The sequence below is a fragment of the Magnolia sinica genome, chromosome 5 (assembly GCF_029962835.1).
Source record: "Magnolia sinica isolate HGM2019 chromosome 5, MsV1, whole genome shotgun sequence".
Classification (NCBI taxonomy): Eukaryota; Viridiplantae; Streptophyta; class Magnoliopsida; order Magnoliales; family Magnoliaceae; genus Magnolia; species Magnolia sinica.
The window spans coordinates 16,960,643-17,032,731 of record NC_080577.1 but is presented as its reverse complement, the minus strand read 5'-3'; the positions used below and the strand labels follow the sequence as shown (position 1 = coordinate 17,032,731).

The 72,089-nt window shown below is 39.4% G+C and overlaps 3 protein-coding genes across 4 annotated transcripts; 2 read left to right on the top strand and 1 right to left on the bottom strand.

Moving 5' to 3' along the window:
* The first annotated feature begins 7,615 nt into the window (after positions 1–7,615).
* On the top strand, positions 7,616–10,033 carry LOC131246962 (pentatricopeptide repeat-containing protein At2g33680-like). Its single transcript, XM_058247418.1, has one exon. The coding sequence runs from the start codon at positions 7,616–7,618 to the stop codon at positions 10,031–10,033; it is 2,418 nt and encodes an 805-aa protein (XP_058103401.1).
* Positions 10,034–37,832: 27,799 nt separating this feature from the next.
* LOC131245588 (tobamovirus multiplication protein 1) lies at positions 37,833–61,820 on the top strand. 2 transcript variants are annotated; one of them, XM_058245144.1, is made up of 13 exons: positions 37,833–38,230; positions 42,679–42,729; positions 45,272–45,305; positions 46,995–47,081; positions 47,220–47,271; positions 51,032–51,209; positions 51,441–51,536; positions 53,652–53,712; positions 55,064–55,125; positions 55,213–55,287; positions 55,395–55,470; positions 59,579–59,745; positions 61,407–61,820. In XM_058245144.1, exons 1-13 carry the CDS (start codon positions 38,123–38,125, stop codon positions 61,428–61,430), a joined length of 1,071 nt encoding a protein of 356 aa, XP_058101127.1. In that variant the 5' UTR covers positions 37,833–38,122; the 3' UTR covers positions 61,431–61,820. The 2 variants fall into 2 exon arrangements, with proteins under 2 accessions (XP_058101127.1, XP_058101128.1); XM_058245145.1 differs by lacking the exons at positions 37,833–38,230; positions 42,679–42,729 and adding an exon at positions 44,842–45,124.
* Positions 61,821–64,251: 2,431 nt separating this feature from the next.
* Positions 64,252–69,305, bottom strand: LOC131245587 (uncharacterized). The gene is made up of 2 exons (XM_058245143.1): positions 68,953–69,305; positions 64,252–64,890 (listed from the first exon to the last, which is right to left on the bottom strand). The coding sequence occupies exons 1-2, from the start codon at positions 69,184–69,186 to the stop codon at positions 64,468–64,470; spliced, it is 657 nt and encodes a 218-aa protein (XP_058101126.1). The 5' UTR covers positions 69,187–69,305; the 3' UTR covers positions 64,252–64,467.
* Between the last annotated feature and the right edge of the window lie 2,784 nt (positions 69,306–72,089).

Here is a 72,089-nt window from a genome sequence, read left to right as displayed (position 1 = left end):
GACGGCAATACTGGGTATTACCAGCAACACAGTGAAAGAAGAAAATGCTTTCTTCCTGTTTACATCTGACTAAACGTCGAGCCGGTTGCGCTGTACAATTCCATCGATGATGTAAAGTGGTTCTCGAACGTATTCGCGCGTTAAATGCGTCGCCTACCGTTTGTTTCCAAATGAGGGACATGTCCCATCAACCCCGCTAATACGATACCATACACTCGAAACCGTGAATCCAAACACGCCCGTAAGGTAGAGGCCCTTGGTCGAAGATGGTCCTCGAGCAAACGATCGATGTCACCCATCAATGTTGACAAACAGAGTCATCCCTTGGACGAGACTGCTAGGCATCAATTGGCCGACCGAGGTTGTCATTCATGATTGCCACTTTGATTGGTTGCGAAGATCAGGGTCATCATCTAAGGCCGAGCTCATACCAAACCTTACAGCCAAGCTACTTTCTTTGTTATTTCGATATTATTCTAAATGTTTGGTCAGTCCAATTTTACCTACAACATTTGTGAAATAAATTGGCAAAGCAGTTGGACCACTTGCTTATATTTTTACTCTTGCCATGAAATAAGTTGGCAAAACATATGGGCAGCATAGATATACAATACATACATTATGTTGGGCCCATGGTCAACCTACCACCACATCTCAGGTTCCAGGTGCCAACCAGGTGATGCCTCACATGGGGAGGGTGCTTTATGTGGGGAAATTCTAAAGCATTAAGTGGAATTTAATGAGTAAAATTCAGACCATGGGGACAAAAGTTATATTTTTCAGATTCTCAAAAAGCCCTTAATTTAGTTTAAAATGTCATTTCATACCTTCTTAAGAAAATTAATTGCAGGCATTATAGATGAATAAGATCAATGGGACCCGAGTGCTTCCTACCATGCAGAACATGTCAACCTTTCCTCACTCAAAAATCATTTTCAAGCCCCTTCTCAATAACTCATCTTGAGAAAAAGAAAAGAATAGAGTGGGTCCTCTTACCTAATCGAAGACCAATGGTTTGGGGTGTGTTTGGCTAACTAAATTTCCTGAAATATCAGAAAATTTTCCACCAAAATAATCATAAAGTATCACTTTATTTGGTGCAGCCAAACGTACCCTTACCATCTAAACCAAACCTTTTAATCAACTTTAAAAAAAATAATAATAAATAAAATCCAACATATCATATTAGCTTTGTTTGTATGCTTATTATAAACTTTGTATTATGAAAAAATTAAAATATTCTTTAAAAAAAATGGTTTTTCTTAGAAAATCAACTTCTCCTCCTCTTCTCCATAAATTAATTGGAATTTTGATCAAGCCCAATCTCAAAGTCATGGCCTTTGACACAATTTCATATGTGAGATTACAAAGGCTAATGAGACGAAATTCCATGGAATCAACAAGATTCTCAACAAATTTTAATGAATGCAATTTACAAATATAAAACTTTAGCATTCTCTCTAAACAATCAGGCCCGTAAAAGAATTTCAAACAAAAGCACAAACGTGTACAATTGATAATTTCCCAACAACTCCTGAAGAAGCTTCTTGAAAAGACACATGATGTTGTCGTTACATTAATTAAAATTACTTTAAAATAATCAGAAAATTAAAAGTTGATGGTCGTCCCAATTCAAATTACACCAGCTAGACCGGAAAATCCGGTTGACCCAACAGTCCCAAGTGCATAAAAAGGCCTTGGGTCTAAAACGGGTCTGGTTGGATGGTCCGGTCTAGATTTTTCACCATTGTGCCCAAGCATCATTTCTCACTGTATTTCCCGCTATCAACGGGAATTTGGTGGGCATTTCAAAATGCAAATTTTCCATTCCCATTCTGAAACCCATGTTAAGATTCTTAAACCCGTTCTTTATGGTAGGAGATAAGGATAGGATGTATCGAGACGACATCGATCTTTTCAGGTATTAACATAATACAAATATTCACATGTACTCTACTTGAATGTATATTGAGATAGCCATTTTGGGCCACTAAAGGTGGCTGTGAGTGATATTGATTGGTGCTTGAGTTAGGAGGGTGTCTTTGTCACTTTTTTTTGTTGGTGGGTGTGGTTAAGCTGGTTATGAATTAGAAATGGGGTGGTGGGCCATCAGCTTGTCAAGATAGGAAAAAAAACACTTGTATGGTACATGTAGTGATGTGATCGTGAATGAGGCCCTACTCTCATTGCACTTGCATGTGGACCCCACGCTATCGTAGCCTCTGCCTAACAAATCCAAAGAAAGAGAAGGGAGGGAAAAGGAAGGTTGAGGCTGCAAATGCCTAATCACCAATCATAGTACATAACGTCTACCGAACGCATTTCTTGTGACTGTCATACTATGGTCCAAAAGTCCATGATAGGCATCTATTTCAGATGATCTGAACTGTTCAAGATAAGGGGCCCAGCTTGAAAGGGTCATGAGAAAGGTAGGAGTTGCCAGAAACGTGTGAATATTTGACGGTTTGTATTCAATGTCCATTTTTGGAATACTTAGGATCACCTTTAATTACATCAAAGAAGACCATCCGTGGCCCATCCATGGTGGGACCTCTTTTCTAATGTTTCTTACATTGATCCACGTGGCCCACCTAACTAGTGACTGTGATTTCATTTCAATAGCCGGAAGACTGCTTGTAGGAAGAGCGTGCAACAACCGAGATCTGTGGGCCCACTGTGATGTTTGTATGACATCTACTCCGCCCATCAGTTACAAAACCTCATGTTTGGACCTGAGCCTAATAACCAGTCTGATCTAAAACTCTAGTGGGCCACACCACATCTAACAGTGGGATCCGTATTCCCACCATAGAAACTTTCCTTGGGCCACTGTGTTGTTTATATTCCCATCCGACCGTTCATCAGGTTCATCGTCCAGGATGAAGAGATGTCCAAAAATATCAGCCTTATCCACAACTCACGTGAGCCGCACTCGATGAATTTAGAGATTTTCGTCTTGATTTTACATTGTTCTCATGGTGTGGCCCACCTGAGGTTCGAAACAAGCCAGTTTTTAGCATGCACAGTGAAGATGAGGTGCCGCAACTGATGGACAGAGTCGGTGTGAGACACATCATGATGGGGCCCACAAGCGCACGAGCTTCCTACTACCGTTGCTGTAGTACTGATGGCACCAAGTGGCCCACCATGTGATGAAGCTTTTTGGGCATTTCATGTCTTATTAGCTTTTCCTTTTCCTGACTTCTTCATCGTTTTTTTTTTTCAAGTCCATCGAATCATTGATAATAAGAAAGTGTATATAGAAGTGGGGCCCACGTCGACAATCCCAACGAACGATGATTGATGTGACCGATTCAATTATCCTTAGCGTGGAATGAGTCGTCAGAAATCACGGAGACCGAGTTCACTCGGTTGAGTTTCGAGTCAATCGTTGAGTTTCCAAAGATTGGTTAGATGTGCATGGTTTTGACTTGGTCGACCCGGACTCGGATTCGGTAGTGACCTCTGCAGTGCGAAGGTCGATGTATGTTTTATCCATGCCTTCCATCCATTTTGCCAGCTCATTTTAGGGAATTAGCCCAAAAATGAGGTAGACCCAAATCTCAGGTGGATCACACCGCAGTAAACAGTGGTGATTGAATGCCTACCATTAAAAACTTCGTGGGGTCACTGTAACGTTTCTGTTGATTAGGTAACGTGAAAGTGGACCTGGATGACGCCTCTAGCACCGAAACTGATGCTGTGGGCCCCACCATGATGCATGTGTTTTACTCGTGCGGGTCATCCATTTTTTCAGCTCATTTTAAGATGTTAGCCAAAAACTGAGGCAGACCCAAATCTCAGGTGGACCACACCACAATAAACAGTGGTGATTGAACACCCACCATTAAAATTTTCTTGGGGGCCACAAAAGCTTTAAATCAAGCTGATATTTTTATTTTCCCTTCATCCAGGTCCACGTTAACGTTACCTAATCAACAGGTTAAACGCTACAGTGGCCCCTAAAAAGCTTTTAATGTTGACCTTTCAATCACCACTGTTTCCTGTGGTGTGGCCCACCTGACATATGGGTCTACCTCGTTTTTGGGACCATGCTATAAAATGAACTGGAAAAATGGATGAACGGCATGGATAAAACATACATATCATGGTGGGGCCCACAGAACTGGTTTCGCTGCTAGAGGGGTCACTACCGAATCCGAGTCCGGTCGACACGGCTCGCTGTGATACATGACTACTTGAAGAAAAATAGAAACGGATTAAGCGGGTCAACTCAGCACAGCACTTGAAATGCTGGGAGTACTGAAACATGTGATTGAAGTCTTTTCATGGGATTGGACTGGTGTGAATTCTTTTACAATCACCACCGTACACATGGCGTGACGGCCTAAGCTACCCATATGGGTCCCACCATAGGTAGGCAACGGTCCAAAAAACTCGATCGAGTCGTGCACGCAAGCTATGTCATGCTTATGCTGCACTACGTGCCACAACACATGGCATATTTTCCATCACATATCATTGAGTAGCTCCTCATCCATGCTAGGTTTCTAGGTCATGGTGAGCCTACCTAAATCAACATCAATGGCATGCCATGACATGGGTTTTTCAACAGTTGTGTCGCATCCACACCGTTCATTCTCGGCCAATATGGAACATGGCCATGGCAAATGTTTGGTTTGTCCAGATGTAGGATTCGGTAGGTCTGTGTAGGGGTGGAAGGTGGTTGGCTTGGAATGGGCCGGGTTTAAAGGCCCATGGGCCTAAGCCTGATTGTGACTCGGTACAGCTTGAAAATTGATCAAATACCTATTTTCTATGTGAATTTTCCTAACTAATCCATTTCTAGGTTGGATTATGACTATTGTGTAAATCGGTTGGATTGATCCTATGGGTTATTGGACATTAATTGATGGTGAGGTGTCAGAATACATAACACTGTAAAATTTCAATGGTGTGCCGGCTTTTAATTCAATTTTCCTTGAAAGAGCTCATTTAAGGAACCCACATGGTAATGCGTTTGCTTGTAATCAAATTTTCATTGAAATATCTCATTTAGGGAACTCTCATGAAATTTTATTTTATGAGATTTTAAATTCCATTTGCAAACCCCATTATGTAATTCTGCATCTCTCTCTCTCTCTCCCTCTATCTCTCAATTCTTATAAAATGTCTCTGCTACATGCTTGTCTAAGAGTTGGTGGTTCGATTTCCTTGTTAAGTCTTGAAAAAGAATGATGAGATTTTTCTTAAAAAGAGATTGCTCTTTGGGAGACTTTTGATTAGTATACTTTATACCAGTAGATCTACGAAGAGACATCCCATGTGGTCCGATTCCACATCATTGATCCCATTGCCTTGAGTGGAATTATTGGGACCAATTGGATTAGTGGGTTGTTTCTAATATTTGAAAATTGAGAATTGGATTACTGGGTTGTTTCTAATATTTGAAAATTGAGAAAGGTATTAGATTTAGGTCAATCAAATTGCATAAAGTAATTATAAAGCACATTCAGTTGGTGATCAAACAAGGAATTAAACTTGTTTTAGGTTTTAGGAGTTTAACAGCACGGAAATAAGTGAAATAACTAGAGATGGGTTTGAGCCCTCTCTAAATCAACTGTTCTTAAACTGACTTGAACCTGATTTTTCAAGGACCTCTTTTAAGGTTTAATATAAAATAGACTTGGGAAAAAAACCAATAGAATTCGTCTACTATTATTAATATGGTGTTCATGCTCTTGGGATCCAAAGGTAGGTGGTAATCAAATCATTAAGAGAGAAGATGCTTCGCTTAACCCAAATACAACTCATACACGGACTCAACTTAAACCTTGGAAAAAGTAATTAATTGATGTATAAGGAAATCAAGGAGTGTGAAAATATATTGAAGGGCATTTCTAATTAGATTTATTCTTAAATTCATCTCAAGCTTATTTAAGATCATGAAAGAATTAGCCATGTGCTATTAAATATCTCTCTTCTTTCTTTTTCTTAGATCTATCAAATTTCTCTCTTTCTTTTTAAATATTGATACAACTTGACATATCTATAATATTAATTTTGTGAAAACCAACTTATAATTTCTAAACCTTACTCATCACATCACTGACCTTGACTCAATGCATGAGACAAATGGGTCAAGTCTTTATCCTCTTACACGCAAAACTCAAGTCTTTATCCTCTTACACGCAAAACACAACCTATTAAATAAATGGGTCTTCTATTTTCTTTTCTTTTTTTAATTGGAAATGAGGAGACGTGGTCCAAATTTTAATGGGATCTGTAATAGGTCTAAAGTTGTAACCTGGTTCTTAAATGGTTCGGGCTCAATCTGACCTGATCCAATCCATTATATCTGTAGGATGGAGCAGATGCACAAATGAAGTCAGCTAGGCCAGGTTGGGCTAAGCCAGGTTTAGTTAAAAGTAACTTGAGTTGAAGCCCAACTTTAAAATTGATTGTACCATACATGCCAAGCCCAAGCCCAAGCCCAGCCCACCAACCAAATTAATAGACCCTAGCAAACCCGGGCTTTAGTTGGGTGGCCCCCTAGCGGATTGCCACCCATACATGTGAGGGTCCCGTGGATTAGGAATTCAGATCATTTGCTTGTCACGAACGGACGCGGATTAGCTACTGACACGTTGAGCAGCGAGACTGCTACTGAAGTGACGTCACCAAGTTCTATGGGTACCACCATGATGTATGTGTTGTATCCACACCGTTCATCCATTAGGAGAGATTATTTTAGGGCATTAATCAAAGAATGACGCAGATACAAAGCTGTAGTAGACCCCACTACAGAAAACAACAGTGGAGAGAGTGACATCCACCGTTGAAACCTTCCTAAGGTCCATCGTGATGTTTATTTGAGATCCAACCCGTTCATAAGTTAAAAAGGACATTAAAAAAGGGAAAAAAACAAATATAAGCTTGATCGAAAACTTTTGTGGCCCTTAGAATTTTTTAATGGTGGACGTCACTCTCTCCATTGTTTTCTGTGGTGGGGTTCATTGGAGTTTTGAATCTTACTCATTCTTTGGCTTATGTCTTAAAATGTTCTCTCCAAATGGATGGACGGTGTGGATGCAAAACATACATCATGTTGGGACTTACATGACTTGGTAACGTCACTTCAGTAGCCAGTATGGCTACTCAACCTGTAAGTAGCTAATTCACGTCCGTCTGTGTTTGTTTAAATCTAATTGGAGCCGTTTTAGGGCACATTGCATTTAATGCAGCTGTGCTGACGACATCAGTGATGACGTGGATCATTTATAGCGTAGGAAAATAAGAATTTGAATTTTTTATTCGTGGCAAACAGAGGGTTAGTGTCAAGTCTACGTTATGGACTCCAAAGTAGATGAGGTTGCTTTAAAGAAAATCTCCCGAGTTTGAAGATCATCTTCGGCCCATCTGTTGAGGGTAGATCGGTTTTGTATTTCTTTCCGTTAGCTGCGTCTGTTTGTAGGCTAAAGATCGAAGAGCTGAGATCTTGTGATCAGGGAGATTTTTGGGTTATCCCTTGGAGCCCCTGGAAACATGAATGTATCATATCTGGGACTTTGAATTCATAAAAAGACTGAAATACCCTCCTTTAAGTGTCCACATGCGCAAAAGAAAAAGGGTATCGTGGGCTTTTTGCCGAGGGATGCGTAGTTACACCCAATCATACCCCAAGCTTATGTTAGCAGCGACCAGCGTTCAAACGGTCAGATTTGCCACCAGTTTTAGTTTCAAAAATTCAAACAGTCATGGGTTGTCCCCCACATTCGTTTTGGAGAAGAACTACGCCAATCTGCTACGAATCTGCGCTGAAACGTCTGCAATTTCAGAGGGAAAGTCTATACATTCTCGAATGCTCAAGACCATACCCGAACCCCCTCTCTTCCTTGCCAACAGCTTGGCCAACATGTACTGCAAATGCGGATACGTCCAGGATGCCCACTGTGTGTTCGACGAAATGTCCCAACCTGATGTAATCTCTTGGAATACCATGATTGCTGGCTATTTCCTATCTGGGTTTTCATTGCTTGCTTTTGGTTGCTTCAGAAAAATGTTGTCTTGTGGTGTTATACCTGACCGATTTAGTTTCAGTAGTGTCCTTAAAGGTTGCATTAGTTTGGGATATTTCGATCAAGGATTACAAGCCCATTGCACATTAATGAAGTTTGGGCTCAGCAATGATGTCTTTGCCGGAAGTGGGCTTGTTGAGTTTTATGCTAATTTCCATTTCTTTGACGAAGCGAAGAAGGTTTTTGATTGTTTGGTGGTTAAAGACACCGTTCTGATTAACATCATGATTGGTATTTGCACTAAGAATGGGAATTTAAAGGAAGCTTTTGTGAATTTTCAGTTGATTTTGTCGTCTTCTCTAGTACCCACGAGAGCTACTTTTGTTAATTTTCTAGGTGCAATCCATGGATATGAAGTTTTGAAACAAGGACTGCAAGTTCATTGCTTAGTAATTAAATTTGGTTTTGAGAGTGATGGTGTTGTAGAGAATTCTCTTGTTGGAATGTATTCGAGTTGTGATTCCATGGATGATGCTTTCAATTTGTTGGTTCATTCGGGTAGCAAGAACGTGATGTCTTGGACGACCCTGATTACTGGATATGCTGGTCATGGATTCTTTCAAGATGCCATGGATGTTTTTTATTGGTTTTACCATGAATCAGTAGTAATGGATGATGTCCTATTAGCTTGCATTCTTTGTGTTTCCGCCGCTGCTGAGTGCTTGGATTTGGGTATGCAGATTCATTCGGTTGCTTATAAAAGCGGGTTTGAAATGAACTCATGCATTAGGGATGCTCTAATGGATTTGTATGCCAAGTGTTCATGTATGGAGGACACGATGCAGATTTTTCAGCTGATTATGGGCCATCATGATGTATTCTCGTGGACGACGGTGATTTCAGGTTATGTGCATAATGGGTTATCAACAGAAGCTCTTATGAGTTTCTACCAAATGCAAAAGGATGGTGTTAATCCAGATTCAGTTGCATGTATCAGTGTTCTTACGGGTTGCGTTGATCTGAGCGCTATTGATCAAGGTGAACAAATCCATGCTTATGTAATTAAGTTTGGATGCAAGTCTGATATTTCAATACAAACTGCCCTGCTTTCTTTATATGCTGAAGGTGGAAGATTAGATTCTGTGCTAAAACTGTTTGGGAAGGTGGTTAGGCACGATGTCATTTCGTGGACTGCTTTGATATCAGTTTATGCGAAAGTTGGGTACAATGAAGCAGCTCTTGCTTTTCTTATAAAAATGCTTCAAGAAGGAATTAAACCGAATAACTTCACGCTTGCCAGTGCACTAACAGCCTGTGCTAATCTAACTGCCACTGAAACTGGAAAATTGCTCCACACCCATATCATTAAAATTGGATTTGAAGATGATAAATTTGTAGGGAGTGCTCTCATTGACATGTATTCGAAATGCGCAAGCATGGAAAATGCAGTTACTTACTTTGAAGGGATGGCAAAGAGCGACGTAGTACTATGGAATGCACTACTTTCAGGGTATGCCCACCATGGGAATGGCTTAGAGGTGTTGAAGGCCCTTGACGAATTGCGAAATCAAGGGGTGAGGCCCGATCACATCACATTCCTTGCAGTTCTCTCGGCTTGCAGCCACAGTGGCCTTGCCAACAGGGCTGTCGAATATTTTATTTCGATGCGTGATGAGCATGGAATCACCCCAATGAAGGAGCACTATGCCTGTGTTGTGGACGCTCTCGGGCGTGCTGGGTTTTTCAAGGAATCCGTAGAGTTTATTGATGGAATGGGGATTGAACCTGGGGTGGTGGTGTTAAGGACACTTCTCAGTTCTTGCACCATTCATGGATGCATTCCGCTAGGCTTGGCTGTGGTAGCAAAGATGATGGTGTTTGGCGACAACAACATTGCAACTTATGTGTTGTTGTCGAATTTATATGCTATTGATGGGAGGTGGGATGATTCAAAGAAGGTTAGAGAAGTAATGGAGAGGAAGTGCTCAACAAGGAAGGAGGCTGGCAAAAGTTGGATTGAAAGTAGAAGCCATATGTTAGGCTCATTATTTTAAATCCACTAAGCAAATGCATCTCATTTTGATGTGAAAGCGATAAGAGAATAATCATGTAAAAATTCTTAAGTATAGCTTGGATTAGTAGGAGGCTTTGAAAAACAGGAATTACATTATCCTTGATCTGAGGGAATATATTGTATATTCAGATCCTTTATATTTGTGGGGCCCATGATTCATCCATCCAGGCCGTTGATCTTATGACTCCCCCTGGACGAACCATGCCGAAATGTCCCCTCAATGAGACAATCCTAACACTTCAGTTGGTGCTCTGCAAACAGCTGACTGTGAAAAGAGCTGCAGCAGCTCTCCATGTTCATTTTGCGAAAGACCAAATATCAGATGGTTATAGCAAGCTGATTCGATCTACATTGTTGCTACATAAATGTTACAGATGCTGTTTAAGCTGCCCACCTTCAAGGTATGCTGTCTTTTTTCTGTTAATGACACTCAAAATACTCATGCTTTGAGTCTTTAGTTATATAAAATTCTGAATATGTCAAAATCAACAGTATTTGAACTTCTAGCTTTTGCTCTCCATGAATTACTGATATGTTCTGAACACAGTAGCTGGGACAAAGCTATAATGATGGTGATCTGTAACTGATATGTTGATCTGGGAAGCAGTTTTTATTTGTGATTAATAAAAAGATATGATAGAATTTTTTATTATTCCTGATTTTGTACCAGCAGGACCACTAAGTTGATGATGATGAGGCCCACCATGGATGGACCATGCCCCGAAAATCACCCAGATTAGAATGTTGTAACCATGAAATCATTAGCCTTTTCTCTGTTGAATGTGGAGTCTTGCTATTTTCTTGAAGTTCTTAATCATCTACCTTTGGGAAACTGATAAAAGAGTAATGCTAACTGCTATTTGCTATTCACTCAGAGGCGATTCGCCGTATTACAGTGACATGTCTCCTCTCCTCCCAGCGCAGGCAACATAGATCTCCATGGGAACTACCATGACATATATGTGACACAATCCATCCATTACTTGAGACAGCCTAGTTTACGAAGTAAGCCCAAAAATAATGCCAATCCAAAACTCATGTGGACTACACCATAGCAAAGGAGTGAATACAGACGGCCATCGTTGAAATCTTCCAAGGGCCCATTGTGATGTTTATATGACATCCAATCTGTTCACAAGGTGAGTACAAGGTTAAAACCAAATATCTGCTTTATCCAAGACTTTCATGTGTCCCAAGAAGATTGTAATGGTGTACGCCCTATCCCATTGTTTCCTGTGGTGTGGCCATTTGAGTTTTTGATGGGCCTGATTGGCAGGCTTACCTCCTAAAGTGGGATGTATCAGATGATGCATGGATTGGATTTCACATATACATCATGGTAGGCCCCATCAGTGTTCGAAGCATTAGTAACGCTACAAGCTTTGCTGGCCACTGATACGGAAGTAATATCAATATCGTCGATTTCCGAAAATGTGGAGAAACATTGGGGAAACATGGGAAAAACGATGGAACTTTTCAGTAAAACTCCAAGAGATGCTAAAATACAAGTATTTGCATATTTACGAATAAAAAATTGTTAAAAGCATGCATAATAAGTTTCCATTTAATGGGGCTTAAAAGTATATGGAAATTAATCCAATAATAACACAACGATCACTTAATCTCATTAAATCAATTAACATACGATCAAATATACATAATGCATTCATGTATTATACATCCATGCATAAATAAATATATAAACACAATACACATGGATGATGATCCAATAATCCAACCATCAATCAATTCATCCCCATCCAACCAACCATCCATCCATCCATCCCATCTAATCATCCAAACATCCATCTATCCATCCAAACATCCGTCCATCCATCCCATCTAATCATCCAAACATCCATCCATTCATCCCATCTATCCATCCAACAATCCAACCATCCTATTCATTCAAACATTTTTTTTAATAAATAGTTTTTTGGCGATATCAATACATTACGATATTATCGAAATTCACCAACACGCTGGCGATATAAGTAACACTTAGAATTTATATAGGCGAAAATATTGGCAATACATTGGCGATACAAGCGACACTTAGAATTTATACAGTTGAAAATATTGGCGATACATTGGCAATATAGTCAGATCGGCGATACTTAGTGATATATCATTGATACCTAAAATTTCTGATACTGCTATTTTTATCAGTATCGCTACTAGTGTTATGGGTATTGCCAAGCTAGAGATATGGATAATATCAATGTAATAGTTGGGATACTCTGAACAATTGGCCTCGTGGAGATTTATGTTGCCCATGTTAGGAGGAGAGTACACATGTTGCTGCAACGCTGCAAATCACCTCCAAGTGAATCACCATAGCATTACTCCTGATAAAAAGATCAGGAACTCTAAGAGAAAATTTAGGAATGGTCCATAACAACAAAGTCAATCAAGCAATGTTGGTGGTTGTTTCTTCCTTTTCCCTTTTTCTTTTTGGGCATTATGTTTTGTAATTCTGGAGTTATATATATAGGGAAAAGGTTCTATGCGGTCGAGCTCATGGGAACTTCCCATGAGGTCGAGCTGTGTGGGCCCCACCGTGATGCGTGTCGAACATCAGCACTGTGCATTTGATGGGTCCCCTTTAAACCTCATGGGAAGTTCACATGAGTTCGACTGCATAGAACCTTATATATATATATATATATATATATATATATATATATATATATATATATATATATATATATATATATATATATATAGTATTCAAATTGTCCAACCAGCACGATGATTGGGGTATGGCCTAGCCGTGGTGGGGCCTAGCAAATGAACAGTCTGAAACCTTTACATGTGTTCGGATATAGTGGTTGATGACTCTTTATGCTTTTTATTGAATAAAAGATTTCTTTCTTCATTTTTAACAAAGACATGCTCCCTAGTTTGAGTGCTTATTGCTGCAAATGGGCTGGTCTGCCTAAACTGGCTTTCAGGCGTGGCCCCCTTCGGCAAGTGCTCCTGTTTTGCCTACAACCCCGTGGGCCACATTCAGTCCTTGTTTTAGGCCTTTTTAAAAAAGGATGGACTCAGCCTTACTTTCCAAAAAGCATGATTGACTGAACAGGCAAACCGAGGGCTGTCATTGTGCTGGGCTGGCTCATCGGACTCTTGGACCAAGTCCGCAATGGTCTTCCAGTGAGCCAGGTCAAGCCTGACATCTGGGCTTAAAAAATAAACGAGCCAGTCCTAGGCTTGAATTGGACAACGTTTCCTATTAAAGCCGTTGGAGCTTGAATTTATGTGGGCATGGTTCATGTAGAAGGGAGCTGTACAACCTATTAGTGGAAATGAAAAGCATCACGTGTGCATATTAGGCATGAGAGTCACTGATGAAAGTCCCAAAGTCGTCATTCCATGAGACATGGATTGCTTGGGTAACGAGAGATAATAGGATTTAATAGGGCTACAAAATCGTCATTTCATGAAACATGGATTGCTTGGGTGACGAGAGATGATGGGATTTAACGGGCATGTGCCGCTGTAAGAGATAAGACTATATAAGTATATACTCACCTAAACAACTTTCAAACATGCTTTTTAGGCCACTTCTTTAATAGTGACACGTGACCCAATCAAATCCCAGTATTTTTAATTAGTAGGGATATCCTGCATCCCATTTAAAGGGTGGAATCTTTACTTTTCACCGTAGGTCATGTTTTACTTTGCCAGGGTTTTGCATGCTATCCACATCCCGCTTGTGAGGGTCCACCGTGATTTATATGATTTATATGTACGCCATCCATACGTTTTGATAGCTCATCTTAGGACATGATCCAAAAAAATGAAGCATGTCCAAATCTCATGTGGTCCACACCACAGAAAAGTGTGGTGACTGAATGCCTACCATTAAAAACTTCTTGAGAGCCATCGGAATGTATATTTGCCATCCAACCTGTTGATAAAGTCACACGGACCTGGATGAAGGGACCACACAAATATCAGCTTGATTCAAAACTTCTGAAGTTTTTAACGGTGAGCATTCAATCACCACTGTTTCCTGTGTTGTGGTCCACCTGAGATTCGGATCTACTGCATTTTTGTGCTCACGCCCGGATGGACGGTGTGGATCTAGGAAACATACATCACGGTGGGCCCCAGAGTCAGGGATACACCTAAGCCGCGGCCCCTCTGTGATGGTCAATTAACGAAACTTCATAGGCTGCCACAGTATGATAGGATTCGGATCAGCCTCTTCTCGAGCATTACGTGGTAATCCAATGTAGGGACATGATTATGTTGGGTTGTTGGAAGACCAAGTGAAGCAGTGATGGCCCACCCAATAGAAATCAATGATTTTCTTCAGTTCAAAACGGTAGGATGAATGCCCACTTACTAACACTTTAATATCATTGTCTTTACCGTTGGGACTTGTTTAGGGCCCTACTGAAAAAGAGATGTCCTAGGGAGATTCAACGGTAGAGACTGACTTACAGCACGTGTGCCAAACATGTCGCACACGTGTGAGATCCAGACCACTCACCTGGTGGGTGCTACCTTTAGTTTTCCATGGACAAAAAGTCAGGCCTGTTCCACTGGTGGGTCGCCTGAGAATGAGAAAATGAACGGCCAGGAAAGAACAACTAAGAGCCTGTACTCGACGTGCATGTGTGACCTACGTTGATGGTGCATACCACCTTATAAATGTTCCGGATTCCACACACGTGCCGCATTGTCACGTGTGGAGTAAATGGCCTGGGGTGAATTTAAGATCATCTAATAAAGGCTGTCCTGATCATGGTCTTGAACGGTTTGAATTTGTCCAAGATGGATCGCGTGAATCGCGGTTAGGTTGCCTTCTAAGATGGGAGCTGATCATAGCCCTTATGTGGCCCAATAAAGTAATTGTTATGATCTTTGCTTGACTGGCTTTGATAGTTGTTTTGGTCGACCGTAGTGGAAATTTGGTTTTTCCATTTATTAGATCAACGGTTTGTCTTTAATCCATTGGTGGATTAATTTCACAATGATGAGATGGTCCATCTTGAAAATCAATGGTTGGATAGCTTTAACGGTCTATAAGGAATATTCTTGACGGTTTAGACCAATGGTTAATCAAGTATATATCGGAATGTATCAAAGTATTTATAGGTACATATACATGAGAGTAAGGTCATTAGATCGTGGTCTTGATGATAGGCTACTGATATGCAAGGGTATCGTCGTATTGAATCAAATGAATGGTTTAGATTCTCTGTTAGATTTGTATACGAGTGGATACGGTGATCTCAGGTTTGGTTAAGTATGATGGAGTGTTCTAAAATTGAAGTGGGTGATCAGATGGCTTTAGGTAGTGAGGATGAGACATCTCAACAGTTTGATCCATGCATAATTAAATCTACAGGCTTATCTTGAGGTTAATCATATGAATGGCCTAACTCTATGATTAAATTGAAAGATTATAGCCGTTGGTTTAGGATAAAAATTGAGAGATTTGTTTATATTTGTAATTAGATCATTTTGAAGTGTTTGGTATAATATCACATATCTTAATGGACTGATATAGATTGTGGGTTAAACAATCATTAGTGACGGAAACTTATGTTGAGAAATTAAGGTCAATGGTGAATTGATCTCTAACTTTACATATATGATGTGGGTTGTCATAATTCAAGATAAAACAATTAAGATGAATGGATTGATGGTTGAATAGATCAATAGTCTTGCAAGTATAAAAAATATTTACACATGTATATTAAATTAAGTTTTTTGTAATATAATACCCAATGATTTTCAATACCATGACATTGAAATGTTCGGATTGTCATATGTCCCACCTAACATGGTATCTTCATTTGCCTCCTTAATTACTTTGGATTTGATTGGCTAATAGGCCACGGTCAGAGATAAGCTTAATCGAGTAAATAACTTTAAAATATGGTACGTTTACGTGGGTTTTTCATCTGTGGTCAGCAGTCTAATCAAATCCAATCACCCAAGGCTCGATCAGACCAGGGGCACCAATCCGCATCCTCCAATGAATGCCCCAGATCTCCTTCAGGTGTGCAATATGCCTGGATTTCCAACACGTGATCACTCAAGGATCTTCGTTCAATCACGTCCATTGGAACAAAAAAGCAAACAGGTTTACGTTGGATCTCCTTTTGAGGTGTACCCAAACCTCTGAATACGCGTTTCCTGCTTTCCCTTCTGGAGTCGGCATATCGTTTCTAGCGACAGCCTACATGGGTGACCAAGCATATAAATGGGACATCTGTGTGGGACCCAGTCATGACATGGAGATTGACGGCCTACTATTCATCTAGAGTGGACATATATTCCTCTTTTCCTTTGACAAGTCACACCAGCTACGTATCCATTGTAAGTTCAACTCCCTGTCACTTAGCTGTGCCTTCTTTATTCTTTTTCATGCCTACCAATCACCTACAGCAGCTGTATGTGATCTCCATCTACAGCTCTATCTTTCTCTCGCATATCAAGAATATCCAATCTGTCAAGATTATGGACCGCACCATGATGATTATTTGGTACAAGATTCAAGACGTTCAACCCATCTATCAGGACACAAAGTTAAAATTAATGGACAACCGATTGTCTAACTCAGTATCCTCATATGGACAACCCAACGATTGGATCGTTCTGATTTTCATAAGACATGATCAATACAGCATGGCCCACCTTTTTCATGGATTAGACATTCTTCTTATGTGAAATGTTGGCAGGAAAATGCATTTATGTAAAATTCCAAATACAGAGCAGCTGTATCTGATGATTCCTTCCTCCATATTAGCTTTTAACAAAGCAAATAAAGATTAAAAATAAAATAAAATCTTGCATGTAAAGGAAAAGGTGTGAGAGTTATATGATACCCAGGCAGCATGTGAAACGTGATAGGTAGGCACTCATGAATTTTACACATAGCATATATATAACTTAAATTAATCTTTTTAAATCGTTGAAGCAACTCTCTCAATTTGATATTTTTAAAATTAGATAGGTTGAACAATACTAACCTTTTATTCATGGACACTTGTTTGTTGGAATAGAATCTTGGGACATTTTTCATTTTTAATATTTCAATACATGTCCACTAATTTGATAGTTAAATAATTAACTAAGCTCTTTAAAAAAAAAAAATTTATTCATGATGCATATAAACTAGAACCATAATGTGGACTATTCAATCTGACCAACTTGTGTGCGGAGTATGTAATTTTTAAGTACCTACGCATCATTCATCACACTTTGTGAGAGTATCAACGTTTTTCTAAAAGAGAAAAGATACACCCAAGACTTTAATTGTCCTGAACTGGGTTTACGCCAATCCATGGAAGGATGAGATGTCAATGTTTGCATTTTCAATTCATACCCATTATTTGACCCTTGATAGAGGGAATAACGGAAAATGATTCGTGCATCCAACCCTAACTAGTTGAGATAAAGCCTAGATGATGGCCATGACCATGACTCCAGGACCATTGTTTCGAGTGCACTTGTCATGTGCTTAGATGGGCTCAATTGATAAGAAATTCTTGTAATGTTGGGTTACAAGCAATTTGTGTGCATGATTAAAGCTAAACTTGGGTTAGATTTTGACCGAGTGTTGAGGCGCATGTGCTAGACCTTAGCCTAGGTCTAAGACTCACAACTAATTTGATTGCAATTGGGCTTGTATGTTATTTTCATATATATATATATATATATATATATATATATATATATATATATGAAGAGAGAGAGAGAGAGAGAGAGAGAGAGAGAGAGAGAGAGAGAGTTTATCTTTCACTTGGAGACTCCTCACATCTCTACCGCCACAATATTCTCCTACTTGAAGACTAGTTTTTCTAATAATGTGAAAAACGCTCCAAAATACAATTGCTCAAACGTAACTAGTCGCTAAATAACAATAAACCTAAGATAAGTCTTGCACCAAATAAACTTCTCCCTTGCAATAGGCTTCATCAGCATATCAGCTACGTTGTCATCGGTGTGAATCTTTTGCAATGAGATCCAAATCACGTATGATGGGTTCTCAAAAAGTTCGTATGTAGTACGTACGAACTGGTTCGTAGGTGAGCATTTCCGTGTGTGTGTGTGGGGGGGGGGGGGGGAAGGTATTATATGCTCGACCGTATTATACCTTCTATAAGGTTGAGTGTTGGCGGTACCTTATTTGTCGGATGGTGAAAATTTAAAACAAACTGAGAAATTTTATAGGGCTGCAGGGAATTTATGTGTGAGCCTTTCGTAAGACCATATGCTAGGATTCTGTGAAAGGCCCACTATGATGTTGGTGATAAATCCAACCCATCCATCCATTTTTCAAAATCATTTTAGGGCATGTGACTAAAAATGCGGAGGATCCAAAAATTAAATGAGTCACATGAGAGGCAACAATGGAGACTTAGTGACTACCATTGAAACACTCAAATGGCTACAAAAGTTTTGTATCGATTTATATTCATAGTGTTTTCATTTCATCTTAGTGAAAATGACCTTATAAACGGTTTGTATGGAATATAAACACCAAGGTGGAGCGTAGGAAGGTTTCAACAGTAAGCATTCCTTTCCCCACTGTTTCATCTCATATGGCCCACTTGAATTTTGGATCCTCCTCATTTTTGGTATAATGTCCTAAAATGATATTTAAAAACAAATGGACATATTAGATTTCACACAAATATCACAGTGGCCCCACACATAATTATTTCACTGATATTCATGGGAAAGGCTTTAGCAGGAAATCCGCGTCCCTGGGTTTTGAGTTTGGGAAACGGATTGGCTACTCTCCCGCCACCAGCCAATGGCAGGTGGTCGGTGCTATGTGGGCCCCACCACGATGTATGTGTTTCATCTATGCCGTCCATCCATTTTTCAATCTAATTTAAGGGGTTGAGCCCAAAATTGAAGCATATCCAAAGATCGAGTCCATCATGCCTAGGAAAAAGTGGGGATAATGATTTCCACCGTTGAAACCTTGTTAGGCCCCATAGTGATGTTTATTTGTCATCCAACCTGTTCATAAGATCATACATATATGGATGAACGGAAAACAAAAATATAAGCTTGATCCAAAACTTATGTGGCCCCCGAGAAATTTTCAACAATAGAAGTTCAATTTAACTGTTTCATGTGGTGTGGTCCATTTGAACATTGTATATACTTCATTTTTGGGATTAAGCCATAAAATTATTTGGGAAAATGGATGGATGGAGAAGATAAAATACATAAATCATGGTGGACCTCACACAGTTTACTCAGTAAGCTGAGCAATCCCCTTCCGTCTAGGAGGGAAGCGGATTGGTTAGTATTCTACACATCAGCTATATAATTGGTGTAGATACGTGTCGCACGAAGACAAGTGCCGACGCTCCTCGAGCTCTGAGTTGCATGAACGGTTCAAAGGAAATCGAAGTTACATGGCCCCACAATGATTTATTTATTATATCCACACCCTTCATTCATTTTTTGAGATCAATTTAGACCATAAAACAAAAAATGAATCATATCCAAAGCTCGAATGGCCCCACCATAGAAAAAAGTGTGGAGAGTGATGCTTACAGTTAAAATCATCCTAAGGCCCACTGTACTGTTTATTTGAAATTCAATCTGTTGATTAAGTTATATAGACCCATATGAAGGAAAAAAAACAAAGATCAACTTGATCCAAAACTTTTATGGCCCCCCAAAAAAATTTAATGGTCGACGCTCATTCAACACTGTTTCCCGTAATGTGGTCCATTTGAGATTGGGATAAACCCCATTTTTTGTCTCATTATCATAAAATGATCTAAAAATTTATATAGACAACATAGATGAAACACATACAGTAGGTAGGCACTCATGAATTTTACACATAGCATATATATAACTTAAATTAATCTTTTTAAATCGTTGGAGCAACTCTCTCAATTTGATATTTTTAAAAGTAGATTGGTCGAACAATACTAACCTTTTATTCATGGACACTTGTTTGTTGGAATAGAATCTTGGGACATTTTTCATTTTTAAATTTTCAATACATGTCCACTAATTTGATAGTTAAATAATTAACTAAGCTCTTTAAAAAAAAAAAAAAAAAAATTTATTCATGATGCATATAAACTGGAACCATAATGTGGACTGTTCAATCTGACCAACTTGTGTGCGGAGTATGTAATTTTTAAGTACCTACGCATCATTCATCACACTTTGTGAGAGTATCAATGTTTTTCTAAAAGAGAAAAGATACACCCAAGACTTTGATTGTCCTGAACTGGGTTTACGCCAATCCATGGAAGGATGAGATGTCAATGTTTGCATTTTCAATTCATACCCATTATTTGACCCTTGATAGAGGGAATAACGGAAAATGATTCGTGCATCCAACCCTAACTAGTTGAGATAAAGCCTAGATGATGGCCATGACCATGACTCCAGGACCATTGTTTCGAGTGCACTTGTCATGTGCTTAGATTGGTTCATCTGATAAGAAATTCTTGTAATGTTGGGTTACAAGCAATTTGTGTGCATGATTAAAGCCAAACTTGGGTTAGATTTTGACCGAGTGTTGAGGTGCATGTGCTAGACCTTAGCCTAGGTCTAAGACTCACAACTAATTTGATTGCAATTGGGCTTGTCTGCTATTTTCATATATACATACACACACAAAAATGCTCACCTGTGAATCAATTCGTACGTACTACATATGAACTTTTTTGAGAACTCATCATATCTAATGAGTCTCACAAATTTGAACAGTCCACATGAAGCAAAACTTCATGAAACTCCTTGGTATGAATTTTTACTTTGATCTAAAACTTCGGTGGGCCATACAAACTCCATGGTACATGTAATACTAAAACTGTATAGTTACTGCAAAGAAAAGCAATAAGCATGAATACCGATAGACATATCTGCATAGGCACATATATTAGTTGTGTTCAATGCGGGATTCAACATCAACATTCCCAGCATTAACGTTGGTCGAATCCATTAAAAGTGACTTGATTCTATATATACCTGTATATATAGGTGTCCTGACCAACCATCTAATGAAGCGGAAGAAATGTCCTACAAAAAGTAGACCATTCAACCCTATGCTAGGATTCTGTGAAAGGCCCACTATGATGTTGGTGATAAATCCAACCCATCCATCCATTTTTCAAAATCATTTTAGGGCATGTGACTAAAAATGCGGAGGATCCAAAAATTAAATGAGTCACATGAGAGGCAACAATGGAGACTTAGTGACTACCATTGAAACACTCAAATGGCTACAAAAGTTTTGTATCGATTTATATTCATAGTGTTTTCATTTCATCTTAGTGAAAATGACCTTATAAACGGTTTGTATGGAATATAAACACCAAGGTGGAGCGTAGGAAGGTTTCAACAGTAAGCATTCCTTTCCCCACTGTTTCTGCTCCATGTGGACCATTCAAATTTTCGAGACTCATCAAATATGATGAGTTCTCTAAAAAGTTCAAGGGTAGTCCGTTCGCAAGTGCGTCTCTCTCTCTCTCTCTCTATATATATACATGTGGGCCAATCTAATCGCACTCGCTGAGGATTCTTTCACCGGTCAAACAGCTTTTACAGCCGTTGGTCTACGTCATTGTAAAAGAAAACTGCCACTTCCAGGTTTCATGTCTATATCATCAAAAGCAGCATTTGGTTCCTCAGCCAGCCGTTAAAAGGTTACCGTGAGAGTGAAAAACTTGAATGCTCTGGCGGAGTAGGATGGATGATACGCAGTCACTTCTAAGTTACTGGGATGCAAGCTTCTCATATAAATAGTGTAAATTTAACTGTTCAAAATTTCAGTCTCAGTTTAAAATTTGTGGTCCAAAAATTACGCTCATTGATTACTTAATTGTCAGATTAATTAGTAGCTGTATTAGATTGTTAAAAAAGAAAGCATCCAATGGTCTTATTTCAACAAACAAGTGTCCACGGATCAAAGGTTAGGATTGATTCTGGGACTGCGGCTCAATGACAGTGTGTGCATGTAACGCAGGGATGAACATGATGATGTCGAGCCCTGTCTTCCTTAAGAGATAGCTGTCCTGAATCATGAAAATTCTCCGGATTCTCCACGGTGGTTTTTTTAATCCACGATAAAAAAAAGTAAGCAAAATAAAAAATAAATTCTATAAAATTTGAAATTAATTAATAAATGAAATAAACAGTTACTAGTAAAAATGGAATTAAAATAGGCTGTTTCCCGTAATGTGGTCCATTTGAGATTGGGATAAACCCCATTTTTTGTCTCATTATCATAAAATGATCTAAAAATTTATATAGACAACATAGATGAAACACATACAGTATGGTGGGGCCCACATAACACTGACCACCCGCCATTGCCCGGTTGCGGGGGAGTACCCAGTCTGTTTCCCAGACCACGGACGTAGATTTTCTACTAAAGCCTTTCCCATGAAGATTCAGGAAAGGATTCTGTGTGGGGCCCACTGTGATCTTTGTGTGAAATTCAATCCATCCATTCGTTTTTAGATATCATTTTATGATATTATACCAAAAATGAGGAGGATCTAAAATTAAAGTGGGCCATATGAGATGAAACACTGCAGAAAGGAATGCTTACCGTTGAAACCTTCCTAGGCTCCACCTTGGTGTTTATATTCCATCCAAACCATTTATAAGGTTATAGTTCACTGATATGAAATGAAAAACACCACAAACATAAATCAATACAAAACTTTTGTACTCATATGAATGTTTTAACGATGGTCACCAAATCTCCACTGTTTCCTCTCATGTGGCTCATTCAATATTTGGATCCTCCTCATTTTTGGTTGCATGTCCTAAAATGATTTTGAAAAACGGATGGACGGGTTGGATTTATCACAAACATCATAGTGGGCCCTATACAGAATCCTAGCACATGATTTTCCAACAACGAAATGCCCGCACATAAATTGCTTATGACCTTATAAAATTTCTTGGTTTGTTTAAAATTTTCACCATCTGAAAAATAATGTGCCGCCGGCACTCAACCTTATAGAAAGTATAATACAGCTTTTCCCTATATATATATATATATATATATATATATATATATGCGTCAATCTAATCCCACTCACTGAGGATTGTTTTCAATGGTCAAAAAGCTTTTACAGCCGTTGGTCTACGTCATTGTAAAAGAAAACTGCCACTTCAAAGTATCATGTCTATATCATCAATAGCAGCATTTGGTTCCTCACTCCTCAGCCAGCCGTTAAAAGGTTACTGTGAGAGTGAAAAACTTGAATGCTCTGGCGGAGTAGGATGGATAGTCACTTCTAAGTTACTGGAAAATTGCATGCTTCTCATATAAATAGTGTAAATTTAACTGTTCAAAATTTCAGTCTCGGTTTAAATTTTGTGGACCAAAAATTACTGCTCATTGATATTTAATTGTCAGATTAATTAGCAGCTGGATTGGATAGTTAAAAATGAAAGATCCAATGGTCTTATTTCAACAAACAAGTGTCCACAGATCAAAGGTTAGGATTGAATTTGAATGGACCTTAGAAAGGTTTCAACGGTGGGCGGCATTATCACCACTGCTTCGAGTGGTGTGGTCCACGATCTTGCATCTACCTAAAATAATCTTTAATAATGGACGGATGCTGTTGATAAAAACACATACATCACGGTGGGCCCCACAGAGCCCTTGCCTGGACCGAGTCTCGTACTGACAGGGTCTGGGCGTGATACGCGTCCTATTCAGTCCGTGCTCTGTTCACGGTTAGATCGTAGATCAACAGAACTTCAATTTGCTGCACAACGCACCCAGATGTACTCTCGCAATCCCAATTAAAAATAAGCCCGTAGGCTTGCTGGATTGCAACGGCTACTTCCGCAAGACACCACGAGAATCATGATCTCAAAGCGTGCCAATTTTGCACATGTGTATGCAATGGTGGCGGTTTTATCAGTGGGCCACATTTTCTTATGTTTCATGGTCCGAAAATAGGGTGCGGATTGGATACTGAAAGGTCAGTGGCCAAATCGCTACTGAAGTGACGTCACCAAGCTCTGTGGACCTCATCACGATGCATGTGTTGTATCTATACCGTCCAACCATTTTTAGAGATCGTTTTATGGCATTGAAAACAGAATGAGATAATCCAAAATTCAAGTGGACCCACCACAGAAAACCGTGGGAGCCATCACACCCACCGTTGAAACATTTATAGGGCCCACAGTGATGTATTTTTGAGATCAATCCTTTTCATAAGTTAACATATAGATAAACGAAGTGAAAAAAAAAATATCAGCTTCATCAGAAACTATAGTGGCCCTTAAGAAGTTTTGAACGGTGGATGTCACTGTTCCCACTATTTTCTATGGTGGGTCCACTTGAATTTATATCTATATCATTCTTTTTGTAATGACATAAAACGATCTCTAAAAATGGTTGGACGGTATGGATACAACACACGTATCATGGCGGGGTCCACAGAGATAGGTGAAGTCACTTCAGTAGCGATTTGGCTACTGACCTTGTCAATATCCAATCCGCGCCCCCGAAAATAGGGCTGCCTCCGCAATCAAATTCGCAACATTTGCACGTTGAAGGTGGACCGCTATAAACGTCATATCTCATCAAGTATGGCCCACTCGATAACCTGATCAACGGCCTGATGGGTGTCTGGATCCACTATGAAGGGCTCTGATCACGTACAGAGGCAGCACATTGGACGGAGTGTGAAGAGTACTATACAGATGTTGCACTTGCATTTCTCGTCCACTGCCCGCTTTCATGTTTCAAGCTGAGGTTTGTTGAATATATTCCACCGTGACGTGGTAAAAGATGCGTGGGGATTGGGGAATGTGACAGCTGGATTTGCGATTTTTGAACTAAACCGTTCATGTGATAGGCTCGCAGACTTTCGAAAAAAAATAAACTCTCGAATGGAATATTTTCAACGGTCGGTGATCTGTGGGCCCCACTATGATGTATGTGTTTTATCCACGCCGTCCATACATTTTTAAAGATCATTTTAGGTATTGGTCCCAAAAATAAGGGAGATAAAAAACTTAGGTGGACCACACCACCGGAAACAGTAGTGATTGAATTTCCACCATTAAAAACCTCCTAGGACCCAATATAATGTTTATTTAACATCCAACCTGTTGATTAGGTCGTACAGACCTGGATGAAGGGGAACAAGAAACATCAGCTTGATCCAAAACGTCTGTGGCCCGAAAGAAGTTTTTAACGGTAGGCGTTCAATCAACATTGTGTGGTCTACTTGAGATTTGGATCTACCTAATTTTTGGGATCATATCATAAAATGATCTGAAAAAATGGACGGATGTCATGATGAAACACATACATCATGGTGGGCCCACGTAGCACTGACCACTAGGCATTGGCTAGTGGCAGGGTCACTAGCCAATCCGCTTCCAATATTTTCAACCCTTCTAATCAGAGTACGGGTTGCCTCAGCCGCGACTTGGGAACCAGCGTGCGTGGCCGCCACTGGGGTCCACATTGATTGGTCCAAAGATCGAGACCGTCCATTTTGTGGAATCCATGCTATACAGAAGACAACACCGAAATAATGATTTTAAGCATCACTATTCATGAAACTTTATTAGGGTAAAATACCTTGATAATTAGTATAGTAAAGAAAAAATGAACGGTTCAAATAATCGGACCATCTCAACGGATATAATAATCAATAAAACTTTATAAGAGTACAGCAGCTTATTTAGTATAGTAAAGAAAAATGAACGGTTCAAGTAATTGGACCATCTCACCCTGTGGGCTCCAGTGTGTGGCAACAGACGCTGGACGGTTAGGCGCGACGGACACAAAACGAGCGCCTAATAAGAGGTGGGGTTTTGCAAGGAGAGTAGGCGAGACGAACTCCCCTCGGCCAGCGATACCTTGGGGGAGAAGAAACCCAAGTAGCGGAGAAGGGTTTCTGATTTCACACCCTTCGTATAAAACCTCACTCCCTTCGTATAAAACCTCAATCCAAACCATCGATAGAACGCGTCAACCTCTCTCTTTCTCTCTCTCGCTCTTAATGGGGAAAAGCTGGTTTAAGAAGAAGGGGCAGGATTCAAGGCCGAGAACATGGGGATTCAGCTGCTCCCTATGGAAATGGAAACGGCTGGAGTTTCAGTTATCTATCCTCGACGACATACTCTTCAAAATCGTCTCCGTCTTCGAAGCCATCATCCTTGTTGCTGCTCTCTGCTTCTTCTTCCTCTGCTGCGGTTGTCACTTCTAATGCATCACCCACCCCCTGGTAATTTTCTTCTCTTATTCACTTCTAACATTTCTATTCTTTTTCCAGCTTAGTCCCGAAACAATTATTCCCCATTGACTCCAATCTCTCTCTCTCTCTCTCTCTCTCTGGTTTTTTTTTTTTTTTTTTTTGAGAAATGTATGTATGCGTGAAGGTGGGGCGTTTTTACGGCATCTTCTTTGTCAGTATTTTTTTTTTTTAATTTAAATTTTTGGTAATTAGTGGATTTTCGATGAATGAATGGGGTTTGGGTCTGTTTGGATGCTCGTAATTTGCTGTCTATCCCATATATGTTAATTTGAATGGGGGCTAATAATCACGCGGAGAGGATCTGCTTGACCGTTGATTTGTTCAGTTGAAACTTGAGCCACTGAGGATTTTTCTTTCAATGGTTCTGATTCAGCCATGTTGATCTTATCTATGGTTAGAATTAGACTTTATAAGGCCAACGGTTGGCGATATGGCAAGGGTTTCGAGGCTGTTTGGCTGTTCACGACTATTTTCTTGGCTTTCTTTCGTTTAAATGCAATTACTGAAGTTAAATTAAAAAAATAAAATGCTTCTAATTGCAATTATACGGAGGAAAGCGCCACTTTAGGTTGGCGAATCCAACGAGGAGGGCATGGGGTCCACCAAAATTGGAATTGTGCTTGTATCCCTAACCAAATGGAAACATTCCACGCGGTTTGGCTGGTGTCAATAGCTGTGGGCCCCACCATGATTTGTGTTTTATCCAGGCCGTTCATCCATTTTTTCAGCTCATTGTAGGGCAATAGCCCAAAAATGTGCTGATCCAAATCTCAAGTGGACCACACCACAGGAAACGGTGGGGATTGGACACTGACTGTTGAAAACTTCTTGGGGGCCATGGAAGTTTTGGATCAAGCTTATGTTTGTGTTTTACCTTCATCCACGGTTATCTAACTTCATGAATAGGTCAAATGTAAAATAAACATGGCGGTGGGCCCCAAGAGGTTTTCACCAATCACCATTGTTTCATGTGATGCGGTCCACTTGAGTTTTGGATCTGCCTCATTTTCTACTCATGCCCCAAAATGAGCTGGAAAATTGGATGAACGCGGGGATAAACACATACCTCATGGGCTGGCTGGCTGGCATGTATTTTAGAGTCATTGACTTGACCCGGTTCCCGTCCTTGCCTCAGTGGTAGACTATGAGGAGTTTCCGTTGGGAAGTGCGGAAGTGTGAGCCCTCGAGATCTGGCGGTCTACACGATTTTTGGAACCTTCATGAAGCCGAAGAATAACGCTCCAGATCCAGCGGCCTGCCTATTTACTACTGGAGCAGATGAGTCTATTCACCCCTCCGATTCAAAGGTACAGATGGCCCCGGATCACGATCTATGGATTAGATCGTCCTAAGGACAAGCCAAAATGGACAGATTAGTGTGCACACTATATCTCTCTGTATACTCTCAGTATTTTTTATAGAGAAGCTCATTCCTTTATATAGGAAAAGATGGAATATGGATGAGACCCGATTATCCGGTCTTCTCTGTCTCCCCCATCCAAAATCAAATTCAAAATTGAATTTGAAAACTAACTGAAAGGAAGAGGTCGGAAGAGACATTAAAACATGGGACGCACCCACTAGTGATTGCTCACCAGTGGGCCCCACTGGTCTACGTCCAATATCTCCCACTCAATCACATTGTGGGATAGACGCAAAAAATTTGTTCATCTAACTCGCCTAATAACAATCAAAACTAAACATCGCGATCATAAGAATTAAAGGCATGAGACCAGCTGGATCACCGTAATCTTCTTACAGGTGTTTAAGTACTAAGTGACCACTGTACTGGTAATTAATAACTTAAGCTTTGCAATGTCTGTCCTAGTCTGCATGACCACACCAGATGGAGTTAACTCCCGATCTGAAGTACTCGGCCAACATACGCACTTATCCAACTTATCGAGTTATTCTGAAAAATCGATTTTTCACAAACTTCGACTAAAACCAATTTAAAGCGATACTCACACACACACACACGTTTTAAGAAAAATATTGTTTGCAAAAGTCTAATAAAAATAACTCGATATTGCCGGTGGATAAGTCTTCAAGTGTGTATTTATAGTTTTAGAAACTTGGTGTAGCTATTATGAGATATTCCCCACGCACATGTGTAATTTGGAATTAATCAAGACCATTAGCGATAGATCCGATCATCACCATTTATAATCATTGTTGATGATGGATCCTTTCAATAACATTGATCATCATGATTGATTATCGTTTCGATCACTAATGATCTCTAGATCACTAATTCTCAAAGTAGATTTTATCTACACCATTCATCCATTTTGCGAGCTTATTATAGGTATGAGCCCAAATCCTGTTCCAATTAGATATGATTGTCCCTAGGTGTGAATTGAAAGATCATATCAGTTCGGCAAAATGATCACAAACATCAGGGCATATGGTAATATTTTACCACAAGTTCAAGCTGTGTGGAACCCCACCCAAGATGTGTTTGTGTAATCCAAACCATGAATTCATGCATTCCAGATTTGTGGGGTCCACCCCTATTGTGTAAAATGTAATCCATCTGTGAATCATTCCCATCCAAAATGGGACACACAAAAAGACACTACTCTTTTTTCTTTTCTTTTTTTTTTTTAAATTAATTAAAATTTTTTTTTTTTTTACATGGCGTGGCCCATTGCCACTTTAGTATTTGGATTGTCGCTTGATCCTGGGGAGTTTTATCTGATGAATGGGTATGGACATGGATGAGCCCATGTGTGTCCCCTGAAAGCAATAGTGTGTTCCCACCTTAAAATGCCTGAGGTATTTATAACTGATGAGAGTCCAGAGGGCTGGTTTGTAGCAAACACCCCAATGTGTTGAAATGTGTGAGATGTGGGCCACTTATCCAGTGGGCTGAACACATACCAGGAGCACGTCTCAATTAAATGAGCATATGCAGCTTACCTGATTAGTGGGCCCAGCCTAATTTTTAGTATGTTAGTAGTGCCTCCCATCTAATGGATGGAGGGTTTGGATATAACACGTACCTCGTGATCAGACAAACAGGACTTGTTGATCACGAGCACTCCAAATGGATGTACGGTTTGAATTAGTCTACATAAATGACACGTGTGTACTTTCAACATGCCTTTGTATCGTTGTTCATGCTCTTTCAAAGTATTTAAAGTTGACCACCATTGGAATTAATAGACTATAATGTGGATTTACCATACCTTAGTACTTATTAGCTACTCATAACTATACACGTGGATACATTCATGCCAATCCATAACATCCAAATAATGGGATTGAAATACCCAATTTTAACCATCAGAGGTCTGGCCATATTTTTAAGTGGATCAAATCCAAACAGGTGAAATCAATGCTGGGATCATCTAGTAACCAGGGCCATGATAATGGGTGATGTAGTCGGCATGTTTGCCACGTGTACAATGCATGGAGACATTATAGTCTAGCCACATGTTTGCTAGTAGTTATTTACTTTTGTTCCACTATGATTATCATTCCAGATGTACCTTTCGACGGTTTGGATATCACGCACACAGCGTGCCTCACAAAATGCTCTTTAAATGAGGGTAGTATAGTCATTTCATCCCTTGGGGTGAAGAGATGAGGGAGCATTTCTTTTCTACGCAAATTACTCGGCGGTTAAGATACTTCCACATGAGTGACTCTGATCCTGTTTCTTACAAACGGGAACTATGCCTCCGTGATCGGAACCATGGTTCTAATGCCACCCACCGTTGATAGATGTTGTCCCCAAAATATCCAAGATCAAAAGATCCTAGTCACATTTTGTGGTCCATCTAGTTATATTTTTCTTTAACCATCCATTTTCATGATGCATTTAAGAACCCAACAAAACTACAGTCCGATTTATGTAAGGACGGGTCCCATTGATGAGAGGCAAGTCAAATGACCCAATACGTTTCTAAGTCGTGTTGAGGCCAAGTCATCATTTCCCGGGGAGAATGGATGAGAAAAGGGACTTTAACTATTTGTGCACGAATTCCTACTCTTTCTTATTTTTCTGCACGGAACCGTGAAGAGTGCACTGTCCTCAGCGTGCATGTTCATGAGTCCAGATATTACATGTGTACATGCATCCGTGTGGGCCTTAGTTCGGTTCATATGTACACATCAAGAGTCATGGTGTTCGCATTGAGTGATCTGATACCATTCAAAAAACATAGACAGGAATCTTGTTCAAAGAAAAAGGGCCACTTACCTTTTTAGATGAAAATAATCGGAGATCTGCCGTTGAATGCTCTGATACCACTGTTGGGAAGTGTGAGCCCTCAGGATTTGACGGTCTACACAATTTTTCAAACCTTCACGAAGTCGAAGAATAACGCTTCAGATCCAGTGGCCCCCCTATTTACTACGAGAGCAGATGGGTCTATTCACCCCTCTGATTCAACGGTACAGATGGTTCCGGATCATGATCTATGGATTAGATCGTCCCGAGGACAAATCAAAATAAACAGATTACTGTGCACAATATATCTCTCTGTATACTCTTGATGGAATATGGATGAGAGCAGATTATTCGGTCTTCTCCATGTCTCCCATCCAAAATCAAATTCAAAATTGAATTTGAAAACTAATTGAAAGGAAGAGGTCGGAAGAAACCTTAAAACATGGGACACACCCACTAGTGATTGCTCACCAGTGGGCCCCACTGGTACGTCCAATAGTTTCAACAAGAGGTCTTGGTTCGAAACCAACAGGTGGTGAAATCCCACTCCCGCGTGCATGGGTGTGTGTTGTGCCGTGAAAAAGAAAAAAGAAAAAAGAGAGAGAGTCATTGACCTTTTTTTTTAAAATTATTTTTTTAAAGGATTAGCTTGTCAGTACGTACACTCCTCAGTTAGCCACCCCCAACAAAGGATCGATGCCAACACCTCAAGTGTTGAAACGAGGTATCTCAAGTCAATCTACCTTAAGTGTTGAAACGAGGTATCAACTCAGTCTACCAATTGAGCTATGCATCTGGGTGTGAGAGAGTCATTGACCTGACCGACACCATTCGGTCTCGAGTTGAGTTGTGAATCGGCCGAGTCAGGCAGGTTGAATTGGCCTGACTCGTAGTCCCAAACAGGAGTTGAACAAGTCCCACGAAATTCATCCTCGTCTTAAGACCATGGATCCGATGTGAATGTAACATGATGTAGGGTCCAATTCAATGACTTTTCTTAGGTCAATCAATATAAGCATTCCAAGTCTGTTGTCAGCATCATCTAATCTCAGTAATTTGGGACAGATGGGCAATCAAAATCATGGCACCACGTGATTGAATTGTTACAATAATTGTAGGTTGTCCATTTCATAACCATTGACATGAGTGATTGCGTGCATCCACAGGGATTAGTCCCCCCTTAAAAGGGGGCAGGGACACCCTGTTGTCATTAAAAAAAACCTTAAACATGGTGGTTTGGATGATCATATCAAAGTGATTTTTGAAGGAGGGGATGACAATCAATCAAAGGTGAGCTCTATTTTATGGACAGGACATATCACCAACCATGTTTTTTCTAGGTATAGTACCTGTGGAACATCCATTCTCTAGACTGATTTTTCAAGGGAAGTGGATTGCGTCCAACCCCAGCCCAGGCAGGGGCTTTGTGGGGCCCACCGTGATGTATAGATTTTATCATCCAATTTTTGGGATTGTTTTAGGTTATGAGCCCAAAAATGAGGGAGGTCCAAGGTTAAAGTGGACTGCACCACAGGAAGCAATGGTTGAAACCTTCCTAGGGCCCAATGTTTATTTGCCATTCAACCTGTTCACATAGACTAAAAAACAAAATTAATCTTGATCCAAAACTTCCCTTACTTAGAAGTTTGTAGTGGCAAGCTTCAAATCCCCACTTTTTGGTCCACTTGAACCTTGGATCTGCCTCATTTTTTTGGTATCATGTCTTAAAATGATTTGGAAAGATGAATGAACAGCGTGTATGAAACCTATACATCACTTTGGGCCCCATAGAGCCTTTGGCTGGATTGATTTTGTACCTGCGGGGCAGGATGCAATCAGCTTCCTTTTTCAAGAGGGATTGGCAATTAATGGTAGGCTCCACTATCTTTTCTAGCATGATTAATATGGACCATCATTTTCTTATCCAATAATTAATGTACCGTTGATGAATTCTGAGAGGGTTGGGCATGCCTATATCATCTATGGTTTAAATTGGTGATTGGGCTTATTTATTTATTCAATATGCAATAATGTATTTTCCTAGTCATTGAGTAGATGCCCAGGATTGTTAGATCAAATCGAAGGTGGGAGATGTATTTTGAAAAGTCCCTATATTTTGCAATATGATTAATTCAATCCAATTATTTTCACTTATCCATAATTAAGATTGTTTGATGAAAGTGATTGTATATATGTATTCTGAGAATCGGATGCTCTTGAATTTTATTTTATTTTAAACCGAGAAAGTTATATAAGTGCATGATAACCTTTGTCTGAATTTGCCCAAAATTGTATATGGGTAACTAATCATGGACAACTGTACATATTTATGGTGTGTTGACTCTCTTTTGTTTAAAGATCATTGTACTTTTGGACAAGTAGTCATGGATATATGATTAGTAGACCATGAAATAGGTGTTGAAATTACTTACCAATGATACTTTATAATTTTGGTGCACATGAGATTATATTTATCCATGCATGCATGGGTTACACACGAGATTATATTTATCCAACAAACAAGAAATCTTGTCTCCACATTGGATCAAGAATGTGTCAGAGGGATCAAAAACTGCTAATTTGTATAAAGCCATCGAACCGGCCCAACCAGAAACTAGAGCTGTTGGATACTTGAATGTTCCTAATCTATTCATTGATTAAGTTAGTCACACTTGCACGAAGAAACAAGCATTTTAGACAAACCAACGGTCTACATTCAAGATGGGGTGGATTGCCCACCGAAGATTAGAATGCATACTTGTGAGATATAACACATGCACATGTAAAATTGGGCCAAGTCGGGTCAGGTTTTGACTTGAGGCCAATTCCAACTTGAGATCGGGCCATTCATGTGAGGCTCAAGATCGGCTGATTGGCCAAGCTGGTAGGTTTTAGGCTTAGTACAAAGCTGGGTCAAGCTCATTGGTGAGGCAGACTACCCAGCTTATTGCCACCTTGCCTTTAACAAACAGGCAGACTACCTAGCCTAGGTCATGGACTGCTAGTTGTGGTACAATCTGACAAGCACTTTTGTATGTGAGTAGTCCGTTGCTTGGATGCAAGTAAAACTACTGCGGGAGTATGTGCTGCAACTTTCCTCAGCCCTTTGGTTCGAACCACAGTTCAATGGCAGTGGTCAAAGAGTTGAATGGAACAGCAATTGCATGGCTGGATTAATACACTCCATGCACGCGCAGGGAACCATTTTCAGTTCATAGCTAGATGGATGGTCCTAACTGTTAAACAAACCATGTTGGGATAAAATGTATATGGAGGGGCACCTTGATGACCTGACATAGTGGGATTTGATTGAGCTTGCTGTGAGGAATTGTAGAGTCTGAACTCTACTGGAGGCCCATATATAAGAGCATCAGATCTGGAGATATTCCTGACGATGAACTCTAGCAGGCCCCATATATAAGAGTATCAGATCTGACCGTGTTGGGTCACCAGAGATATTCCTGATGATGGAAGTCACTTGCCTAGTGGCAGGCACTCTAGGCCCACTGTGATGTGTGTGTTTTATCCATGCCATCTATCCATTTTTCCAGCACATTTTAGTGGATGAGCCTAAGAATGAAGCAGCTCTAAAGCATAAGTGGACCACACCGTAGGAAATGCATGACAAAATTGTATGAAGCTGATATTTGTGTTTTCCTTTCATCTAGGTGTGTGTGACCTTGTGAACAGGTTGGATGGCTAATAAACATCACGGTGGGGCCTAAAATGGTTTCAACGGTGGGAGCCATTTTCTCCATTTCCCTGTGGTGTGGTCCACTTGAGCTCCAACGTGGCTCTGAAATGATAGGGAAAAACGGATGGACGGCTTGGATGCTAGTGGCTGGGTCCCCATGGATCCGCTTCCCTTGGCGTGACTGTGACTGGGTCGCCAGGCATATTCCCGTTCATCAAGCTTCGCCATATCGTTTCCCTTGATATCAGTTCTTTACCGTCTGAATGGGGAATGCCCAACAATCTCCTACGCTTGAAGGTCCTTCCAGATGTGGCCCGCACAAATAGATTGTTAAAATTAAGTCAAGCAACGATCCAGATTCAACATAAGCAAGGGCCAAAGATTCGACCGTAGATCTTATAAATTTTCAGTTTTTGGGTCCATATCCAATCCAGTGGAACATCAGCTTGATGGTCTTACATAGCTAAACAGACGATCAAAATGAAATGGGCAATGTTGAATAAAAGAGATTATCAGACTATTCGCAGCCCATAATTTGGACCGTCGAAATTGGTATACACTTGGACCGCTTGTACGTTCGCCGAGTTGCCACCGTTCATTGATGACAGAAAGAACTGAAACCAAGCGACTCCCAACCTGGTTGGTGCCACAACCCTTTCACTGTACACGTGGCACACTCTCTCTCCCGAATATGGCCCTGTCGAAGATGGAATATGCCCAAGAATCATGCCGATCCGATGATTCCAACCATCCAAGTCATGGCGACTAAATGGAATGGTACGAAAAAATGGCCAGCAGTAAAAAATTAATGGCTAAGATTATAAGATTAAGATCATCCAATCGCTGTGATTTCGGTCTTGTGCTCCATCAGCAATGTTGCCCACAATTTGGACGGTTTGGATTGGCGCGCATATACGCCAATATTACGTTGTACGACATGCGAGTGGTATTAGATATTAGACACCATCTGCACTTGGAGACTGGCAAGGTGCCAGACTGCCGGCCGCAGATTGATACACAGAGAAGTTGGATCAAGCCAGGTGGGTGCGGCCCTGACCGTGGGGCCTACCTAAACCTATATGTTGTATATCCACGCCGTCCATCCGTTTTTCCAGATCGTTTTAAGGCATGGTCCCGAAAAAGAAGCAGAAACAAATCTTGGGTGAACTAACAACGGGAAAAGTGGTCATTGAACGCCCACCATTAAAAACTTCCTATGGTCCACCACAACGTTTATTTGTCATCAAACCTGTTGATTAGGTCATATATACCTTGTTGAAGGAAAAAACAAATATGATCTTGATCCAAAACCTTTGTGGGCCACAAGAAGTTTTTAATGGTGAGCGTTCAATCAAAATTCTTTCCTTTGATGTCGTCCGCCTGTGAATTTTATATGCTTTTTTTTTTTTCGTAACATAGCTTAAAATGAGCTGGAAATACTGATGGACAGCATGGATATACAACAAATACATCGAGGTGGGCCCCACGGTTAGGGCCGCTCCAGCTGGACGCGGATTTCCTGCGAAAGCCTTTGCAGGAAGTTCCTGCGCTGGGAATGCACGTGGAGCCCACTGGGATGTTTGTGAGAAATCTTCACCGTCAATCCATTTTGTGAGTTCATTTTAGGACATGAAGCCAAAGATGAATCGTATCCAATGCTCAAGTGTGCCGAAAACGTGATAATTAAACGTCCACAGTTGAAGTATTCGTGGGGCCACAGAAGATTTGAATCATGATAATATTTGTGTATCCAGTTCATCCAAGTAGGAATGATGTTATTAACGGTGTGGATGGCATGTAAACATCACTGTCGAACCCAAGGAGGCTTCAACGGTAGGAATTTCCCTAAATACTTTTTCTTTTAGTACGGCCCACTTGAGTATTGGATCCTATCCAATTTTGGTATAATCTCCTAAAATTAGCTCACAAAACGGATGGACGGAGTGGATTCGCAACAAACATTAAGGTGGACCCCATCTGCGTTCCCAGCGCAGGAACTTCCTGCGAAAGGCTTTCGCAGTAAATCCGCGTCCGCTCCAGCTAGCTTCGTCCGGGGTCGCTCCACGGCCGAGGGCGGATTGGCGCCAGAAGAGACTTGAGAGGTAATTTGCAGCGCACGTGATTCTGTACTACTCATCAGGAGTGGGCCGTTGAAATTCCCTTGGTCCGAAAAGAGGTCGCTCCGCAAATCACGTGGCCACACTTGCATGAGAAACGGACGGTTTTGAAAGGATGGCCACTGCTCAATCGAGTGCCCACTTGATCGGTGAACCATCTCGACACTTTCACTTTGGACGTGGTTTGGCCAGTGACTCTTGTTTTTTTTTTTCGTTAGCTTGCTAGTACACCCTACTGTCAGTTCACACTTCACTATTTGGCCAGTGACTCACTTAAATTGAGTTCTTACCGTTGAAAACTTGCTGGGCCACGTGAGTTTTGGATAAGCTGATATTTGAGTTTTCCCTGAACATTCAATCAAAACTGTTTTCCTATGGTGTGGTTCATCTGAGATTTGGATCTGTCTCATTTTTGAGCCCATTCTGTAAAATGAGCTGGAAAAATGGATAGACAGCGTGGATGTAACACACATCATGTGAGGACCCAAGAGCTTTGAAACCAGCTATCCGGCTGGTGTTAGGGTCGCTAGCCAAACCGCGTCACGCCAGCACATATCCACGCTGGATCGCCTCCGTACGAGTAGCCCGGGTCACTTGCGCGAGTGGAAAATCGGCACGTAATCAGAATCGCATGCCCAATCTCTCGCAGAGTAAAACCAGAGTAGTGTTGCGGTCTGAGAAGCAGGGCCCATGAAGATTTTGTATGGCCCAAGCCCAAGCCCATCAACCCACTTTTGTACGACGCCAGGACCGTTTATCAAGTGTGCCCCCATCATGCATGATATAGGGTAAAAACACATTCCTTCGAAATCCTAAACGGGTCAGACCAATCGGGTCGATGGGCTCTTGAACGAATCCAGAGCCTGCCCGGTTACTAACGGGCCTTGAATTTGAAACCCGACCCTCGAGCTTAGTATTCAAGCCCCACTCGAAATGGGCCAGCCCTGAAGCCCAACTTTTGTGGGGCACCACACCCCTTAAATATCTGGCGCTGCTTCGGTGGATCCCAGACTGCGGGGCCCCCCTTGATGTATGTACGTTACATCCCTCGAGTCCATCCGTATTGAAAGCTCATTTTAAGGTATGATACTAAAAAATAAAGCACAAAAGTTTTACATGGAGATGATATTTATGTGGTCCCTTGGTCTGATTATTTTTTACCTTATCAACTGGCTGGATGGAAAATAAACATTTCGATGGGCCCCCAAGATGTTTTTAATGGTGGGTATTCAATCAAAATTGTTTCTTGTGGTGTGGTCCAACTGACATTTATGTCTGCTTGATTTTTGGAATCATGCTGTAAGATGATCTTTTAAAACGGATGAACGGCGTGGATTTAAGTCACATACATCAAGGTAGGCCCCACAGTCAAGGATCCACCGAAGCCGTGCCCTTCCATAACCTAGCAGTTCCACGTACCATGTGGTACACATCACACGAGCGAGCGTCAGTGACCGTCCACGTCGGAAACAACCGACAAAACCCGTGCGTTTTACCATCTGCAAAAGGCGACGTTGACCCCGTTTCGCTCCCTTCCAACAAAAATACACTTTTATTCCCAAAACACCCTTAACCTCTCTCCCCGAAGAAGCTATAACCACGCCTTCAGCACCTTTCTTCCAAAGCCCACAGACGCAACAGACAGATAGAAAAACACATCGACAGAAAATCATCCGCAGATCTGCTAAATACACACCCACGCACCCACACACAGAGAGACTGAGAGTGATAAAATCCTATTTTCAAACCCTAAAACTCGCTCTTGCGGAGAGAGAGGATTCTTTAAACCTCCGTCATTTCTAGTCCTTTCGTTGCCGGCGAGATGCTGTACGGAATCGGGGACGGCAGTTGTCTGCCTGTGGTCCTTTTCGCTGTCAATGTCGTTCTTACCTGTGTTGATGGAGCCATCGCCACCTTCGCATTCTCACAGGTCAGTAATTTTCTTTGTTATCTTTTCGCTTTTAGATTTTTTATTCAATTTGATCTTGATTCATTGAATACTCTGTGCGAATCGAATTCCCGACACAACAATTGAATCTTGATTGTTTGTAACAACTTAAGGGAAGAAAAACAAGAATCTGAATATTTAAGTAGCTAGAAATACTCTGCATTAGTTATGGTTGCGGGAGTGAAATGACTAAAATACCATTTCTCTCCTATGAAAGAAAGCGAGCATTTTCAATGCGGCAGACAGGGCTTGCTGTCCTGAAATGTGAAACACAGCAGTCCTGACTCTGTTGACGCTGAATGCAGTCAAGTGGGAGTTGATACCTTATTCCCAGTGCGGTTAACACCAATTGTACCAACTCACCACCGCACGTTTCATTCATACATCTCAATCTGAACCGTCCAAAACATCAACCACCTAATTTGGACTGTGACCACTTTGCTTTTTGCTGTATAATCAAAAGCATGTTGCATGCATATGCATCAATCTGAACTGTCCAAAATATCAACAAACTGAACTGTATGATTTCGCCCCCCAAATCTGGACTGTTGACCAGTTTGCTTTTGACTGTACAATCAAAGGTCACCAATTGGAGGGTTAGGATTGTCCGATCAGTATCTTTGAGCACTTGAGCTATATTCCATCCCTAGTGGGCCCAAAATTTGTATAAATCTGGATTGATGCAGAGGTAGGGAAGGAAAAGTAGGCTTTGTGGTGGCTGTTTGTTCATGGGTCTTTGGGCAATTTGTGAGGGGAGAAACGGGAGGTGGTTCCGTAATGTTAGCCACAACTATGAGTGGGTCGCAGGGAGGGTATGGAGCTTTGTTCTAGAATGGGGCTTATGTAATAGTGGGGAGAAAAGTGTTATTACACTTATGTAATTTGCTGGGGAGGTTTGGTTGTTGTTTTTCCTTTGTATTCTTTGTGGCCTTTTCAGCGCTTTTTTAATAAAATACTGTCATCTTTCAATATATATTATATATAACCTGTGCTCTCGGCCATAGGAAGTTCATATGGTCAGAAACTATGTGGGGCTCACCGAGATGCCTGTGACAAATCCACTCTGTCCATCAGTTTCGCAAGACCACAATAGCGTAGAAGTCCAAAAAATCAGGCAGATCCAAAACTCAGGTGAGCCACACCACACGAGACAGCGGGGGTTTAGTGCCTACCATTGGAAACTTTGTGGCAGCCACAGAAGTTCCGTATCAGGATTTATTAGGATGATATTTTTACCTCTGAGTGTGTGTGTGTGTGTGTGTGGTGGATGAATTGCCACAAGTTAGTGAGTCATGGCAAATGTACATTGTGGTCTCTCCACTCCATGTGATTTTTTATTTTTTTAAAAATCTTGTTACAGAGTTGACGGAATCATGACACCATATGCCTCAAGGGGCTGTTTAGGTGCAAGCTCAGTTGTGTTGTAGGCAGATAGATTGTGTGGATCATGATATCTTGGATAGGCTATTTAGGATATGTTGTATTGGTTTTTTTGAAAGGTAAAGAATTTATATTAAGAACCAAAGAAAAACATAAAAACAAAATATTTAAAGGAGGAGAATAACACGGCAAAAAAACTGCCAGCATGGCCATTCTGCATTTATCTCTCCCCGATCCAATCGCCCATACCTTCATGCCACAATACAAACAATCCTTTTCACTGAATTCGGCATGACCCATTCTAAATTAAAGAAGTTTAAGATACTAGCCCACAAACTTGAGGCAAAAGGGCAAATGATGAAGAGATGATTAACCGATTCAGCCTCAATTTTGGAAAGGAGGCTCATGTCAGAATTATGAGACCCTCTTCTGCAAATTGTCTACGATGATAACTCTTTCCCCCCATGAGCCAGTCAAAAACAATAACCTTAGGCAGAGCCCCATATCCCCAAAGTGAGACATGTGGTTGAAAAAAGCAGGAGTAGGCCTGATTTAAGTCTACATGGACTTGACTGAAAAGGAGCCCGATTTGTCCCTGCACCAGACTGTTGAATCTGCTGTACCCGGGGATGGATAAATGCCTTCTAACCTCTGCAAAAGTTGGAGAACTTCTTCAGCCTCATTAAGATTCCACCTGCAATGGGGAATCCAAACTCCTAAGATGCCTTCACCACTATAACATGCTGCAACTGATATGTTGTTTGAAGGGCAAAGGGCCGCTGAATTGGGAAAATCTGATCGTAGGGGGTGATCACCCACCCAAATATCACCCCAAAAGCGTATTCTTTCTCCACTTCTTGGGGAAAATATGATTCCCTCCCAAACCTTGTGCTCTAACTAGACCACTGATTTCCAGAAATAAGAGGCTTTGTACAATGAGGAGGGTTTAGTTCGCCATCCGAAAGAGGAAACTCCATATTTGTCCTTAATTATGGATCTCCGAGGACTAAGATCTACCATACAGAACCTCCAAACCCACTTGCATAAGAAGGCTTCATTCATGAGGTTAGCGCTTTTGACACCAGTTCCTCCCTCCTTGTAGGGCTTGCAAACTTCCCTCCCATCGAGCAAATGAAATTTGAGATTTGGAGCCGCAACTTGCCAAAGGAAATTTCTTATAAGAGAGAAGTTTTGAAAAAATGCTTTGCAATAGCTGGTATTAGACTAGCTGTTCTTTTGTTGTTTGTCAAACACATGATACAAGGGGTAAAAATGGACTATGGCACATGTCAGGAGCTTGAGATGGATGGGGGCACATGTAGAATGCATTGGCACATCGACACATATGGCATATGCAGGGCGCTTGAGGATTGATCGTGGCACAAGCGGGGTGCTTGAACATGAGACAGTTGTGGCATTTTTGGAACATTTGGCACATGTGCATGCAACAATATATTCCTGTGCAGAGAATTTTGGATAAGCTTTCCTTATGTTTATTCTACCTTTCTCTAGAGACACTATCCTTGGTTTATTCCACCTTTTGGGGATATGCTACCCTTATTTTTCTCGGTTTCCATCCATAAGTGGGTTAGACAAACCATTGAATGGCTTGTCTGCCCCAGCTAGCCTGTGCATGAGACAAGTTTTCTTGCATCGAAACAGCCTCCACGGGTTCTACCTGCATTGCTCCTTTAGCTCAAAAGATGCAGCGTCAATGGACTGCCCTTTTCACTTATGCCCTTGTTTATTATGGGCATGGCTTTGGTGGATCCCCAGATCTACCGAGGTCAGTAGATCCCTGACTGTGGGGCCCACAGTGATGTATGTGCCAAAAATAAAGTAGATCACACTGTAGGGCCCTCCTTTAACTCTACGCCATCCATCCGTTTTGACATCTCATTTCAGGGCATGATCCCAAACATGAAGCTGATGCAAATCTCAGGTGGACCACACCACAGGAAATGATGGTATTTGACCATTAAAAACTTGTGGGCAATTTTCAAAATAAAAAAAGTTGTGGGAAACAAAAGTTTTGGATCAAGCTGATATTTTTGCGGTCCCTTCATCTAGGTCTTTGTGACCTTATCAACAGGCTGGATGGCAAACAATCATTCCAGTTGCCCTCAAGAAGTTTTTAATGGTGGGAATTCAATCAACCACTGTTTCTTGTGGTGTGGTCCGCCTAAGATTTGGATCTGCTTCATTTTTGAGATCATGCCCTAAAATGAGCTGTCAAAATGGATGGACGGTGTGGATGTAAGGCACATACATCATGATGCGCCCAACAGCCAGGGATCCACCGAAGCTTTGCCTGTCTATTATGCTATTCTCAACTAGTTTAGACTAAGGCTTGTACCAATAGTGACTTATCGCTGCCATCTAGGCATTATTTATTTGTAATCCAAGTGGTCAAGAAGAATTAGGTCAGGACAGAAGTTTGAATGTTGTCCAAATAAATCAAGTTTTTCCTTGATGCATGATAAAAGATGAGATGTACTGGCAAACAGATAAATTGTTCTCTTGACAATTAAATCTGGTGTATCAACTGAAACAGCTGCAAGGCATTGATTGCATCCATCAATTGTCTAACATTATTTCTATTGAATTCATCATTTAATCACTACTAGGGGGTCCATTTGCTTCTTTCGGCAGTGAATTAGAAGCTGTTAAATCCTTACAAAATGCCTTTTATTCTCAATTTCTCTTAATAGGTATTTACTTATAAGCCTTACACTTCAATGGTTCTAGATCCCCATCAACTTTCTCAAGATATAAGGCAGACATGAACATGTTTTAATGCACATTTAAATGATATACTACCATAAGTTTCTTAACCATGTCCTATATATTTCAGATGGTCTTTTGGAAATTGAATACATCATTGACAAAATTAACGCCATTAAAAAATCATCGGCAAAATTAACTTATATTGTTCTGACCTTCATTCATTGGTCTTTCTTTGTGTTCCATCAATCATGACATTTGCACGTAGAGTAACATGTTGTTTCTTTTCTTTGGATAATCGACTCATATTCTACTTTATGTACCAGTTATTAAGGATTCATTTGCGCAATCAACAACTTGGGTGGACACGGCAAAAGGTATGCGATAAATTGTATTTTGGAGCAACTATGTGCCATTCGCTCCCCCCCCCCCCCCCCCTATTTCCATTTTTTTTCTTTCTTTTACCAAAGCTAATTTTGTGAAATTTTGAAAGAGTTGTCACATTCTAGGGCGTGGGAGAGTTAAAAAAATGCTTAGATCATGACTTAGTCTGGCTCTTATTATATAAATTGGAAGTTAAAAATTTAATCAGATTAACTTTCAAAAAAAGAAAAAAATAATCACATGTATGGGTATATAACTAGATGTTTTAAGGAGTATAAAAGGGAATCTTCGTCAAGGTTTTACTGTATGTTACTTAGCTATGGTGGTTAAGGGTAGCTAGTTATGACATGAACATGGGTACCTAGGCATCAATCTCTATAGGAGGCTAGTTACTGTACTCGTATCTGACAAATTTTATTATCTATTAATGTGCTTGGTATCTTTTAACAAACTGAAGAAGATTAGAAGTGATAGTAACAAGAATAGCAAATACACATGAATTATTTGTAGATATATTCTGCCTGTTGGTAATTGCACCAGTTGGTTCTCAGCTGGGTGGAGGAGGGTAGATGTCAGGTGGGTAGCTGGTCATCGAATGGTTGCCAGCCTACCATGAGAAGCTGACCCCAAATAACAGGGGCAAGGCAATGACGATGACGGAAGGAAATTATAACTCTGTTTGGTTCTAATGTTCTGAACCACTTATCCATTAATACAAATTGGACATAGATGCTGGTGAATGAGGTATTATAACAGTCTCATAGCCCACTAACTTGATTTGTGATAATCAAATAATATTCTTGATTGGGACAAAAGGAACTTCTTAACAGTTAGATATTGGTCAAAAAAGGATTGCAGATTTTTAAAAATAACCTTTCCTCGGCATGACGATATAACGGAGCATCGATATATTATTTTGGTTTTCTCGTTTCTGGTGGGTTTTGATTTGAGATGTGGTTTGGTAATTGTGGGATGGTCCGTTCTCACTTCAATAGACATTTTTTTGGGAGGAAGATTAGGGTTTGCTTGGGACATTTTGCACACCATAAAGTAACTATACAGGATTTTATAAAACTGATCTCAATTAGCTGGGACATGGTTATGACAATGGTGTTTGTTTTTGCCAATTCAATTTAAGGTTGTTTACAATCCAATACCATTGGTTGGTTGCATGGCATTTGTCACTTTGCTATCTTGACCTTGTTACCTTGCATTCATCATAGTAGTTAAAAGATGATAAGCTAAAGAGTATGTGCGAACATATAGCAACAAATCTATAGGCACTTTTAGTAAGGGGGAAATTACATAGTTCCATAGCAATACACATGAAATTTAATTTTGTTAATTGAACATGACTTGGAGTGATGTTGTATGTATGACTTACTAACATGCAACATTCCTTTAATTAATTTAGAAAGTCAAAAATTTCAGGGTTACGATAGATTGTACAAGTGTATAATAGTGGGCTATAGAATTATGATCTTATCGTTCTTGCATAAAATCTTAGTGGGAATGGTAGAACTCAGAACCTATGTGAATTTTTATTGTGCAGAAAGCAGGATTTTTAAAATGTAGAAATGCAGCCCCCCATTCCATGGACTGTCAGAACTGAATGTGTTGAGATGGGTACAATGCATGTTTACAAGAATCTGTGCAACAATGTGCAGCCGTGTACATTGTAATTGCAATTTTCCTTTTTTCTTAATACCTATGCATGTGTGCAATTTGCAAGTGCATCCAAACTCCAAAGTTTTGATGATTAAATCTTTGTGGACTCTACAATAAACCTATGAGAAAATTAGAAAAAGATATGGTGCGAGTTTTCATGTTCACCTACTCAAGTGCCATCTTCTCGCACATTAACACTGCATCCAATGCCCATGGGGCATTAGCTTGAGAGGCATAATGGGAAGCAATAGCAAAGATAAATCACATTAATTCTTTATTCTCATGTCTTTGAAAATACTGGGTTTATTTGTGTGTATGCCTTGATAGACGACCTATGCCATACACAAGGTACTCATTCAGAATATACTAGTTCAGTTATTATTATTTTGGTTTATCTTCTTTTTTTTTTTTCTTGTTCTTTTTAAATTTAATTTACCTTGGGAAAGAAGGAAAAGAAAAGGATATCACTAGTTCGGAGTGTCAGGTTCTCACATGCAATTAATTGATATGCACATATGGATCCTATATGCAATTGGCCTGCAGGCTGCAGCTAGATCTCCAAATGAAGTGACGACTAACGACTCTATGCAGGCTAGTATCGTAGTTCTCCATTTGTTGAAATGAAAACTCTCTTTATGTATTGCTATGTTGTATAATTTAAACTTACTAATTATTTAGTTTGCGGTGTTGAGCTGAAAAGCATCAGTGCTGACACTCTAGGTAAAGAGGGTCTGTCGTGATCATCACTTTATATTTGTCCTGCTTTTTGGGTGTACTCTTTTTTTCCTTCTTTTTTGATACATCTCCTATTAATTATTTACAAAACCAAAAACGTGATCTCTGATGCATGCCCTTATCCCTATGCAGGTATTTCATCTCATGATTGGGTCTTCAAACGTAGGTGAGACGCCTTACACAGGATTGATGAAATGCCTTTTCATGTGATACAAAATAAGTTTTACTTCATCAATCCTTTTTTTTTTTTGTTTATGTAATTGCTTAATATGAGAGGATATATATATATATATGTCAAAGCCTTATCCCAATTAAGTGAGGTTTTTTATATGCTTGCAATTTTGATTTCACATGGCAATATTGGCTGCTGTAGTCACATATTCATCGATCATTATAGCATCCTATTATAGGTCTTTTAGTATTTTTGATGAATATGATTTGGTTGTTTATTTGTTTTTTAAGTTGCACATTAATAATCCATCCACCAAAAAAGGAAAAAAAAGTTTTCTTTTACAAGTCAATCCAGCTTTTCTTTGCAGCCGACTTAATTGGAAAGATTCATATTTCGTTCTTTTCTTCCAACATCTTTCCATGGAAGTCACACAATACTCAAGATGTTGTTGACTCTTGATCCTCTGTAATATTTTATCACTGTAATGTAAGAAGGGACAACCACAAGAACTGTGAGATGAAGATGGTATGCAGCATAGCAGTGTTTAAAAACCCGGACTGGACCACATTATTGGGCCGTTTTGGGCGAGAACCAGTCACACCTGAAAATCTGTTGTGGGCAAGAAGGTGTTCGAGCATCCGGCCAACTGGTGCACTCGCCCGCATCGGGCATTTTGCCAGGTTCTACTAGCCAGTTCAACTTAAAATAAGTTGAGTTCGAACCCACAATCAACATTATCCAAAGCAAAGACACTGCCAACTAAGCTATGAGCGCTTAGTTGCTTCATTCATTCTTATTATTTTATTTATGTATACATTACATGGGTGGAACTGGTCAGACTGCTGGTTGAACCTATATGTGACACACTGCTGATGGGTGGGTTGAGACCTGGTATGAGTTCTAAAATATTTTGCTATAGCGCCATGCCATTGTACCTCTCTACAGTACAGGCTAAGGACTGTGCTACAATGCTTATTATTATTTTTTATTTTACGAGAAAATTGTGGGCAGAGATTGTTGATGCCGTTCTTCCTCAAATTGAGGACCTGGGGGGTACCATTCTGTCTTTGGTGGATAGGCTATCGTTCTCTTGTGAATAGGTTCTTATATAAAGGAGTTTAGGGTTTTGGTCTCATCACTGGTACAGTAGTCCACCGCTGCATGCACGTCGGTATTCTCCACATCATCAAAAGTGCATGCACCACATTTATCCATTACCCAACCAAATTGTATCCCTCCACCATTGTGACGACTCACTTTTGTCCTCCTAATCCGATGTCGGACTGAGAGGTGGGTCACTAATCCTACATGAACTTCACAGAAATCTACTTCATGAGAGATCATTAAAGGGCATCATCTCAAATATCTATAAACTCTTGCAGAGATGTTATATCAACAAGCCACGAATTGCTGCAGCTATCTGTTTCAGATTTCATAAAGTTACAGTGTTGCTTGTTTTATCACTTTAAAATAATAATAATAATAATTTCTATTCATTTTAATGCTCAAGCTATCCCTTGAAAAAAGAAAAAAATAAAAATAATAAAAATAATAATGCTTGAGCTTGGGAAGTTAGTTTGTGTAATATCCAAATGGTGGCTGTCCCTGTAGCTGATGCTTTACATAGAATATTACACACTTCTGTAGCATTCATTGTTCAAAACTGACTTCACAATTGGACAGGTTATGTAATTTATTTTGTATCGACTCTCATTGCTACTTGTAAGAGATGGTTGTGCTGGTCGCACGCATGTGGATTTATCCTCATGGGTATGTTTTTTTTGTCCGTTTCTTTTGGCCATTATCCTTGTGGGAATGTTCCTCTTGAGACATCATACCTTGCTTCAGAACTCTTGTGGCTTTGATGCATTTGGTGGAGGTTTTAATTGTGAAAATATCATTCTGCAGCCTGCCCCCAGATTCTGTTTCTCGCTGCATTTCTTCTGCTGTTATCATTCTGGTATGTTCTCCTTCTCTTACTTTTTAAAAATGTGCAAGAACTCCTATGATTATTGTTAGGAAACATATTTCTTTCAAAAGAGTCCTAGCAGGATAATGAGTCTTTTTTTTTCCTTCTTCAGAAAGGTGGAAGAAAAATGCACAAATGTTTCTTCTACTGCCAAGTTCATTTGGTAACAAACTAAGACACCCGAAAACAGTGAAAATATACGATGATACTTGCTAGAATGATTCCAAATAAGCTTTTACCATTTTTTAACTAATTGAAAGAAGTTATCTAACTCGATTTTGATGGTTGGGTTTTTTGCCTTCAGTTTTTCCACATGGACAGTATTTGAAATGCAAAAGTATTCCTGTGATTATTATTATTATTATTATCTATGTTGAGAAAGAACTATTTTTTTCTTTTATAAAGATCGAGGTAGAACTCTATCCAGCTGTTCCTTTTATTATGTTAATTTTCTCTATTTCAGCCATTTTCCCCATATTCCCAGACATTGTGGTATATAATCAGAAGTAACCAAGAGACGATATATGCAGTCAGTCTATTCTAGAATTACTCCAACTTGGAGAACCTCCAACACAAGTTTTGTATTGCCAATTGACATGCTTAAAATAATCAAAGACAAACCGATCAAATATAAACATATCAATAAAAGACAATTTATATAACAAGGTCCAAGCAAGTGTTACTAACCCACATTATTAACCTCCCATATTTAGACGGATCACATGAGTAGATATTGCCACCATCATTTGATAGGTAACTGCCTTTATTCTTCTTGTTGTTTATTGTTATCATTATTATCATCACTGCTGCTGTGGTGGCGGCATTTTGTTTTGAGACCAAGATAGTTGGATTTTACTGTACATTTTGATATCCATGCCTTGTATACACATGGACTCAAGTTTTCAGTCCAGAGGACACTGCCTTTATTCTTGTTGTTGTTTATTGTTATCATTATTATCATTACTGCTGCTGCGGCGGTGGGAGCATTTTGTTTTGAGACCAAGATAGTTGGATTTTACTCCGCGTTTTGATATCCATGCCTTGTATGCACATGGACTCAAGTTTTCAGGCAAGAGGACGTGCAGTTAAAGGTTTTGCTTATTGATGTCTGTTCATAGTTTCAAATTCAACTCACATTTTCTGAGGCACACACATTTATGCATCACCAAACTGGAATTGGATTTTTCAGATTCCTGTTAGAGGCATGCTTCTAGAATTTCATGCATAGCTGTTTAATTGCAGCTGAAATGTCAGCAAGATGAGTCTTTGATATTGTGAAACAGAATCACTCAAAGCTTGCAGAAAATCTGAGAGCATGCAGCAGGAAAAATGCAGCTGTTGAAGAGGCCTTCAAACTAGGCTGCAAATGGATTGGATTCAGGTCAAGTCAGGGTGATCAACTGATCTGTGCCTGACCCAATTGGAGAAAGGATCCACCAGGATCTAAACAGAACCTGTTATGGATTTAAATTTCCTGGATCCAAATCTGACTCGATCAGGAAAAGGAGATTCCTGGTTTAGATCCAGGAACACTACCTAATCTTAGGGAATGACTGTTGCAAAGAGAATGATTGAGGGCAAGGTATTCTGTATCGGTAACGGTGGCCATAACGGTCACCACCATTACCGATGTGGGTATCCGTTATAACGGCCAATACAGGGGTGTAACGACTGTTATGACCCCCATAACGGTTGAAAATTTTCTTTTGCTTGAAATATTTTGAAAAAAAAATAAATCTAAAAAATCCATAATAATGTAAATATTCCAAATATGTATTCATTTTTTGTTTTGAGCATGTTTATAGTAGCGTAACGGTCCACTCTTTGGTGAGAGTGTTGTATTGGGCTATCTAGTGAATTTGTGAACATGTTTATATGTATCTAATGTTTACACATCACAATCAAGCATTAGAACTAGAAATAAAGAAATAAGGCATAAATACCACTTCTTCAATTTTTTGAAAAAAAAAATGGCCCTCGGAGCTTCTATTTGCTCAAATCACTTCAATTTATGATTTTAATCTTAAAAACTAGATTAAGAGTGGTCAAAATTTATTGTAAAATGATCTAAGAGAGTTTCTGGAATGAGAAAAGTAAAAAAAAAAAAAAAGGGAAAAAAAAGAGAGGAGAAAAATGGATATAAACAGAAAAAGTGGTCGTTTTTTGACCCTTACGGGGGTAACGGTCGTTATGCCCCGTAATGACCTTTTTGGCTACCGCAACAGCCGATATAGTCCAAGAAAACTAACTGCCCCATTTCCCCCGTATCGCGTAATGGCCATGGCCGTTACCTATACGTATCGGCCTTTACAGGCATACTGTAACGGATACAGAACACCTTGATTGAGAGTCTTTTGGGAAGACGATGCTTGCAGGAATCGATTTTTCAGGAAAACTAACATTCATATGCTGAGAGTGTGACTAGCCAGTAAGCATAACCCATTGTCAGTGTACACGTGTTATATATGTACTAAATCCAAATTGTCCAAATAGTGAGCCCCACTTTGGATGGGTTTGGCATCCAAAATCACCTTCACAACACAAATCTTACCTCCCATATTTTTTTAAAAAAGGGTTGTTTTCGTTTTCATTCTAGCCGTCAGTTTTATTGCCGAAAAGTGCTTGCTTATGAATTTTTTTTATCATATTTATTGGATTATACCCCATCCACAGTGATACCCGCAATTTGGATGGTTCAGATTGAGGTGCATCCATGTCTATTGTACTGTAGTTGTGTGTTTATGGATAATCATACTGTACTGGTTAGAATATGAAGTAGTGACTTTGGTAATATGCTAGAACCATGAAAGCTTTTATTTTTAGCAGTGTGTGATACTCTATAACCATGGATGCTGCATTTGTATACTCGCATAAATGCACTTGAAATTAATGCCTCCATATTTTAGGCCCCACCAACGTGTTTTTTACTCCAAAAATGGCAATGAGCATGTGATCCTAACTGGACAATTGGTTGACATTGAATGGAGAGTTGTAATGACAAATAGTCAGTAACCCATATTCAACAAGCAAATTCATCAATCAGAGGTTAGGATCGTGGCAAGATTTCAGAATGTGCATGGCAAGGTCATTTTGGCAAATCAAGGGGCATTTGAGGGGGGAGAGATTCTGGATGGTACTCTTATCATTCACGAGTGCATGAATTCCAAGCATAAGGAAGGGCTTAAAGGGGTGCAAGTTGGACATTGTAAAGGCCTATTAATCACGTGGATTGGGAGTTAGACTATATGTAATGCGGGGGCATTTTCACACCAGGCTCGAGTGGGGTGGCCTGTGGGATGCAGGGGTACACTCAGGGTGAGCGGTCCGCGGAACCCATGGATTTGGGGCCCGTGTAAGGCGGGTGACTCGTGTGAGGGGGCGGAACCCATGAATTTGGGGCCTAGGCTATGAGATAAATGGATTAATTTGCCATGCCCTATCAGTTCGAGCTTTTAGAGCAAGTGGTTAATTGTCCAGTTAGCATCTAGTTTCAAAAATTAGAAGTAATTAAAAAAGTTCACATGATGTTCGATTTAATCTAGTCATTTAGGGCTCTTCATATTGAACTAGATCATAGACCGGATTTCACAGTCAACATCATCTAAAATATTGCAATATACCCCTTGCATATTGGGACGATCAAAGAGCTAATTTCATCCTTTTAGATTTTGTACAACTAGATTTTTCAAACATACAAAATAGTTCACTTTTTTTTATAAGCTGTGTGATTTTGTTGGTGGTGACTTTACAGGGTTGACCTTTGCCACCAGGCAAATGATGAAGATGAAGAGGATGAAGATAATAGTTATCGTGAAACTTTGCTGGAAAGGACAAAGGCTAAACCCGGATCAATTCATGCTGATAACCATCGAAAATGTTGCCCCTTCCGTGGCATTCATGTCGGAAGTCGTCAAAAATTTGTGATTTTGGTATGCCAAGTATCCAAGTGTTCATATTTATTATATCTTCGATTGTTCTCATGGTGGATCCAGTTGTTGCTCCCCATTATTTTTTATTGATGTTAGAAATGTGATTTCGAGAGTGCATTTTTGCAAATTTTGGGATGTTTGACAAGATGGTTGTGGAATTTTACATAGAAATAGTAGATTCAATGTATTGTTGTGCAAATAGAAGCTAATTGCTTCTTCTGTTTTGCTTAGGTGATTGTGTTAGTCTTTGTCTTGATGATAGCATTTGCTGTTCTAATCTGGGTTGGTAAAGGCACAAATCCCATCGATTCTTCAGTTGTTGCTCGGGTATGTAGCTTTCAACCATTTGAAAATTTCATATGATTATGTCTTTTCATAAGATGCAGAATGTTCATTTCTTTTTCTTCTTCCTCGTCCTCTTCATAGAGTCCTCTGTCTGTGCATGTGTACATGCATGCGCATGACCCTTATGTGTTAAAGATGGACAGTCTTAAGGAGAACATAAGATAGCCAGTTTTAAGGAGCACACAACTTAATGATCAGAAAACAAGAAATGGGAACGTGAAAATCACCATGAGCTAAACAACTACACGAATAAATTAAATAGGAAGATATGCCTAACTGAATCTGTCTTCGGCCATAACCATAATCCTCTCTCTCAGTAACCACCTAATTAGACACGCTATCTTCAGTGTTGTTACCTTTAAAAGGTGAGGGATCTGAAAGGTCATGCATGAAAACGATCCCTAGAAAGTCTTTGCACTCTGAATACAAAAACCATGGGCATCAAATTTTTGTTTGGTCCATCTCAAAAAGTTTGCAGTGTCTGCTTCTATATATAAACACATACGTACATGTGTACATGTCTGTGTAGATGTTCCAGTGCTCCCAGAGCATTACAAGTTACAATGCTCTTAGTTGTATTGGGACACTTGAACAGTCCAGTTAATTGATCTAGACTGTCCATTGAGTACAAGACACATTGCTAGTGTGAAAATATCAATACCGATTTGATGATCTTAACCATATGATCAATAGCCTTTAATATGGATGGTCAAGATCATTTTACAAATACAGACCTAAGCAACAATTCAATCCATTGATTTGATAGTTCTCATCATGGATTGCTTATGATTCTAAAGAATCACTTCTGCTAGGCAATCCTAACCAACTCATCCATGGGTTGGAAAAAGGATGACTACAAAAAAAAAAAGGCCAAATTTAGGATGGATTAGATCATTTGATCAATCTTACTTTTAGTAGCCCCTGAAATGTATTCCAGACTTTAGATCGTTCTATTGGATTTTCCAAGGTAATCAATACATAGGTCAATTGTAATTAACCTATGTAATAGTCTATTATATTGCGCCTGTGGGAGTTTTAGGGGTCGTTGGCACCATGGATTTGGGGGGATTTGAGGGAATTTCAAATCCCCAATATGTTTGGCACCATAAAGTAACTGGGGGTTTCAAATCCCCTCAAAGAGGGGGTTTGAAATCCAAGGTGGAAGCTTGGATTACATCTAAAATCCTTCCAAGAGTTGCATGTGTAACATTTGTGTCACTAGGCTACTAATCTATTCGGCACATGGCCCTTTGATGATATTCCAAAGCAATCAGATTATCAACTGCATCACTATAATTACTTTAATAGGATAATCTGCATGTGTAACATTTGTGTCACTAGGCTACTAATCTATTCGGCAGATGGCCCTTTGATGATATTCCAAAGCAATCAGATTATCAACTGCATCACTATAATTACTTTAATAGGATAATCTGCGCCGTCATAGTTACTATTCATGTGAAAGTAGCTAGAAAAAAGAAAGTAAATTAGCATATCAAGAATAATCTAAGGCATGGTTCTCTACACCTAATCATCCTACGCATATTAGAATATTCTAAAATGAATGTTGGATGCAAAAAAATAAAAATAAAAAATCGGGGTTTGTGCTCGTGGTTACTGTTCATGCGAAAACAGTTAGAAAATAAAAGTTTTAAGAAAATAGTAATTTAACATATCACCCCTTATCTAAAGCATGGTTTTGTACACCTAATCATTCTACACGTGTTAAGAGAATTCCAAAATGAATATTGGAAATTTAAAATAAAAATGTTGGGGCTTTTGCTCATAGTTACTGTTCATGCGAAAATAGCCAGACAATTTTAAAAAAAATACCAAATTAGTATATCAGCCCTAATCTAAGGCATGGTTTTGTACACTTAATCGTCGTCTACATCTCTTCCAAGCATCAACATTAGGTTACAGAGTCACTGTTCATCTGAAAATCATATTTTAAAAAAATAAAGTTATAAAAAGAGCATATTATTCCTAATCTAAGGCATGGTGTTATAGACCTAACACACACACGTGTTGGTTTCCTTTGTTAGTTATTGCATTTTATTTTGGTGCTCCAATAATTGCAACCCTTTAACTGTGCAGGTCTATCTAGATCTTTTTTCCATAGTGATCCTTCTACTAGGAGGAGCTTTAGCTTGCTACGGTGAGCAACTATTGTTTTAAACAGTTGTTCCCCTATAAATTGATTTTATTTTATTTTTTCATGCTCTTTTGTTATAATTATGATATTCATTGATTTCTATAGGATGGTTCTCTAATGGATTGGATGTTCTACAATTTATGCACTTAATCCATGAACTGGTTGAAAAACTGCTTGCTGTAAGGTATATTGCTCTTCATTATTAAACTGCTCAATGAAGAGTAGATGACTAAATGATTAAACACAACCCATAGCTCTATGTTCCCCAAGTATGGATAGAGATGTTTAGTCTTTTAAGGGCCGGGTTTGACAGATCCTCTATACCCAAACCTTCGATATATGGGTATGGCGAGGATTAATTACATTTCCAAGATGCCATTATGTCAAAATATTTCTCCAACTATATATAAAATGTTTGCTTATAGCCCAAGTTGCTATGTTCACTCTTCATTATGAAGGTAACCAAAATTTTAATCCATAGGAGAAGGACCAAGCCAAATGCCTTAACTGTTAGGACTAAAGCCCTCAATATTGTTGCAGGATTTGGGGGGAAATGGAACGATAAATGTTTTCAGAACCCGTGTAGGAAACTGGATGAGGTTTTTTAGAAGGGCTAAGTTGGATGCGATGGCTTGGCTTCTTTAAAGGCCCTCTCAAGTTGTGCCTTCTCTGTCTGGGTCTGATGTTTTGTAATTTTCGATTCAGATGTCTCATCTATGCTCCCTTTAATAAAATTCAGTTATCTTTTAAAAAAGAAATATTGGTGCAGAATTTGATACTCACGTATGGAAGTAAGATATGTCTCCAAAAGGAGTTAACCAAACCATGCATTGTGGCCGACAACACACATCACAGGCCCAAGATCTCAGTTTCAGGTGAAAGTCCTCTCCAAAAGATTTGGAGTGCTCAATTAACTGACTCAGGCACCTTCTAATTTATTTTCTTGAGACCACCTTGGTAATCATATAGCCTTTAAAGCCGAACCCTTGTCAGACTTGGACTTGTAAGCGCCAACACGGATGCAGTTAGTTTGGCAATGAAAATTCTGTTATTCATGATCTTACAATGCTTCAATCATAAATGCAATATGTTTAAATAGAAATGCAAGAATTAGATGTCCTGGGATCTCTGAATATCTTAAGAGAATTTCCCATTTCAACTGTTCAAATGTTTGGTTTTATGGATCTAGTGCTCATCTGATTTCATTTCTTGTCAAGATTCAAAATGTTTCCTTCATTACATGGGTGGTGGTCTGTTTTCTTTTGCATACATTGTTAATGCCTCTTTCTGATGTTTTGAATATACGTCACTTCGACGTATGTTTTTCTTTTGTGTTTTGCGTGATCAAGTTCAGGGTTATTACTTTCCTTGAAAATGAGCAGAGTAAGATCAGAAAGGACTTCTGAAATGTGGAAGGTATCTAATTATTAGTATCTTCTATGTTGCAAACTTTTCAGTGCAACTGCCACATCGGAACATTTATAAGTTTGCTACTGTGTGCAGGTAGCAAGTTTGGCAGCTGTCTCTCTTGTGTGTTTCACATCGTGTGCTTTAGTAGCGCTCATTACCAATATTCCTGTATGTACGCAGTGTTTGAATGTCACACAATTCTATCTTGTGAAAACATTTAGAAGGAATTTTAGGATGTGTAATAGCTTTCTGAACTTCTCTTTACTTTGTTGCAGATGTTGTATCACTGGCGTTCAGAGCACAAAAATGGTGTAAAGACTTCACTTCTAATAATTTTGTATTATTTTATAGGTAACTTTGCTTCTTCTACTTTTTTGCATGCACATGTTTTTTGTTTGAAGGTTATCTGTAACTAGACATTTGTTTGATTTCTAAAGAACTTGCAGAAATTGTGTGAATGTGTTAAGGATTAGATTACTGATTTCAAGCTGCAACTGGGGAGACAATCCAGCAAATAAAATACATAACTAATATTTGTTTGTTAGATAATCATTGCCTGGTCAAGCAACATTCTGCAATATTATAATTCATTGCAGTCCAACCGTACAGCTCAGTGAATGCAGACTCGTGCCCAAGATTCTGAATACTAGTATTGGTTCTGGTATTCCAACCAAAAGTGATAGGATTTGATCGTATTCCAATGTTGGCCATATCATCTAAAATTCCTTTTTAAGTAACAGATCTGAAAAAGGGATAATCACAAAAAAGGGAAAAAGGAAAATGCTTGTTTTGATATTTGGTCTGTGTTTTCAGTAATATTTTTATTTATGCCTAGGCCAATGTTGTTTATCTGTCCAATGTTGAAACCTATTTATTTTTTTAAAGGTTTTTAGCCATTTGCAAATCAACTAATTCAATAACATTGTCTATTTGTGTGAAAGTCAAACACATAGAACATATATGCTATGAGTTTACAACGAGATAACACCCCTTTCACTCATTTCTCTAAAAGAAAATGGTCGAGAGAAAAAAAACAAAGGCCATGGTACCGATCTGATCCTATGTTGAACCATGCTCAAGCCTTTCATATACTGTGAGAGGCAAAACCACTTTGATAGCCATTTACCAACCATTGTCTCCTTGATCTCTCAGGGAGAAAGCAAAAGATGGAAATAGATTCTTGTCAGTGGGATTTTTTAGCGTAGAACCACAATGAATTGGAAAAGTTTGTTCTGATCCTTGTGGTGACTTCTCTTGAAGCTTATGGTTTTTATGCAGCAGTGATCCTTGAGTACTCTGAACAGCATTTGTTTCAACCTTTTGGCTTCCCACTAGCAAGTCCTACCTCTTTGGATGCATTGACCCCTCCCTTGATACCCTTTGGGTTTAATAAGGCCCCTCAGATGGCATGCACAACTGAAAGTTGCTCATGTTGCATGAGCAACATGAGCTGGTAGAGACAGTGCAGTGTATGTTGATCCAGGGTTCGATTCCTGGTAGTGTTACCTTTCAAAAAAAAAAGGAAAGAAAGAAAGAAAGAAAGAAAAAGTTGCTTATGTCGCAGCTATTATTCTGTGTGGAGTTTTGGCATTTCCTATGAAAGAGGTTGAAGAAATTCTGAAGTTTCTTTCTCTAGCTGAATGAGCCTGACAAGTGCATCCAAGCGGGGCTCTCTTCCAATGAGTATTCCAGGGTGCTTTGCATTAGGATTTTTCGAAACAGTAGAATTTAATTTATTATTTTTTTTGAAATCCTTATTTAGTGTGAACCTATTACTACGGAACCACATATAGATATTATAAAATTTCTACAAGAAAATACAAAATCCTATGCCTAAGATTACTTCTTGATCACCACCGCTTGAAAATGTGCAAAATGCCAATGCCGTGCCTTCAATCTAGAAGGTCTCTTCCACGTCTATTCTAGATGAGGAGAAGATTGAGAGCCCAAAACACAACCCTAGAGTAGGACTAGGGAAGCTCTCTCTCTCTCTCTCTCTCTCTCTCTCTCTCTCTCTCTCTCTCTCTCTCGGCCATCCATGTCTCCAAATTGACCCAATCTGTCCAGTCACCATGGCCATCCACTCTTGATCCAATACCCATGCAAGTGAAGTGGACCATAAGATCTCAACCATCAAAATTACCACCAAGTGTGATTAAAACACTTAAACGGTTAAAGTAAAAGATCACTATTTAAAAACTTTTATAAAAGTTTTTAACCTTTTGATGTGTTGGGCCTAGTGAAAACAACTTGATGGGTTGTTCGATCAAACTGTATTTAAGCCATAAGAATGTTCCTAGGCAACTTGCAGATCACTTGTTGGATCATATGGACCTCATTCGTATCCTAATGGATGCATTCAGCCACACTAATAAATGAACCATTGCAATTGACTTCATGAGGCGAGGCAAAGCACATTAAGCTAGGAACTTGAACTCCCCATATGTCTACAAGTCTAAGGATTAATCAAGCAGGATGTGCCTCTTGATCGAAAGACTAAAAGCAATCATCCAATGCAAGTATCCAAGAGGTCTAATAAGAAGAGCCCATATCCGTGAATACTCATAATTCCATGTGGGGTAGGCAAAGACACCAACTTGTCGTCAAGCCTCATGGTGGGACCTATCCCAACTCGTCATTGGTTCCCTTGCACAAGATGACTACATCAAGAGTTTTCACAGGTTTGTCCTAAAACTTACTGGGTGTTTATGAACTAACAAGGTACTGATATCCATGGAACACAACTCTCCCTTAACCAGTGGTTGTTGTGCCCAAACTCAAGTTTCCAAGGACAACAAAGGAAACCCTCTCCCTTTAAACCATGTTCTCACATGCTTACGATAGACTTACATATTAATTATAGCATTAATAACATGTCCACATAGGATTCATGGTCATCATGATCTATAGACAAGATCATCAATATAATGAATATGGTCACCACATAGGATTTATGAACTTTACATGTAGAACCTATCTTGGGTGGAGTTGAAGCATGGGGATCCTCTCAATCCCACATGAGAAAGTTGATTCTTTCTATATTGAGTTCTTTAGTGAGCCTGTGGTTTGGTGTGGCTTTTGGGAATCACCATGGAATAGTCAAATAAATCACAACTATAATAACAATAATAGTGTGGTTTTCATCTTCCACCTATCATCACATATCTATCTCTTCTAGAGCGACAGATTGACACCGCCTACAACATTGTCCGATTGATGAACAAGAAGGAAAATGGAACTATTGGATTTTGTGACTTGCCCCAACTCAAGCTGAAGAATGTGTATACCCCCCAGCCCTCAAGGGTGCCGTAAGCAAAAAAACGTGATGTGCCCCATATGTATATAAGGCCAGTCAAAGTTCGTCAATTCGCTTGCAGGTCCATGGAAGAGGGCATTTCCATTGCGAAATGAGTTGTTTTCTATTAAATGACCACTGTGAACATCTTTTATTATAGGAAGGACATAATCAACCGTCCCTTCCTCCATTGCAGTATGACTAAGCATTTGCGAGGCCTTCTTCAATCTCTGTAAAATATACAGTGATGCCAAGCTGTGTGGATGATTTCTTTTAGGAGTTGGGAAGTTGCCCCTTTCTAACCATGTGACAAAATATTATGTGGAATGCCCCCGTATTTCATCTTATGGGGTATATGAAAGGAAAGAAATAAAAGGATGTTCGATGACATGCCATCCTTGAACAATAGCTTGGTTGAGAAAAATTAAAATCGATATCATTGGTAAAAGTATATATGGTTTTAAAAAAAAAAAAGGAAAAACCACACACATTAAGTGGCCTAAAAAATTGAAAGAATTCAAGGGAGTTTCTATTATTGTCTGATTAGTTTAAATGATGTAATTAATGATCGTGGTAGGCCAGTGACAATGGTTGTTAGGTGGGCTGTATCTGCAGTGGGATGGTGGAAGCTGGTAGCTTCATGGTAGCTTGAATGTGAATGAACTTGATGGGAAATCCAGGGTGCTTGGGGTTCAGTCAAGGATGACCAAGGCAGGATCTAACTTGTCTTCTTATATCCATTTGGGTTGGCAACTCAAAGCAAGTGGAATTGGCAGCAATAGGACTGGTCTGAAGTTGATCAAAGACTTGGCAGCGTTTTCAGGGATCACCTACATGGTATTAATGGTAAAAGATGCCTGCATTTCGATGAACCAAAAGTATGATTTCTGTACTTCTCCAAGAAAAAAAAAAATATGATTTCTGTGCTTTAGTGTGGTCAGCCATTACAACTTTCTTTTTTTAACTTCGCTGGTTAAATTTATCATTATTTGAACACACCAATGTAGAATGTACTATACGGACATGCAAACATGGATACTAGCATTTGTTATATATACCTTTGCATCCGATAAACACTGCAGATCTCATCTTCTTTATTACTATTCATAATATGAATCAATTCCATTCACTGAGCTTAATGTGATATGTAAAATGCTTTGCCAGGTTCATCTGTGCCTTCAGCTTGTGTGTTATGGGTCATGAGAGAAATGCCACCCCAGCTAGCAGTCAATAGACTGGAGCAATCGAGAGTAGTGACTTACATCAGGGATGGGTCGGCAGCTTCCCCAAATCCTCAACGCTGGACTGCTGCGACAAGCTCACAGAACCAGGTTTCATCCATGACCTTGGCTGTTCTCTAAATTAGAGTCGTTTTCCAATTTGCTGCCAACCATCCAGCAGCCAATTTTCAGAAATTTATTTAGAATTTGAGACACTTTCCTCCGCAAATTTGCGTGTTCAGCAATATTACATTATTATTAACCATTAACGACACCCACTCGGATTGTTGGATGCAGGTTCCCTTTATATGTTTGGCAATCCAATAGTAAAATGTTCTACTATTGTATTACCAAAAGAGGGAAAGAAAGTGTATTTACTAATCAGGATGGTGTAGCTTTCAATTCCCTGTTTTATAGTATTAGTTTAGATAGAATTGTAGTTTTAACTGTAAGCATTAGGTGCAGTTTTAACTGCAGATTATAAACACTGTCATCATTGTTGCCTTGTTCCAGCTATTTGGAGTTTTCTGGTTGCATATTTACATGAAAAAAAAAGAAGTAATCTTTGTGAACTGTATCAAATGAAGAATTTACAAATGACAGATTCCATACATCAATATTAGGGATGTTATAAAATGGCTTTCTGAATGTTTGGCCTTAAAATTTGGGAATACTAATACAGTTATACTCAATGTCTGACCTTTGCATTCGCTTTTCTTTCTCACTCACATAAGACCTGAATATTACAGGAATTTCTTCTGCTAAATAAACAAGCCTATTTATCAATTAATGTGACAAATTGTAGCATCTCTTCAGTGATCTGTGTTTATTTGGCCATATACCAAATTATACTGTTACCTGACTGACGACTAATATCTGGAAGTCCATATACAGTTTTGACTCAGTGCATTTACGGAAAAATGACTTTTTCATTATTAACTTTTCGGTTTTACCTTCCTGAATAGATTAGATCCCAGGTTGTCAGTAGTGTTACTTTTGGATGTTTCTGCTTTTGGGGGTGAATGGATGTGCTCTGCCTGTTTCTCTATCGGGATAAATTGAGGTCCACTCAAAGGTAACTGGGTGTTGATTTGGGGGCCAAATGTGTCTTTTACTAATGGGCCATTTGAATGCTAATCTCCATAGATATCCAATCCAATGCTGATTTGGTGTACATCCAGATGGTACCCAAAGCCTCCTTTTGGTGTACCCTCAATTTGCATTTCATTCGGTTATCCGGATGGACATGACACTGTTTGTAGGCGGTGCAGAAAACAAAAGCCCTTCCATTTTCCTGCTTTTTTATTGCTAATGTCATTGGTGATTTGACACGGCACATCCGATCTGCCTTGCAAAAGGGAACATCCAAACATTGTTAAGCTGCATTTGGATGCACAGTAAATTGAATTACAAAGATCCGGTTTAATAGAAGGAAATGACAAAAAGTGAGTGGTGTTTCTAATATCCATAATGAGGAAGCAGAACCAAATCGTATTTATGATTCCTTCCAAGTCCCACTTGAAAGTAATGCAATGGTGTTTTTGGAGCTTAAACCTCAATATGAATTTTAAGTAGTTACTAACTTTATGATTTGGTCATTTCCACTTTATAGACTATTAGCTGCAGTTCTATTTGATAGTGTATCCAAACACAGCTTAATTCTTTCATTTTCTTGAGATTTTCAAGCAGGAAATAAGCTGACCCCCCAAATCACTGGGGTAAGGCCATGATGATGATTAACACAGAATAACGTTGACATTCTAATTGTGCAGGCGTTGAAAGTAAGTCCTATATGATTGTGATGGTCATGATCAGTCCCATTTTACATATACACATGCTTTTCCAGCATGCCTTTCACCCAAAGTCCATGGCATGAGCAGTGGAAATGCCCATCAAATGCACTGCTTCATCAGAGGGTAAAGTTTCAATGGTCGCATTGGGATTCTAACATGGAAGCTGTAAATTACTTCTCAACGGGGGTGCATCTCAGATGACAATGGTAGCAAAAGTTGGCAGGTTTTTGGAGTTCTACACATGTATATAGCCAACATTTTCTTGTATTCAAATTTCATGATTTAGATATATCAAGCCTGCTGCTTTATCCAGGTTATGGGCCAGAAATCTCCTATGTAATCTGTCTACTCTCGTTTTTCTCATTGGATCTACCTCTATGTACGCTTTCTTTCTTTCCCCTCTTGGATTGGTTTTAGGCAACGCTCATGGAAAACAGATGCTTCAGTAGCAGCAGCAGGGACATAGTTTGGTTGGCCAAGGTTTAGAGACTTTTAAGGCCCGTTTGGATACCACCAAATAAGTTACTTTTTCTACTTTACAGCAGTAGAAAAGCAACTTATTTCAGATAAGTAACTTTGGTTTATGATTAGTTATAAGTATGTCCAGGTTATGGGCCAGAAATCTCCTATGTAATCTGTCTGCTCTCGTTTTTCTCATTGGATCTACCTCTACGTACGCTTTCTTTCTTTCCCCTCTTGGATTGGTTTTAGGCAACGCTCATGGAAAACAGATGCTTCAGTAGCAGCAGCAGGGACATAGTTTGGTTGGCCAAGGTTTAGAGACTTTTAAGGCCCGTTTGGATACCACCAAATAAGTTACTTTTTCTACTTTACAGCAGTAGATAAGCAACTTATTTCAGATAAGTAACTTTGGTTTATGATTAGTTATAAGTAACTTTTTTACTTAAAAGTACTTAATCACTTAATTATTTTTAGCTTTTCTACTTTTCATAAGTTGCTGGGAGCCATAAGGACTAAGGAGAGGCAAAAGAGAGAAGCTGATAAGTAGGTTATTTACCAAACATACTTATCTTCTTAATCAGTGCACATTAGCCCATTATATTAAGATTCTCCAACACAAGAAAAAAGCATTTATATGGAGCAAGAGCATCAGGTAATGGCTTTTGGCCCATCTAGCCATTTGATGACTCAGAATGCCAGTGTGATGGTTAATACTGATGGTTAATGTGCAGAGAGTTGTTTGGATCATAAGTTACTTTGGGCCTGTTTGGATACCACCAAATAAGTTGCTTTTTCTACTTACAACAGTAGATAAGTAACTTATTTGAGATAAGTGAGTTTGGTTTAAGATCAGTTATAACTTTTAACTTAAAAGGTACTTACGCATGATAGCTTAAGTAACTTATGATCCAAACACCCCCTTTATATAAGCTACTTACACTTCAAATTATTATGTTGGGCTTCCTACATCGCATAAGTACGTCCCTCTATTTTATTTGGTCCACCCATAACATCCACCGTTCATCATGTGGGGCCAGCCTTTGACGTGCACTGTTTATTATGTTTGGCCCACCTTAGCCTTGTCTTCAATGTGAACCGTCTAGCATGTGGGGCCTCTTTCAATGTGGATCATCCACCTTGCACGGCCCACCTTCAATGTGGCTATCCAGCATGCAGGGCCCACCTTCAATGTGAGTTATCCATCATGCAGGACCCACCTTAGGTGTGGACGGTCCATGTTGGATATTGGATGCAGGCAGTCTATGCGGGGACCACCTTTAATGGACTTTCCACCACGTGGTGGCCCAACTTTGATGTGGGTCGTCCATTACGCAGGGCCTACCTTGGATATGAGTCATTCATCGTTAAGAGCTGACCTTCAATGTGAACCGTTCTCATGTGAGGCCTACTACAATGTTATTGTCCATCATGTGAGGCTCACCTTCAATATTCACCGGCGATAATGTAGAACCCACCTTTGATGTGGATTGTCCATCGTGTGAGCCCCACCTTCGATGTGGGTTGGGTTGTCCGTTGCAAGGCCACCTTTGATATAGACTGTCCATTATGTGGAGAGATGAGAGAGTAACAAATTTAAAAAGCAAGATTTTTTTTTTTTCTCACGGCTATAAATAACTTTAAAGGGTCAAGATACTTTTGAAAGGTACTTATGAAACCAACTAAAACACACAAACTGGACATAGGATACTAAACTTCGCATACAGCTAACATGCGTTAAAATTTTGAACTGCCCAAATTGCAGGCATCGCTAAAGATGGAATTTGAAACAATTAGCCCAACTGGTGGATATTTAATGGATGGTGGAAATGGGACAGCCAATGGCCCAGATTCAACAAACAAGTCCTGATCATTCATTCAAATCTTTTGGGTTTGTGCCCCAGGTATTGGTCGTTAATTCATGCACATATGATTTGAGGCTGCATGTGTATCAACCATCAAGCTCTAAAACAACACCCTATACCTTTTTTTTTTCGGATAAGCAACTCCAAACATTTATCACGCCATCTTAATGCAAATCATATACAGGGTTACCTCCTGATATATGGACCTTTTCTCAGTCAATGGGAAGTCAGTCATTATATAAACAGGTCTCACATAGGATGGTAACCAATGGTCCAACACATGAGTTGCCAGTATAACATCCAACAAAGCCCAAAGGTAGGCCAATCCAATCATCACAGTAGGCCACACATTTAGTTTGAATCTTATCGACTTGACTGTTCTCTGCAATGTGGTCCACATGCTGAGTTAGAATCAGCCTGATTTCTGGGCATGGGTCCCACTTAAGGCCCAATGATGCAATATTTTTTTATCGAACAATCGTATAATTTCCCTGTTAATCTACGCCCTCATATCATCCCATCACTTCTTTAAGATATCAAAACAATATATCAAAATTCTCATTTGGAACATTGAACCGGATGAAAGAAAGAAAGAAAGAAAAGAAAAACCTGCCCTCTAATCTCACGCCAAGAAATTGTAACTTGCATAAGCAATAACGCAAATGACCCAATTGGACTAACCAGATGCCAAATATGGATGAAAGAAAAATGCAAAATCAAAACTTCTCTGCCAATCTAGCAGTAACCGCCCGAAGTTTGGAATAGACTTTACCTGCTGGTGATCCTAATATGAGACTACAAAGAGAATCTCTTGCGACCTTTATGTTCAAGAAGGATCCTAGTATGTGAATCTTTGTTTCCGCGATCACAATTCGTGTCCTCGTGGAATTCTCGATTGCAAACTTTGTCTTACCGCCTTTGCCCGATAGCCGCCCGATTGCACGAGAGAGGTGCTCACCTCGAAGCGTCTTGACATCCTTGATCTCAAAAGAATCCACATAGAGATCATCCAGACGCAAAAGCGCAACTGCATCGATGACATCAAATCCAAGCATGAAGGCATGGACAAAATCCGCACACTTCTGTAGGTTACTGACATCTGGAGTATCTGGTCTTGTCTTCAATTCCACTTTCCGGGCCTGAAAATTTTACAAATTTAGATTACCAAAATAATATTCAAAATAATAAATAAATGCATAGTAGAATCTGACACATGCACACCCAAAGCAACCTATACCATGCCCCCCCACAAATGCCACAATTTTGGCACTGCTTATTTTGTGGGACCCACCTTAGGAGGGTCACAGCCAAATAATGTAACAATTGAACGACATGAATCATCAATCAATGAACTGAAAATGGAATAAGAAACTGGAAAGAAAATGCAATAGCATTTGGAATGAAACCAAGTAAAAACAGAACAAAAACTCCCAACTTCCAGAGAAAAAAATCTAACCCATAAACAATGCACATGTCTAGTGATCATGTACTTTCACAAGAACCATAGTTGGGTGAATTCCGCTCATCTGGACATCTCTTTTTTCTTGGTCAAAACTAAAAAGGAAATTTTATTAACTAGGATAAGTATGCATGCACATAGCTATCAATTCCCAAGTGGGGTGTGGCTAACAGTGGGGTGTGTGTACCAACACGCTAACTACTGCCATTTTTTTTTTATATACTAGTGTCCAGAAAAGCAGGAAGAGCAGAAATCCATTGCCTGTAGCCCAAGGAAGATAGCTTGCCCATAATATCCACTACTTCATTTGCGTCTCGGTAAACACAAATAGCACACCATCCTTGAAGTCTTCACAGAGGGGTTCTCAGTTCTCACATTTTGCTAATGAACTCAACCTCTATTAGAACCAGGTTGATGGTCCTCGTAAAAGTGATCATCAATTGTTTGTTGGAAATATTCCTTAATTTCAGGTTGTTCAATGTTGAACTCCATGACCAAAGAACTGCCAGGGAAAAGCTCAGTTGGTTCTGCAAAGTCAACAGAGAATCCCACTAGAGGCCGAGATGAGGCAGTGATACCCCTACTAATTAATGATGCCACCAGAAACCCCCCAGTGTGTTGATAAGGGCCCATCAACTTTAGTTTGTACCTAGGGAGGTTAGGTTCCACTTGACAAAGGTAATTTTAGCGGGATTAGGGGATATTGCAGGATATCTCCAGATAGATAGCACGGGTGTTTCAGGACACACATAGACCTTGTTGGGGACAATGTGGTGCAGTCATCAGTACCCATCTGTTCAATGTTGTGGATGGTAGATTTTGGGTTTTTGTCGACATTATTGAAGATTTGGTGACTGCATTCAATCCAGATGCTTCATATTGTGTATGGGAAAAAAAAAAGGGGAATGCCAGGTGGTGCTTACTTCACTGCATGCTGCTGGGGCTGATTGCCATGCAAGGAATGGACATAGTATGAGAGGGTTTGGAAGGAGTGTATAAAATGAGTCCAGATTATAGTTGCATGAAGTGTGAAGTGGAGAGGGAACAGATTAGGGTGCCGAAGCGGGGAAGCAACTATAAGCATAAATGGGTAGGAAGCAAGGTATTCTATAACGGTAACGGTGGCCATAACGGCCACCACCATTACCTTTACGATACGGGGTGCTACAGTCGTTACAAGGGCTGTAACAGCTGTTATGGTCTCTCTGTTTTTTTTTTTAATTGAGAAAAATTAGAGCAACCTATATCGGTCCTGTAACGGTCTATTACGGGGCCGTTACAGCCTTCATGGGGCCTGTAACGGCCTTTACAGATAAATTTTTCTGTAACAGCCGTTACGATCCCATAATGTGTATGGCCTTTACAGCCCAGTAATGGCCTTCACAGCACACCATGGTAGGAAGCGAGGGTGGGAGCGGGATTTGAAGCAGGAGTAGCATCTTAGTTAGAATGATCCTACAACCAATGTTGTCAAAATCATTATCGTATCGCAAATCGTAGTAGGGGTTGAATCATATTGTATCATAAATCATAAGATTTTTTATAATTTTCTTAAAAAATTAAAAAATAAAAATAAAGCAGATTTTTAAAAAAAAAAAAAAAAAAAAAAAAATCATCAATCTTCCTTTTGCCATTAATGTGCATTAAGTAATACCATGTTATGATAGTGTTAAAGAATTCTTCTTCCTTTTTTTTTTGTCCTTCAAGAAATTTTCCTTAAAAAAATATACAAGGGTCCTTTAATAATTTACGTTCTTGCTAACTTTCTTGAATGTATAATCATGGTGGAAAAGTGGCCTTTGATACTGTAGATCAATGAAAAAATATTTTTTGATTTCGAAATATCATTCCATAATACATACAAGTCAGCATGATCGTAATCATCTGTAAAAATATTACAGGTAAGTCATATATCAATTTGGTGTTTCAACCAGTTAAGAAGTAAGAAATCATTAAAAAAATGCTACGTGATTTAACATTGGAGAATATATATCACTTAATCTCTTACAAAGAACAAATAAAATAATTTACCTTTTCTAAATGATTCTTAAAGCCCCCACCAATTTAAAAACATGAAATGAAAGCCAAGTGAAGCTTAAAATAGAAGAGAACAAATATAATTTGAATTGTAAATCGTACGATTCAATAATGAAATTGTAAGATTCATATAAAAAGGGATTCAAGTTGGGGATTCAAATCATTTTGCTTAAGATTCAACTAAAATCATATATCGTAAATCATAGGATTTTGAAAACACTACCTGTAACTATGGTCCAGATGGTAAGAGAATTGAGCATTGAAAGAAGAGGTACGGAATCATTACATTAGCGCTTTTACATAGGGCACATGAGGGATGTATGTTGCAATTGTGTCATATGAGTCTCTTCTTTGTTGATGGATGTTCGTGGAGTATAGACCGGAGGAAGAACTTGAGTTTAGGAAAGCAGTGCCATTTTTATTTTTTCTTCTCCAGCATAAAGGATGATTGGAGGTATGAGAGGATGGTTGATTTAGGACAGATCTAATGGAGAAATCTGCAGGGGAGGTGGGTTTCATATTAGTTTGTCTAGTGTGGGCCTTAACGGCAGAGGAGTTTGGATAATTTCTGTGGCAATTGGCCATTCCAAAAGCTAAGGATAATGTCTGTTGGCCAGGTATGGGCAAGCGGGTTTAGGGGGGAGAAGACAAGTGCCACTCGGTATTGATGGGTAAGAATTATCTTGTGGGAGAGTTTCCAGTAGTTCATCAGTTATGCATGTGTTATTTTGGATATTAATGGATGCAATGTTTCCTACAAGTCAAGACATTCCCTTCTCCAAGAAGTAAATGAGTTTGCAGATTTTGTGCCAAGTATTGGAAGTATAGGTATGAAGTGGGGTGGTTGGTGAGTAATGCTGACTGCTGACGGATGTATTTGTCTTGGACAGGTCGTACCCACGGATTGTCAGGTTGCATGAGAATCTTTCAACCCAGCTTAAGGGCATTATCAGTATGTCATAGGTTGTGAGTGCTCAGTCCAACAGAGGTTGGCGTGGCAGATGTGAGTCCATTTAATAGAATGTTTCCGGCGATTCTTGTTGAAGCTGTTCCACAGGTAAGCGAGTTCCATTTTTTCTAGAGAACTAAGGGCTGCATTTTATTTTTAAAAAATGCAAAACTAATGGTTGCATTTGAGAGGTTGAATTGCATGAATTGGGATTGCCACCAAGATAGATTTTGATAGAGTTAGTCTTCCATCAGGAGAATGATTTTGCTTTCCAACCTTTTAACTGTTTTTTAATTCTTTCAATGGTAAATTGGAGGAGCTTTTTCGGTGCTTGGACGTTCATTTCTTGTGATTTACGAATCCAAGGTGCTTCACCCTCGATGGCCAGATGGGGTAATCGGATCGTAGTGTCAAATCCATGACTTATGCTGAAGCGTGGGATTATAAGTAGAAATATACAGGGTGCACGTAATAAGATAACCTACCTTCCCAAAACCAATCCATAGTCTCTACCCACATGCACTAATTCCCAAACTTCAAAATTTATCAGATAAAGGACGTCAACTTTCAAATTTTCCATACACACGATTTAAAACCCTAGGCCCCAAATCATCAAAAAATCCCATTTCTCAGTTTTCGAAACGAAATCCTATCAAGCTAAATCCTAATTCCCAAATCCCAAAACCTCTATTTCCAAATCAAAGAACCGCAACTGAATTGAAGGGGGACAAAAAAAAGGAAGAGATGTTTCGGTACCTTGAGATTCATACGGATGTCGATATTCATCTGTTCGTATATGGGCGTGTAGATTTCCATCCATGCTTTCTTCAGGGGCGTGTAACGGTGCGGAGGGACGGAGACTTTCCGGAACTGAACTCGGCCGTCGGACATCTCATGGGCTTTGAGAGGCTCGAACTTGGGCTTTGATGGAGGAAGAACAGGTCCGGATTTGAGCTCTGAAGAAACCCTTTCGATCTCCATGGATGACATGGCTTCGTTGGATTGCACGGTGAAACCCTAAAAAAGAAAAGAGCCCTAGGGTTTTCCAAAACCCTAGCGGCTACAGAACAAATATCAGGGATAGTTTGGAACTTGGAATTCGAATCGTACAGCAAATCCCTTTTACCCTCGAATGAATATTTGCTGGCGGGTAATGTACAAACCGGTTCGACCGTCCGGTCTTTTCTGGGTTTAAATCTTGTTGCTCACACGTGTCAACTTGGCAGAAGTGTGCGAGATCCGAGTCATTCATCAGGTATATCCCTGTGCCCAGGTTACAGGCAATCCGCTTCCCTGTGGACATGCTTTCACCCAGCAATCATGTCGGCCCACCCTTCATGTGGGCCATATAAATGAATGAATGGCTGAAACCTTTATCGGCTTCAGATGGATATCTTAAACGGTAGATCCAAAGCTAAATTTAGGAGTGAGGATTGAACGCCTACCGTTGAAACCTTCCTAGGGCCTACAATGATGTTTTGTTTTTTGGCCACCCAACGTGTTCATCTAGTCATAAACACACAGACGAAGGGAAAATACAAATATCATATTGACCCGGGCCTTTTGTGGCTCCAAGAAGTTTTCAACGGTTTCTTCTAGTGTGGTCCATTTCACCTTTGTATTTTTTTGGTTTTTGATTTCATGTAATAAAATGATCTCAAAACATGAATGGGCAGTGTGGATCTAATACATACATCATTGTAGAGCCACAAATCCATGTCTCAAAAATGTCGGTGCTTTTACGCGGGAGGATGCATTGGAAGCTTTTGCTGCCACCGAAAACTAGGGAGGAAACGGATTGGCTCCTCCCCTGCCACTAGCCCCGTGGCTGATGATCGGTGCTCTGTGGGCCCGCCATGATATATGTGTTTCATCCATGCTGTTCATCCATTTTTACATATCATTTTAGGGCTTGATACCACAAATGATAGGTATATAAATCTCAGGTGGACCACACCACAGGAAAACAATAGTGATTGGATATCGACCATTAAAATCCTCCTAAGGCCCACTGTACTGTTTATTTGACATCCAATCTGTTGATTAGACCATACAGACCTAGATGAAGGGGAAAAAACAAAGATCATCTTGATCCAAAACTTTTACGGCCTTCAAAAATTTTTTAATGGTCGACGTTCATTCATCACTATTTCTTGTAATGTGGCCCACTTGAGATCAAGATATATCTCATTTTTGGTGTCATAGCATAAAATGATCTAGAAAATATATCTACAAATGGATGAAACACATACATCATGGTGGGCCCATGAAACACCAACCATCAGCCATTGGCTGGTGGCAAGGAGAATAGCCAATCCGTTTCCAACTAGGGAGGTGTCCCGTCCCGTTATGTTTGTCAGGAAGCGGATTGGCTGGTGTACCACAAAATAGCCATCTAGCTAGTGTGTTGACGTCATCAACTTACGTTTGCCAGGGAAGCGGATTTGCATAGCTAGTGTGTTGACGTCATCCAGTCATGTGGGTCTCATCATGAGGTATATGTTATATCCAAACCGTCCATCCATTTGGAGAGCTCGTCTTAATGCTTGAGCCAAAAAATAAGACAAATATAAAAATCAAGTGGACCACACTGTAAAAAGTAGTGAGGGATTGAACGTCTATCATTGAAACCTTTTAGGTCTACCATTGAAACTCTTTCGCGGTCATGGAAGTTTTGGATCAATATAATATTTGTTTTCTCTTTTCTTCCATGTCTTTGTGACCTTATAAACAGATTAGATGGAAAATAAATATAGTGGGCCTTACTATTATTTTAATGGTGAAAATCATTATCCCCACGGCTATTTGTGGTGTGAACAAGTTGAGCTTCGGATATGATTCAATTTTTCTCTCATGCTATAAAATCATCTCAAAAATTGAATGAATTAAGTAGATATGATAAATACATCATTTGGAGCCTATATACTTCTGATCTCCTTTGAGTCGTTTGTGGAACTGGGAGCTGCACTGCTAGTCTTCACATGACCCGTGCCCACACTGGTAGGGGCAGCTCAACATTTTGGGGGCCTTAGGCAGGTCATACAAATGAGGCTTTTTAATTTAAAAAAAAAATTAATAAATTTAAAATTAAATTGTAAATTTACTTCTTGCTTTTTTAATGCAAAATTATTAATTAAACATTTGTATTCAAGTTTACCCAATGAATCAGTTTGGATAAATAAAATTGCTAAACTATTTAATTTATCTTGAGACATAATTATTCATAAAATTTTTTTTATAATGTTTAGTTTTGAAAAACTTCTTTTTGCAGATGTAACTGTAAAAAGTATGCTTAGTAAAAAAGTCAGTTGTGTTGTGCGATTGTTTTGCTGTTTAGCAAAAAGGATAATCTACTAATAATAATCTAATTAAACATTGGTGTGCTACTGTATCGTTAGAAAAATGAAGTTAAAATTTAATTTAGAAAAATAATGTTAGAATTTAATTTTTTGAGAACTTAATTAGCAATAAAGTAGGTAGTCGTGGTCTTAGGTTTTAGGAGAAAAATTTATTAAAAATAATACTATTATTTTGAAAAGAGACGATAGAGTTAGACTGCTATTATTGATAGTGTTAGTTTCTAGGATTTTTTTTTTTATTTTCAATGTTAAATTTGTAAACTAATTTTTAGATGTTCCTATTTTGTAGGCCTTTCAATAAATTTTATTTCAAATATTTTAAACTTTTTTTTTTTAAATTCTTAATTTTAATTTTGCTATAATATATGACCTTCATAATTAAAATTTTTTTATTTTACCATAATACAGGGCCTTCATAATTAAGGGGTCTTAGGCGATTGCCTCACTTGCCTACCCCTTAGAGCCGCCCCTATACAACAGCTATATCACTGGTGTGCATGGTCCACAAAAATAGATTGGCTAGTGTACAGCACA

Excerpts from the sequence above, each read along its gene's own strand:
- LOC131246962 (XM_058247418.1), top strand. The coding sequence starts at position 7,616 with ATGCGTAGTTACACCCAATCATACCCCAAGCTTATGTTAGCAGCGACC.
- LOC131245588 (XM_058245144.1), top strand. The coding sequence starts at position 38,123 with ATGCTGTACGGAATCGGGGACGGCAGTTGTCTGCCTGTGGTCCTTTTC. Across the intron at positions 55,126-55,212 it reads GGACTTCTGAAATGTGGAAG|GTAGCAAGTTTGGCAGCTGT; the intron begins GTATCTAATTAT and ends TACTGTGTGCAG. Across the intron at positions 59,746-61,406 it reads CGACAAGCTCACAGAACCAG|GCGTTGAAAGTAAGTCCTAT; the intron begins GTTTCATCCATG and ends CTAATTGTGCAG.
- LOC131245587 (XM_058245143.1), bottom strand. The coding sequence starts at position 69,186 with ATGTCATCCATGGAGATCGAAAGGGTTTCTTCAGAGCTCAAATCCGGA. Across the intron at positions 64,891-68,952 it reads ACATCCGTATGAATCTCAAG|GCCCGGAAAGTGGAATTGAA; the intron begins GTACCGAAACAT and ends TAAAATTTTCAG.